Source organism: Micromys minutus (genome assembly GCF_963924665.1).
Source record: "Micromys minutus genome assembly, chromosome: 19".
NCBI classification, from domain to species: Eukaryota; Metazoa; Chordata; class Mammalia; order Rodentia; family Muridae; genus Micromys; species Micromys minutus.
Genome location: NC_137954.1, coordinates 11,823,032 through 11,883,979, shown reverse-complemented (window position 1 = coordinate 11,883,979; position 60,948 = coordinate 11,823,032). Strand labels below are relative to the sequence as shown.

At 42.6% G+C, this 60,948-nt stretch overlaps 2 protein-coding genes across 4 annotated transcripts in view; one reads left to right on the top strand and one right to left on the bottom strand.

The window, feature by feature from the left end:
* Positions 1-825: 825 nt before the first annotated feature.
* ICA1L (islet cell autoantigen 1 like) lies at positions 826-28,713 on the top strand (the record flags this gene model as incomplete). Of its 3 annotated transcripts, none has more annotated exons than XM_080932822.1 (11): positions 826-987; positions 3,486-3,558; positions 9,388-9,511; positions 10,791-10,989; positions 13,997-14,122; positions 14,812-14,910; positions 16,500-16,585; positions 17,017-17,060; positions 23,139-23,393; positions 24,717-24,791; positions 28,598-28,713. In XM_080932822.1, 11 exons carry the CDS (start codon positions 826-828, stop codon positions 28,711-28,713), a joined length of 1,359 nt encoding a protein of 452 aa, XP_080788948.1. The 3 variants fall into 3 exon arrangements, with proteins under 3 accessions (XP_080788948.1, XP_080788947.1, XP_080788949.1); XM_080932821.1 differs by having other exon boundaries at positions 23,136-23,393; XM_080932823.1 differs by lacking the exon at positions 24,717-24,791 and having other exon boundaries at positions 23,136-23,393.
* Positions 28,714-34,041: 5,328 nt separating this feature from the next.
* FAM117B (family with sequence similarity 117 member B) overlaps positions 34,042-60,948 on the bottom strand; it is a 64,227-nt gene continuing 37,320 nt past the window's right edge. Inside the window, exons 3-8 of the mRNA XM_080932799.1 lie at positions 60,863-60,948; positions 57,988-58,101; positions 50,539-50,682; positions 48,919-49,144; positions 44,018-44,138; positions 34,042-37,896 (exon numbers count right to left, since the gene is read on the bottom strand). The exon at positions 60,863-60,948 is cut by the window's right edge and continues 7 nt beyond it. Of these exons, the coding sequence (XP_080788925.1) occupies positions 37,578-37,896; positions 44,018-44,138; positions 48,919-49,144; positions 50,539-50,682; positions 57,988-58,101; positions 60,863-60,948 (1,010 nt within the window). The 3' untranslated portion in view covers positions 34,042-37,577. The remainder of the gene's footprint in view (positions 37,897-44,017; positions 44,139-48,918; positions 49,145-50,538; positions 50,683-57,987; positions 58,102-60,862) is intronic.

Sequence of the window (60,948 nt, the reverse complement as noted above, 5' to 3'; positions counted from 1 at the left end):
GAGGGATTAATAAACTAAGACATGTTTACCTGTAGATATTGATCCAATAGAATTTTTTCCAGCCGTAACTATAGAATCCTAAGAATTTTATCACCTTTGCTTTATAACCAAGATGTAGTTGATGTGTATATAAAAAAGAAAAGATGATGTCCTGGGTTTAGGCAGCAATGTTAGGAAAAAGATGGAGAGAGTGGGGGGGTATGGCCCATGGAGGTACAGTAGGGCATAAGAGAAAGGCAGATGCCTCTGGGGGACCCATGTTGGGAATCTCTTCCCCCTGAGGAACCAGCCACAAGATTGTATAATAGTATAGTACAGAATAGAGTTTATTCAGGTCGTGGGGAGGGGACTTAAGAGGGTAGTAGAGGCAGAGAGAGAAAAGAGAGAAGAGAAGCAGAGGCTGGCCATGAACATGTGTGTGGGGGTGGAGGGAATGGGGAGAAGGGGGGTGGGGGTAGCAAGAGACCAAGAGGCCAAGAAAGCAAGAGAACAAGAGAGAGAGAGAGAGAGAGAGAGAGAGAGAGAGAGAGAGAGAGAGAGAGAGAGAAGGGAGCAAGTAGCCCCTTTTATAGTGTCAGGTCACTGGGGTGTGGTTTACAGAATCCCAACAGTAGTAATATTAATCTTTTATCTCTTTCTTTAGTTGTAACTGTAAAATAAAACTAGATCATATAAAGCAAGCATTATGCTTATATTTAATAACATTTTGGTTTGTCAATAAAATACAGACACACTAGCTATTTATTATGTTTTTAATACAATACTTTCTAATCTATTGAAAAGTTTTTAAAAGAAGCCTAATTTTAGTTCATTTTAGTTAACTCCATGGATTCCTTTGAGCAACTCAGACCAGAAGATAAGCAGTCAGTAGTGAGCAGAATGCAGAAGAAATACTGGAGAACTAAGCAGGTCTTTATCAAAGCAACAGGAAAAAAGGAGGATGAGCACGTGGTTGCATCTGATGCAGAGCTGGATGCTAAACTTGAGGTAATGTGAAGACTCTGTGTGTTGCATGGATCTGGTTATTATTTGGGACTCCAAGCAGGGACTGTAGCAAACTTTTACACCAAGAAGTTTGGGGTGTCTTAGTTAGGGTGACTCTTGCTATGATGAAACACTATAACTAAAAACAAGCTGGGGAGGAAAGGCTTTGCTTGTCTTAGACTTCACACCTGCAGTCCATCACCAAGGAAATCAGGATAGGTGAGCAAACAGGGCGGGATCCTCGGTGGGAGCTGATGCAGAGGCCTCAAAGTGCTGTTTGCTGGCTTGCTCAGCCTGCTTTCTTATACAACTTGGGACTACCAGCCCAGGGATGGCTCTACCCAGAATGTGCTGGGCCTATCCTGTCAGTCACAAGTTAAGAAAAATGCCCTACAGACTTTCCTACAGCCCAATCTTCTGGAGATACCTTCTCAACTGAGGCTTCCTTCCCTCAGAAGGTTCTAGCTTGTGTCAGGTTGGCACAAACCAGCAGTACAAGGTTAAAGGCATCTCGGCTACAGGATGCTTAGCTGTGAGACAGTACATTCACTATAGGTTGTATCATAATAGTTCATAGACCTCTAATATTGTCTATACCTCACTGAAGTAAATTAGTTGGTACTGAATAGCAAATATTGATAGACTTTTTATTATTTACTTGTGGCTTTTTATTTATGTTTTGTGGTACTGGGAACGAACCCAGGGCCTTTTCTCTTCTTCCTCTTCCTCCTTCTTCCTCTTCCTCTTCCTCTTTGTCTTCCTCTTCTTCTTCCTTCTTTCTTTTCTTCCTTTTTAAAAAAAAGATTTACTTATTTATTTTATAGATTTATTTATTTATTTTATGGATTTATTTATTTATCTTATATATAAGAGTACACTGTAGCTGACTTCAGCCACACCAGAAGAGGGCATCGGATCCCATTACAGATGATTGTGAGCCACCATATGGTTGCTGGGAACTGAACTCATGACCTCTGGAAGAGCAGTCAGTGCTCTTAACAACTGAGCCATCTCACCACTGCCCTCCTTTTTTTTTTTTTTTTTTTTTTTAAGACAGAGTCTCACTGCGTAGTTCTGTCTGTTCCGAAATTGGAACTCACTCTGTAGACCGGGCTAGCCTTGAACTGATATATAAAGACATAAACATTGTACACATTAATGGAACAGAGGTCTGGAGAGGTGGCTCAGCAGTTAAACGCCCTGTCTCCTCTCCAGGGGACCAAGGTACCATCCCAGTTCTCACGTGGCAGTCGCACTATTTGTGACTCCAGTCTCGGGATCAGACAGTCTTCTGGCCTCCTGTAGCACCTCTGCACGTGGTGTAGAGATATACTACAGGCAAAACAACAATAAGGATAAGTAAATCTTATCCTTTTAGAAAGATAAGAATTTCATCTTTCTAAATTTTAAAATTTAGAAATGGAGTGCTATGAAACTAACATGTGTGTAATTTTTAATATATATTATATATAATGTTTAGGTTAAACACACTTCAAACTTTTGTCATTTCTTTAGGGTAAAACCTTTCAGAATCCTTGCCACTTTTAACATTTTACAATATATTGTGGTCATCCTGTCTCAAAACAGAACAAAAAAATTATTATAACCTTCCGTGTTCTGCTTTACATGTGGCATGTCTGACCACAATGTAGGTGGCTTTGAACTCATAGCTCCTGGTTCCCTCTCCCTTACTAGTACTACACCAGCCTAGTGCATTATTTTTAATTAATTAATTTGATTTTTCAAGACAGGGTATTCTGTGTAGCCCTGGCTATCCTGGAATTCACCCTGTAGACCAGGCTGGTCTCCACTCAGAGATCCACCTGCCTCTGCCTCCCAAGGGACTAAAGGTGTGAGCCACCACCACCTGGGTCCAGTACAGCTTTTTTGGTGGTGGGAGCAGCAGGTGGTTTTGAGACAGGGTCTTTCTGTGTAGCTGTGGCTGTCCTGGACTGGCTTTGTAGACCAGGCTGGCCTTAAATTCTCAGAGCTCTGCCTTTGCCTCTGCAGTGCTGGGATTAAAGGTGCGTGCCACCACACCCGGCCAGTACTTTGCTTTTTACAGTAAACTTTTGGGCTGTTTTGATTTGAGTAATATTAGTAAAGCTACATTGAGCATCAACTGTCCCCAATAATGTTCTCTTGTCAGGCATTGCTGGCAATGCCTGATGAGGTTTATAATGTCTAACTTTGTAAGTTCAGATAACCTGGGAACTGAGAGAACAGGTTCTGTAGACAGACTCCACACATTCATACTTTTTCTCCAGCATTCACGGGGAAACTTAAATGTGCTTTCTAATCAGGAATACAGCAGCCTGACGTACATCCTAGTCACGGAAAGCAGACATGATATCTAACCATACACCACAGCCATGTAAAATGGATGTAATTATGTAAAATACCTAACAGATAGTTTTATGCTAATGTTCAGCTTTTGAAGTGCTAAAAGTTGTATTTGTTTATTGTTCTTTAAATTGTCCTAATAAAATTTATTTTTCAAGGTTTTTCACTCCATCCAGGACACATGCAATGAACTTGTGAAGATAGTTGAGAAATACCAGCTAAGACTCAACGGTATGGCATACTTGATATCTGACCATTCCCAAACCAGACAAGGATTGGTGTGCATTTTTAAAAATGAATCATTTAATGAGAAAGTAGTGGTTTATGAAACCATCTCACATGATTTTATTGCACACTATGAACATTTATAGCGACCTGTTCCCCACATCCCCAGTGCCTGTCTTTCCCTTCTGCGGTTTACTACATCATGGGACAACATTCACTTTCTACTCTATACTCTACTTTATAAGTAAGTGTGTGTGTGTGTGTGTGTGTGTGTGTGTGCATGTATATGCATATATGTGCATGTATGTGTGTATATGTGTATATTTGTGTGTATGTATGTGTATGTGTGTGTATATATGTGTGTGTATGCATGTATGTGCATATATGTGTATGTATGTGTGTATATGTGTATGTTTGTGTGTATGTGTATGTGTGTGTATGTATATATGTGCATGTGTGTTTGTGTGTGTGCATGTATGTGCATATATGTGTATGTATCTGTGTATATGTGTATATTTGTGTGTATGTATGTGTATGTATGTGTATGTATATGTGTGTGTGTGTGTGTGTGTGTGTATGTGTATGTGTAAGGAAAAGATGACAGGGCACCAATGAAAGGAAAAGTCACTGAAAGGAAAAGTCACAGGGCACCAATGTTGTAAAAAGATGACGTCCCGGGTTTTGACACCAATGTTAGGGGAAGGATGAAGAGAGTGGGGGGCATATGGCCCATGGAGAGGCAGCGAGGCCTGGGGGCAAGGGAGATGCCTCTGAGGGGCCCATGTTGGGAATCCCTTCCCCCTGAGGGACCAGCCACACAACGGTATAGTACAGAATAGAGTTTATTCAGGTCATGGGAGAGTTAAGAGGGTGGTAGAGGTGAGGGGGGAAGTAGAGGAGTAGAGACCTGCCAATGAACACGTGGAGAGAGAGGGGGGAAGGGAAGGGGAAGAGGAGGGGTAGGGTTGGGAGAGCAAAAGAGCCAGGAGGCAAGAGAGGCCAAGAGAGAGAGGAGGAGGCAAGCACCCCCTTTTATAGTGTCAGGCCACTGGGGCGGAGCATAGCTGGCTACTGCCAGGTAATTGAGGGGTGGGGTTTACAGAATCCCAACAGTATGTATAGTGGCTTACTGGATGTGGCTGCCTCTCTGATCTCATATCCTGCAATCCTCTAATTGAACTTCATTAGTTTTTTCGCAACAACAAGCTTTTATGTCATATGCTTTCTAGCATCCCTTAGGTTTAATGAGGCTCCCCCTTGACCCCATATCTGAATCTAAACTCCTCCTCTATGCTCCCATTATCTTTCAATGTTCAACATTCAATGTACTTTACCTGTTGATTTTTTTACACCTAGAATTTGTTTTTCTTTTTAACATTTTATTACTTATTAGTTAACTTTTACTTGGGACTAGGTGGAGTCAGAGTAAAGCTTGCAGGAGCCAGTTCTTTCTTCCCATCTGTTTCTTCTGGGGATTGAACTCAGCTCAGGCTTGGTGGCAAGTGCTGTCACCCACCAAGCCATTGTTCTGGATCTGATAGTGCAAGAATTGTTTTAGTTTACTTGTTCTCAAACCGTAAAAACGGTGTCTAGCATGTATTCAGGAAACATTTGCTCCTTGATAAATTACCTTCTCATCTGTGTAGTGCCTCTGTCCTGTAACCCCAGCAGTCAGGAGGCCTGGGGAGGGTTACTCTGAGTGGGAGGCTATCGTAGACCACGGAGTTACTGCCAGATCAGTCAGTGAAACCCTGACTCAAACAGAACAAAACAAACTGTCTTCTGAAGCTTACCATTTATAATCAAAGCTCACATTGAATAACCCAATATGGCATCATTAGGCAAGGGTCTGTATGTGTGTGTCTGTGTGTGCAAATATGTCATATACACTATGACATAGTTGAACTTTTTGCAACAAAATAAAATGCGGAAAGCATACAACTGAGTCAGTTTGAGCCATAACCCATAACTGCAGTTGGGATTAACTTGGGCTATAGCAATTGACAATGGGAACTTGGTAGAGGGTTATGGTTAGGTGGTTTATTGAGGGTGGAGAGATGAAAGAGATTTGGAGGCCAGGGAATAAGATTAAAGAAAGAAAACCGTGAGTATGCACGGTTTTTAACTAAGAGTTTGTAACTAAGACTAGGGAACAGAGAGTCAAGGACACTTGGCACGGATTACTAAGGGTCAAAAATACCAAGTTGTAAAAGGCTGCCGTGACCACTGGACCACCATAGCTCACTGAACTGGAAATAGCTGGAAAGACTGGCAAGAGTGTGTGTCTTTAATTTTGCCAAGAAATCTTTTGGCATTCTTGTGGCATTTCAGAATAAGGAAGGGGTCCCATATGCAGGGTTTGGTGTGCACTTTCTCTTCGGGGTGATACATAAATACGTGGTGTCTAGAGACTCATACTAATAGGTCTTCTGCTGCTGGGACGTTAGACAAATATAACAGGTTACACAATGCTGTCAGCTTTTGTAATGGAGATCAGTGCTGGGCTGTGTGAGCTCACATTTGCTGTGTTACAGTATCACACAGCGTATATAGTACTGTGAACACTATTACACACCTTTATGGAGTCAGTTGCCCAGGGATGAGGCTGTGGGTGTGAGGTATCTGCTCAGCTGACTGGCAGGTCCCATCACAAAAGCAGCACAGTTTGAACCTCACGTGACCTTTCAACATCAATAAAGGTAAGACTATGTTCACTGTTGACGATGTGCTCCATGTTCCCAGAGAACCCTAAATCTCACACCGAAGTGAAGACTTTTCCTAATATTAAAGTTATGAGCCAAAGAAAAAGCATATTTCTTAACTAAATTAACATGACTCCCGAATGAAAATGAAGACTGCTCCTAGATGTGGTTGAGAAGGTTTTGATTACAGCTATGAGGGAAACACAGGCATCTGGAAGGGTCCTGACTGAACCAAGCTTGGAGGGAGCAGGGAGTGAAAGACGAAGAGAGGGAAGAGGAAGAGGAAGAGAAGAACCAAGAGAGCAGGCAGCCAAAAATGCTGAGAAAGAAAAGCTGGGGGAAGGGAATTAAAGCCCCCCTCCTGGGTTAGAGACATTTAGGGCAGAGAGTGCTGGGAGGGTGTGTGGTGGGAAAGGCCTAGGAGCATCTGCTTTAATAGTTAATAGGCACCTCAGTCTTTGATAGCCTGAGCTGCCTTTGTGGCTTTGTTGTTCTAAGGCTGAACTGTTGTTGAGTTGTTGTGCTCCAGGAAGGCTGGAAAGTTGGTCAAAGAACCTGAAAGGAGACTGTAGTGCAGGATGGACCACTTTGGGGCAATCTGGGAATCTGCTGGAATAGATAGACTGGAAACACAAGGTCAAGTTAGGACAGCGGAGGTATCCCAGTAGAAGGGCGGGCCTGGGCGGGCCCAGGCCAAAGCATTCCCCTGAGAAATCAAGCCATGAGACGAACCTAAAATAGAGAAGGTTTATTGAAAGAAAAAAATGGGGTGGGGGAAGAGGCAGGTTGGGGACATGTGGGAGGGAAAGGTCAGAGAATAGATGTGTCTGAAGACAGCTTCAGTGTTCTCATATATATAAATGATTCTTTAAAAAAATTTTTTTTTTAAAAAGAGAAAGATGATGAGGCACTCTAGTCCTAGCTTGAGTTTTTAAGACCTCAAAGGCCACCTCCAATAACATACTTCCTCCAACTGGACCACACCTATTCCAACAAGGCCACACCCCCAGCAAGGTCACTCCCTATGAATCTGTGGGGCCATAATCTTTCTTTTTTTTCTTTATTTCTTCTTTCTTTTTTTCTTCCTTTCTTCTTTCTTTTCTTTATAAGTTTAATTTTTCTTTTCTTATGAGTATACTGTTGCTGTCTTCAGACACACCAGAAGAGGGCATCAGATCTCATCACTACAGATGGTTGTGAGCCCCCAAGTGGTTGCTGGGAATTGAACTCAGAACCTCTGTAAAAGCAGTCAGTGCTCTAACCACTAAGCCATCTCTCCAGCCCTGTGGCAGCCATTTTCATTCAGGCCCCCACAGATTCTATTTCAGGCCCCCAGTCTGCATACTCCTTTGTAGCTGGCCCTGCAGTGACAAACCTTTCACTTCATCTTCTTTGTTTACTGTGACTCTGCATTATTTTCAAACTAAAGACACACCCCAACTTTTCTATCCTATTTCATTGTCAAATCACCACTGTTGGACGGACCTTCTGTCTTATCTCTGGTCTGTGGCTTACCATGTTGGCCTCACCAGCAAGGGGAAGTCTGTCCTGCCATCCCTTGATTCCCACCGCCACATCCTGAGCGGCGGGGGGGGGGGGGGGGGTGAGGGGGTAGGGGTAAGGTGGGAAGGGGTGGGGATAAACCCTTTTGGTGTTCCACCTCTTTGTGGCTAAGGTGAAAGTAGGTGTGGCATTGGTTTCAGGGTCGCTTTGGCTCTGAAGGCCTTTTGCTCCTATCTACTTGAGAGTGGTTAGACAGTACCAGGCAGAGGACTAGATTCCTGTTTCTAAAACCATCTGTAGTGTTTTGCTTTGTGGTTTGTTCTTAGTTTGACTTTTTTGTGATGTATAATACGAATGAGCTCCAGGCTAAGGCATGATGATGCCTTTAATTCCAGAAGGCAGAGGCAGGCGGAGCTTTTCAAGCTCCAGGACATCCAGGGCTCTGTAGAGAGACCCTGGGGGGGGGGGGTGATGCATATCAAGGTATGACGGTGCGTGTGTGCGAGAGACCCTGGGGGGGTGTGCATTCTAATAGGTTATCTAATACGCACTAAGGCACTGTCTCAGAAACAGAAAATAAGCAAAAAACCAAACCAAAACAAAACCCTAAGCCGACTTCTGTGTACATGGGGCCTCACATTTGCTGAGCACAACATATTCCAAGCTCCATTTCCTCTGAGCCAAGCCCTTGGTTTTGTTTTGTTTTTAACTCTATGACAGATACGAAAGTAGTCAAATTAGTCAAAGTCTGTCTCTTCATGGTCCATGTTGGTCTTGGTGCAACACACAGTCTGTGCTTTGGCTCATTGTGGGTTTATCTGTTGTCACTAACAGTCAGTTTTACAGAAGAAAGTTCTGCTGGCTCAGCATCTACAGCACCCAGAGCTACGCAGTGTGCTCCAGATTGTCAGTCAGCCTCTCCAGCAGGCGAGAAGCTCACACTCGAGAATTTTCCTCCCCCGTGATTCTTTTTTTTTTAATATTGATTTATTTATTATATATAATTCAGACACACCAGAAGAGGGCATCAGATCCCATTACAGATGGTTGTGAGCCACCATGTGATTGCCTGGATTTGAACTCAGGACCTCTGGAAGAGCAGTCGGTGTTCTTAACCACTGAGCCACCTCTTCGGCCTGTGATTCTTTTTTTTAAATGTTATTTGTTTTACATATATGAGTACATTGTCGCTGTCTTCAGACACACCAGAAAAAGATATCTGAACCCATTACAGATGGTTGTGAGCCACCATGTGATTGCCTGGATTTGAACTCAGGACCTCTGGAAGAACAGTCAGTGCTCTTAACCACTGAGCCATCTCTCCAGCACACCCTCCTTGTGATTCTTTATTTAAAATTTTAAATTACATTTGAGTGTGTGTGTGTGTGTGTGTGTGTGTGTGTGTGTCTGTCTGTCTGTCTATACCCAAGTGTCATAGATCATGTGTGGAGGTCAGAGCACAACCTATAGGGCTCAGTTCTCTCCTTCCCCATATGGTTCCAAAAACTGAACTCGGGCTGTCAGGCTTGATGGCGCATACCTTCACCAGTAGAGTCATGTCTCCTGCCTGTTATGATTTAAGCAAATGGTGAAATGAAAGAATTAACTAAACTTTTATTTTTTCCCCTAGTCATATCAGAGGAAGAAAACGAACTGGGGCTCTTTTTAAAGTTTCAAGCAGAGCGGGATGCAACTCAAGCTGGCGCGATGATGGACGCCGCGGGCAAGGCCCTCTGCTCCTCAGCGAAGCAAAGGTGGCCACCTCCTTTCCACCTTCCTTCCCACCGGGCTGTGGTCACGTGACCCCTCTGCCAGCCAGGCGCCGCCTGTGCTAATAAGGCAATGAAAGGCGCTTCAGGAGAAATTTGCTTCGAAATATATTTTTTCTAATTGATCTTTAGTTACTGATTTTAAATTATTCGTTTGCATTCAAAAGACTTAGTTAAAAACAGGTGCTCTTGAATACCTAATTTCTAAAAATTTCAGATTTCTATTTCTCAAATGATTTACTATAATAGTTACAGAATGACTAATATCTCAAATATGTGTATTTTTTCCCCCTGTGTCCGTGTTTTCTTCTGTGATGCTGACCAGACAAGCCCCAGGCCTCACGTGTCTTAGCGGGTGCTCTGCCTTTGAGCTGCACTCCCTCCAGCCACTTGATTTTTTGGACACTATAGTATCTCTAATTACATGGAAACTTTTAAAAGATTTTTTTATTTTTTAGAAAGGTTTCTCGGCTGGAGAGACGGCTCAGAGGTCAAGAGCACTGACTGCTCTTCCAGAGGTCCTGAGTTCAATTCCCAGCAACCACATGGTGGCTTACAGCCATCTGTAATGAGATCTGATGCCCACTTCTGGTGAGTCTGAAGACAGCTACAGTGTACTAGTATACAATAAATAAATTCTTTTAAAAAAGGGTTTCTATGTAAAGATTTATTTATTTATTTATTATAAGTACACTGTTGCTGTCTTCAGACACAGCAGAAGAGATCAGATCTCATTACAGATGGTTGTGAGCTACCATGTGGGTGCTGGGAATCAAACTCAGGACCTGGGGAAAGCAGTCAATGCTCTTAACCGCTGAGCCATTCTCCAGCCTCTGAGTTGTACTTCTGAAATACCTGTTTTCCTGTCTGCATCTCAGCTGCCAAGAACTGCACTCCATTAGTTTCCCAGCATTCTCTAATCTTTTGAATCCAAGTTTTCCCTACACTTGCTACCTGAACAATCTCTCTAAATTGCATTGTGTTTTAGAGCCCAGGTCCTGTGTTGCTCTAGAATTCTTTTCTAGGGGGTAGGTGTGCCTGGGGTATTATTTATATTTGCATCAGCAAACTTGTGTCCCCTAAAGTTAAAAGGGACAACCTGTAGAAGCCTGTTCCCCAGTAACCCAGAGTCTGCTGTCTAAATCTCAAAGCAGGTCAAGAATTTCGTATTTGTGACTCAGCTCCATGATGAATACATGTTGTAATGTGTGTGGAAGTTTGCTTATGACGTACAGTCCCCTGACCGGTACCTCTGTACTATTAGATTGGCCTTGTATACTCCCCTGTCTCGTCTTAAGCAAGAAGTGGCAACGTTCAGTCAGAGAGCCATTTCCGACACCTTGGTGACCATCAATCGCATGGAGCGTGCGCGCACGGAGTACAGAGGAGCCCTGCTGTGGATGAAAGACGCGTCGCAGGAACTCGACCCAGACACCTTCACACAAGTGGAAAAGTTTAGAAAAGTAAGTAATGCATCCCTTTTCTTTCTTTAGGTTGGCTGATGACTTTTATGAATGTGAATGCTTTGCCTACTTGTATGTCTGCCCTCCAGAAGAAGGCAATGGGTCAAATTACAGATGGTTGCGAGCTGCCATGTCCTCGCTGGGAATGGAAATCTGGAAGAGCTGAGCAGCCTGCTCTTTACTGCTCTGTCAGCTAAGAGAGGATCTCGCTGTGTAGCCCAGGCTGGAGAGGATCTCGCTGTGTAGCCCAGGCTGGAGAGGATCTCGCTGTGTAGCCCAGGCTGGAGAGGATCTCGCTGTGTAGCCCAGGCTGGGCAGGATCTCCCTGTGTAGCCCAGGCTGGGCAGGATCTCGCTGTGTAGCCCAGGCTGGAGAGGAGCATGTTCCTACCTGGCTTCCTGAGAGAGCTGGGGTTACAGCTGTACATGCAGGAGAGGACAGCACTGTCTGGCATCAATTGGAGAAGAGGCCTTTGGTCCAGTGAAGGCGAATTTTCCCAGAGTAGAGGAATGCCAAGTGGCTGAGGTGGAGAGGGTGGTTGGGAGAGGGAGCACCTTCATGGAGGGGGGGAGGGGATGGGGATGAGAAGAGGAGGAACGGGGATAACATTTGAAATGTAAATACAGAGAATATCCAATAAAAACAACAAAAAATTAGGCTTATTTATTGATTTACTTGTTTTATGTATATGAGTACACTGTAGCTGTCTTCAGACACACCAGAAGAGGGCATCAGATCCCATTACAGATGGTTGTGAGCCACCACGTGGTTGCTGGGACTTGAACTCAGGACCTCTGTAAGTGCAGCCAGTGCTCTTTTAACGGATCTCTCCAATCCGGAAAATTAGGTTTTAATCTCACTTCCTGGTTTCTGAAGGGCACCTGGCTCCCAGTCTTATCTTTTTTTAAATCTATTTTATGAAAGCTCTAATCATGTTTTAAGTACTGCTTACCTAGAATTTTAAAATTATGTACGGACAGAAAATAGTTTATTACTTGTAGGAAAATATATAACTGCTGAAGTAAAAATGTGTGAAAATGATTCTTAGTTCTAATAAAAAGTAGAGACTATTAAGTTTTTTATCCTGCTACAGTAACATACTTGTAAGTGTATTTTGTTAAGTGAGTTCATTATAAATTATATCCCCTGTGGATGAACGCAGCTCACCACAGCCATCTGCATGGTGGAGCGTCTCTCTCAGTTGAAGTTGCTTCTTCCCATATGGTCTGTCGAGGTCACTGACCACCTCAGCAACCCCGAGACTAGGTGAATACTTGACCTGAGGTCTGTCCTAACCCTGTTATAATCTTGATAATAACATTTAGTCCTTGAGAGTGGTTGGACTCTGTGAGTTCAAGGCCAGCCTGGTCTACAGAGTGAGTTCCAGAGCAGCCAGGGCTCCACAGAGAAACCCAATCTGGAAGGAAAAAAAACCTCAAAAACAACAACAACAAAAACCAACCAGATTCCTATCTGGTCCCTCAGACAGAGCCTTCCTCTTACTCTTCTTCATGTGCCCCCAGGGCTCTGCTCTGTCTCTTCTCCAGCAACCTTCCCCTGGTCATGGCTTGCTCACCCCAGGGGTCCTTGGTCTACTCTGTTCATCGTACTGCTGTCCAGTTCAAACTCCCCGCTTGCCAAGGCCTTGCTGAGCACCAGACAGTCACCCAGTTCCCTTCACTCATTTGTGTGTTTCCAAAGAGTCCCTCCTGTAAGGATGAAGCTCTACCCCTCTCTACCTGACAGTGATAACATGAACATTTGTTTTGTTTGCCATAGTATCTCAGTTCCTAGATTAATGTTTCATAAACTAGACAACTTGTAAATACTAGTTAAGTCAATGCATAAATAAACATCTTCAAAAGTCAGTATTTGTATTATCCAGTGATATTTATTAAAAATAATTTAAATATATAAATACCTCAATGATTTAGAAATATTAATGTCTTCCAACATTTTACTATGGTTTCTATTTATTCTTCTAGAATGTTTATTACTTGTTACATTAAAAATTTTTTATTATGTTTTATTTTTATTATAAAATGTAATTTTTACTTATTGTTCATGAGATGTATACATGCCACTAGAATGTGCTCATCTTTAAATATTATTTGTTTGTTTGTTTTATTGGTTGTTTGGTTGCTTTTAGAGACAGGGTTTCTCTGTGTAGCCCTGGCTGTCCTAGAACTTACTCTGTAGACCAGGATAGCCTCCAAGAGATCTCCCAGCTTCTGCCTCCTAAAAGCTGGGATTAGAGGTGTGCACCACTACTCATTTATTCTGTGTGTGTAAACACATACCATACAATACGTGTGGCTGACAGAAGACAGCTTCTGGGCGTTGGTTCCCTCCTTTCAGCATGTGGGTCCCAAGGATCAAACTCAAGTCACCAGGCTTGGTGGCCTTTGCCTCCCAAGCATTCTCCTCAGCCCTTTCATTTCTCTGCTTCTCTTAGCTCAATGCAGTTCAAAATCCTAAACATTTCAGATGTCTGTTTTACCTGGGATACTTTGTTTCTTCTCAACTATGATTTTCGTTTTTTATCTTAGATTTTTCTCACCTATGGGACAGCTATTGGAATGGCAGTGAGCTTGCTCAGAGGGCGGGCACTTGCCACCAACCCTGATGATGTAATGATGAAAATTTCATCTTCAGAATTCATATGGTGAAAGGAGAGACCCTTCTCTCACAGGTTGTTCTCTGAACACACATACACACACACTCGCACACACACACATGCACACACATGTGAGTATACACACATGCATACTCACACACACGCGCACACACACCCTCCCCCACCACCTGTAACATAAGTAAGTAAATGTTTTAATAGGAGATCGATATGAGACTCTCCTACAGTTTCAGAAATGGCTGGAGTCTCATCACTAACCACGGGATAATGAAACAGGGAATGGTTACAATTCTGTGTGGCTGAGAAACATTTATTTCAGACCGGTTAGATTTCCATCTTTGTTGTTAATACTCAACATTTTTGTGATTGCAGGTACAGATCCAAGTGAGAAACAGCAAAGATTCTTTTGACAAGTTAAAGATGGATGTCTGTCAGAAAGTGGACTTGCTGGGCGCCAGTCGCTGCAATATGTTGTCTCATTCACTCACTAACTACCAGGTACCCACTCCATCCATGGTCGGCATGTCCTTGCAGTAAATATGAGAGTCCTTTTTGAACGTTGTCTAATGGTGTGAGAAAACGTCTATCCATGCTTAAGACCTAATTAGGAACACGGACCCACAAAGCCACCACACCCAGCTTCCAACCTCAGAATGTCCCTAAGTCTTTCACTGTGCTCGGACTCAAAAGAGAAGTAGTGTAAAATTACAAGACAGTTTCTAAGTGTCTCTTCGGCTGTTGCTTTACAGGTCTGTCAGAACTTCAACAGGTCAACTACAGCAGTCACAGGAAGCTGAGCAGTAATGCAGAGTTGTATAGCAAGACATACTCTCACACCCATGCAAGCATGTGCACACATATGCTAACATAAAAATTATATGTGCCCCTTCTGCAGAGATTGGTCTTTTTATGCCTTTGATGTCTATGACTTTAGATTTCGAGGAACGTGCACCCATTGGTTTTCTTTTTCTTATTATAAGCCATATTCATTCTCTAGGTACGTTCCAGTGCTGTGTTCAGACAGGCATGTGCACACACGGGCTCAGTGCTTACTTTAATAATGAACTGTTCTTCCTGGTGCCCTGTGCGCAGTCAGATCAGCTCCTGAGCAGCACAGCAGTGAGGAATCAGCCCTAAGTCAGGCCTTGGGCAGGCAGAACCTAGTGTTGTCTCTTCTGTTTCCACAGAGAACGTTGCTTGGGTTCTGGGAGAAAACAGCTCAGATGATGTCCCAAATCCAAGAGGCCTGTGCTGGCTTTCATCCGTATGACTTCATGGCTCTCAAGGTATACCTCCCAGGTCTTCCTGCTTAGTTGAATCACTTACGTTGGGTGATAATGTTGAAACTGTCTTTTGCTGGACTTAGCTTCAAACTCATGAAACACTGGGAAACGTATTCCCCACTCCTGAGGATTTGTCCTGCCTAAGTTCCAGTAACTGCCAGGAACCCTAAAAGACACAGGCCTCTTGTGGGCTGAGGTACTAGTGTGTATAAGGTGGGTTGGGTGACTTACAACCCCCATAATTCCAGCTCTAGGGCTGACAGCACACTCTTCTGGGCTCTGTGGGCAGTGCATACACAGTTAAAAATAAATCCTTTTAAAAAGAGACTTCTAGAAAGTGAAGTTTAGTAATAAAAAATGCAAAGTGCACAGATGTGGCTCATGATGCCCAGGTCACACACACAGCATGGGCCTGACACGGGCCCCACAGCTGCAGAGACGAGCATGGAGTATCCTGTTCCGTAGCATGTGTGAGGGAGGAGCTCAGCTTGATCACAGCTTCTCCTTGTTTGTACAAGTCACATCTTTGCATGTGGCTTACTCAATGTGGTCACACTGTGACTGTCAGCTTTAAGTGCCTTTTAACTTACTGTTCTTCCCTCAGCTGGATGAAGTGTCGGGGATGGATTTTTAAAGTCATCTTTAAGCAACACTGAAGGGGTGTGTGTGGCACACACCCATTGCACAGGAGCCGGCAGAGGCCAGAGGTGTTTGATCTCTCTGGAGCTCGAGTTCCAGGTGGTCTCAGGCTGCCTCAGATGGGTACTGGGAATTCAACTGCTGAGTTATCTCTTCAGTCTCCTTTAAGTCTTTTCCTTTTACAGAGAGGGTCTCACTGTGCCCTTCATGGCCTGGAACACTCTGAAGACCAGGCTGGTCCTGAGCTCACATAGTGCTCAGAAAGGGATTAAAGGCTTAAGCCTGCATACCTTCCCATCTTTTAAGTCATTTTTGAGATAACATCTTTCATCCCCAAGACTGCCCTTGATTAGAGTTGGTTTTGTTTTGTTTTTTTCCTATAAGAAGTGCTTCAGGGGCTGGAGAGATGGCTCAGGGGTTAAGAGCACTGACTGCTCTTCCAGAGGTCCTGAGTTCAATTCCCAGCAACCACAGCTAACAACCATCTGTAACAGGATCTGATGCCCTCTTCTGGTGTGTCTGAAGACAACTACAGTGTACTCATATAAATAAAAATAAATAAATAATATTTAAAAAATGCTTCAGTAACTGCTGTGTTATGTATTGGGCAAACTCTGTGCCTAAATTCTAATCAGAATCTGGACCGAACATCTTTATCTCTGTGATGAGGATGGCCGTATATGTGGGAATGCAGAGTGTTTTCTTTGGACCTATCATGAGTTGCTGGGCTTTCTCTAAGGCCTGGCACAGCGTATGTGTGGTTCTGCGGTGGCCAGCGTGAAGAACTGTGCACCTGGGGCTCAGTGCAAATGACACCATCCCAGTTCCCACAGCTCTCCCTCTCTACTCAGAACTATTTCTCCCTTATAGTTTCTACTTTTTCATTCTCTTTTTGATTGTAAAAAGGAAAAAAAATTTAAAAATCTACTTAACATTAAATTTTGTATTCTTAGCAACTACAAGACAGGCCAGGCAATCTCACCGCGGACTACAAAGAGGAACCAGCAGAGGGCAGTTGTCTCACTGCAAACCTCAATAAGTAAGTAGGCAAAAGCTACCTTTGTGCTTGACAAGTCCGGATGCTAACCTATGGCACACCAACAAGAAAATAAAAATAAGGATTTTTATAGTCTGTACAGAGCTATTAGAAATAATACTCTGTTACAGATTTGATCTACCGGATAAGTATTTTATATACCTCTTGAATTAAAAGTTTAATTATAGGTTCTGGAGAGACGGCTCAGCAGTTAAGAGCACTGACTGCCCTTCCAGAGGTCCTGAGTTCAAATCCCAGCAGCCACATGGTGGCTCACAACCATCTGTAATGGGATCTGATGTCCTCTTCTGGTGTGTCTGAAGACAGCTACAGTGTATTTATATATAATAAATGAATAAATGATATGAAACTGAGAGCTATGAACCTTGAATGTGTTTTAACCAAACCTTTGTACTTTCTGGTTTATACTTTAGGGTAGCTTTGTCTGAAGAGGAAGAGAGATTTGAGAGAGAACCAGGTAAGATGGCAGATGCACTAAATTGAAATGGCCACATTTCTATGATTTGTCAAAATGATTTGTGTCAGTCTTTCAGACGGTTTAGATTGATTTAAATTGCATTTAAAATGTATCCCTGACTGGCTAGGGATTTGCTGTGTAGACCGGGCTAGCCTCAGAAATCATTGATCACCTGTCTCTTCCTCCCAAGTGCTGGGATTAAAGGTGTGGGCCAGCTCGGTCTCCCTGCTAATGGTGCTTTAATACCAACTTTATAGTTTCTTCTCATCTTACAGTTTTCCTCTGTGCTTGGGTGATTTTTCTTCAGTGTGCATTCAGTCCTTTTTATTTTTGGTGTGCCAACGACAGACATTTGCTTTGTGGGTTTCCTTAAGACTCACAAATAATATGCTTTTTTGTAATTATAACAATTTAGCAAAATAAAATGTAACTTACTAGTTTTGAAATATCTCTAGGAGCTAGAGAGATGGCTCAGCATTTTGAGTGGTTTATTGCTCTTGCAGAGGTCCTGGGTTTGGTTCCCAGCACCTAACACAGCAGCTTGATATGACTTCCAGCTCCAGGGACCAGACATACATATGGTGCACACTCACACACAAGTATATATACATATATGAATTTTTGCATGCATTATATATACATATATATCTATATGTGTATATATGTTTATATATAATTCACACATACAATTTCACACTTTATTTTCATTTTTTGTGATCTATGCTTAGTTATGATTACGAAATAGCATCTTATAAACAAGGCATTCTTATACATATATGTATATATATGCAGATATAATGTAGGCACAACATTCATACACACAGATTAAAATAAAATGTTAGTACCCTCTACATTTGCAGGCTCTCTTGCAGTCTAAGCTGGCCTCAAGCTAGCTCTACAAGCAAAGATGCCCCTGAACCTAAGACCCTTTTCCCACTGCGTACAGAGAGCTGATTACAGCATGTACTGCCATGCCTGTCTCATGTGGTACTGGGAATGAACCCATGGTCTTCCTCATGCTCAGAAAGACATTTCTAACTCAGCTACACCCAGGTTTATTGTTTTTTTTTTTTTTTTTTTTTTTTTTTTTTTTGGGTGTTTCATTTTATATCTTTTTTTTTTTTTTTTTTTTTTTTTTTTGAGATAGCATTTCTCTGTAGACCAGGTTGGCCTACAACTCACAGGAATCACCAACCAGCTTCCGCCCCGAGTGCTGGAATCAAAGGTGTGCACCTTTGTAGTCTTCGGGGTTTTGCTGACTTTGTTTTATTGTTGTTTGTGACAGGGTCTCACTATTACATAGGTCTGGCTCTCCTAGAACTCACTCTGTAGACCAGCTGAGTTGACCTCCCAGAGACCCATCTGCTCCTGCCTCTCCCACTACCACACCTGGCTTTAGCTTTCACTTTACTTTTTAAGAATTCACATTTACTTGTGTGGGAGTCTCTGTTTTGGGTGCACGCATGCAGCAGTCCACATGTGGAGAGCAGAGGATAACAGGCTCCCTCCGCCATGTGTCTTTGGGATCAGATTCAGGTTGCTGCGCTGGTGACATGTGCCATGACCTGCTGAGCCACCTTGCTGGGCTCACTGTATACCTTTCGGCACTGCCTTTCTCCCAACACAGTTACTGTTATGCAGTTACTGTTGCTTTGGCTTATGTTGTTATTTCGGCCATTACTAAAGACACAAATAGTTAATTATCATGTTTACATTGGAGAATTCCAATATTACTCATGAGTCTTACCCCATCTGGGTTATGTGTGTACTGTTTTTTCTCACTAGCATCTCCAACCCCCTCTCTGAGACAGGGTTTCTCTTTGTAGCTCTGGATGTCCTGAAACTCACTCCATAGACTAGGCTGTCCTCACACTCAGAGATCCACCTGTTACTGCCTCCCAAGTGCTGGGGTTAAAGACACATACCGCCTCCCAGTCTTAGCATCTCTTTTCATTTGAAGAACTTTTAGCATTTCTTGTAGGAGAGGCCTGGTGGAAAGAAATTCTACCATGAATACCTCATGCCACAGTCTCTTGCCCTGTAAATGTCTTGTGGTATAGTCTGCCCCAAGCAAAATTGGAAGGCTTCATGTACATTTGTTTAGCGATGGAGAACTTACTGTGTCTTTTTTTTTTTTTTAAAGAGAGTGGCTGATGTCCTTTGACTTTCCTGCATCCCAATAGCCTCCTCCTCTAGGCTGGGAAGTCCTCAGTTACTTGAACTTCTTAAGACCCCCTTGTACTGCACTGACTAGATGACACTCTTTAATACTGTATCACATCTCCTGGTTCTTACAGTTCTCACATTTTCTCCAGCTGCCTGTCTCTGAGATGTTTTTCCTCCTTATCTATAGACTATTCACATTGAAAGCCTTTGTGGCTTGCAATCTCTGAGCCTGTGGACATTTCCACTGGTTCAGCACTAGATGGCTCCCTACATCCAAGTTTGCCTCAGTTTTCCTGCAAGATTGATTGCCTTCTAACCCCATGATGGACATGTGACTTACTTCTGAATTTTCTGCACTCAAAAGGCTGAGACAGGAGGGTTGCTACCAGTTTGAGGTTGTCCTGAGCTCAGTATGAGACCTTGTCTCATTTAATGTTTTTGGAAAAAGGATGTGTTCCCTACCCCGTGTCTGTTCCGTCTGTAGTTGATGCTGTCAGTAAGGACTCGTTGATTCTTGCAAGCCTACCTGGGGCCTCGATGGGTCCAGACACCCCATCCACTCTCCCTGGCCTGCAGTCACACACCACAGGGTTGTCACGTGGAGGCACCAGCCCCAGGCTCTTGATGGGCATCTACTTTCCTTGTTTCCCAAGCATACAGTTGCCTTCTGTGTCGTGATGGTTGGCACTGGGAGAGAAATGGTGTTGGTAATGCTGTGATGATTAACACTGCAATACTGGGCCTACTGTTGGCCTACAGCCTAAGACCAGCCAGTGGGGAAGGGCAGGGTAGGACCAGAGTGACTGTCATCTGCTAGCAGTGAACCCATGGTACAAGACTAGCTCGTTAATGCCAGTATAACGTACGTCTACTCACTATGAGCCCTGGCCTAGGGACAGGACCATTAGGACTACCCAAGCCAGCAACCAAATTCCAAACAGTTTTGCTTCTTATTTACCCAAAGTTGGGGACCTCGGTAAAACATTTGGCCTGGACGTCACTAAGCTAGGTCCCACCTTTGTGGTCTCACGGCCACAAAGACCTGTGTAATGCTGAGGCTGTTCAGCAAGCATGGGGTAGTGTTCATAGAGGTGCGGCCCTCTGGAGTGGGGTCTTCACCTTGCACATCAGGAAGCTCCATCTAAGGGTAGGGTCCTCAGGTCTGCCCATTGCTGGGTCTCACCAAGCAGGCCCTATACTGAGCTCTAACATCAAGTTCTGTGATTACTTCCCTGCTGTAACTCACAGTATTTATGTCTGGGTGGGAGGGGTTGGTGACAGTTACTGGGCCATCTGGCTAAGGGCTAGAGCACCCTTTGGTTGTATGACAGGTCGGGGCTGTGGGATCCTGTCTGATCTCACCTAGAGACCTAGTATTTCAAGCTAGGGCTTGGACTTAATGTATCCCTCCTGCAGGGCAGGTGTCTGCTCCCCACCGTGTTGCTGGTAGTTGGGGGACGCCTGAAGCGAGACTGCCTTTCACCTTCTTCAGTGCAGTGTTCTTGTTCCAGCACCAGGCACTGCAGCCTCCCCTGGCCTCCTTGGCACTTGGGAAGGCAGAATATGAGAAAAGTTGCAAACCAGCATCGGTAGGAAGGACTCATCCCCGCTCGGGTCTCCAGACGCTCTTGGTCATCACCTTGCTCTCAGTCCCCTCCTATTTCTCTTATCCTGGATCTCTTTGGCTCTCCGGATATTAAGTAACCTAGAGTCCTAGTATTAAATGTGACATTAAGTCATTTTCTCAAGGCTTCCAACTTTTTGCCTTCTTGCCAGAACAACAATCTTGCCCCCAACGTTTGCTGAACACTGGATATTGTAAATGTGTCTTAGTGACTTTGTGCTGACTCCACTTATTTGCGTGACTTCTAGATGGGAATGACTTTAATGGGGGTATTCTTCATCTTCCGCTGTCCCCATCTCAGGGGAGGATGCCTTACAGGGTTCAGACACTCTGTGTCGGTAGCTCTGTCAGACCTTTGACATCTTTCTCTGACACACCCGGCTGGTCAGCTCTACGCATTCCCAGCTGATGGCTCTACTGAGGTCAGTAATGGCAGTACAAATCGTTCCTCAGACCAAACCACTCAGACTCTATGGAGGAATACTCCAAAGTCAGGGAGTTGTTCTGATCCCAGCCAGCAAAGAAGGACCCGGCATGGTTAAGCGTAAACACCCAGCAAAATTGCTTTTTCCTGGGGTTCATACCACAGCCTTCACCTCTGGGCAAACTTTTAGGCTTCGGTTCTCTGCACTCGTTTGAGGATGGCAGTTCTCTGGGAAGGCTCCACATTCTCTCTGCTGAGGTCTGCTGGTCCCTTCTTAAGGAAATGACTGGGGTGGGGGTGGGGGTGGCATCAGTGGTACCCTTGCCTTAGAAGCTGAGCCTTGGTTTGAAACGTCTGCTTTATATGCAGGGCCAAGGGCTGGGTCAGTGATGAGGGGACAGAAGCTCTGCTGTCACCTTCAGCAGTCTGAGGAGACAGACTCAAATGTTTTAGGGGCCTCAACTCAGGAAAACCCCAGATTTACGGCTTCCGAAGAGAATTCTAGAACTAGCCAGTATGAAGCAGAATTGGAGTCTTATTTAAAATATTAAGACAAGCGCTGAGAGATGGCTCAGTGGTTAAGAGTACTGGTTGTTCTTCCAGAGAACTCAGGCTTGATTCCCATCACCCACATGGTGGCTCACCACCCTCTGTATTTCCAGTTCCAGGGATCTGATTCCATCCTCAGACCTCCAGGGACACTAATCATGCCCATAGGACATGGACATTCATGTAGGCAAAATACCTATACACAAAAAGTAATTAAACAAGACAGGGCTTGGGGTGGCTCAGTCACTGTAATTGCACATGGGTGAGTACTGCAACACCCATGTAAAAGGCTGGGTTTCAGAATGTAGGAACGGCTGACTCAGCTGCTGGGGAACCTGCCATCTGGTCTGATGGTCTGAGTTTATTCCCTAGGAACTACATGGTGTAAGTAGGGAACCTACTCCCCGAAGTTGTCTTAAGATCTTCATGAGCAACACACACACACACCAAATACATAAATAAACACATTCAGATTTAAAAAAAATAGCTAGCAAGCTGGCAAAGTGATGCACACCTTTAATCCCAGCATTTGGAAAACAGAGGCAGGTGGACCTCTGTGAGTTCGAGGCCAGCCTAGTCTACAGAGCAAGTTCTAGGACAGCCAGGGCTACACAGAGAAATCATGTCTTGAAAAACAAAACAAAAACAAACACAAAACAACAAATAAGAAGAAAGGGGCTAGAGAGACGGCTCAGCAGTTAAGAGCACTGACTGCTCTTCCAGAGGTTCTGAGTTCATTTCTCAGCATCCATCGTCCAGACAGAGCCTGCTCAGTGGTCTCAAACTCACAGAGATCCACCTGTCTCTGTCTCCTGAGTGCTGAGATTAAAGGTGTGGCCACTGCTGCTTGGCTTTTGCTTTCTTTTAAATTTATTTTTTACACTGTAATCAAAGCAAGTTGACTCATGAACTTGCTGCCTCTTTATGTGAGTTATCAGTTTCTATGATGTCCAGCACACTTGGGAAGACGTTGCCAGTGTTAGCACATCTCCTCAATGCTCGAATGGCTGTCTTCCTGTCCTCTTCTGCTTGTCTGCTCCTTACTGACTGGCTGTGTCTTTCTCCCAGGTCTCTGAGTCTTTGTCTTGCATAGGCAGTAGTTTACTAGCATTTCATATTCATAACTATTTGTTTAGATGTTCTATGGCCATTTTGACCTAAATCCCATTTTACTAGAATAATTATAGACTTGTAATCAATACAGTTGTTTTAAAATTATGTTAATGCCATAAAGGAAAAAAATAGTTTTCCTATGACCTACTCTCATTTCCTTCAAAGGAAATAAACCCTTGCTGTTTCTGTTTTCAACCAGCAGTTGCAAGAGCTCTGCCCAGAGACTCACTAGAAGATGATTTTGAGAAGGAATTCTCATTTCTGAACAGCCTCCTAAGCCCCACTTCTTCAAGCGCGAGTGAATTTACACAGGAAAGCCAGCCGGCCTGTGGGAGCTCCAGCTCTGGCCTCACATCCCAAGAGCCTTCAGTAGGGCCCCCGCCTCTCACCTCCTCCTCCCAGTTCCTTCCTTCACAGCTCTTTGACCTGGGCCTTCATGCTAACGGAGCTTTCAACAGTAAGTGTGGAGACATTTGGATGTGTGCTTTGTATTTGCTATTGATACTAGAATAGAGAGAAACATTTAATGTCAATACTACTAAGATCTGTAGTCACGACAATCAGCTGGAAGAATATCAAATCGATCCGTATTAGAGTTGTCAGCATGTCTGAAACAAGGGGTGTCTCCTCGATACCTCATCAAGCCCATGTGCTCCCCACTGACTGTCCCAGGTCTGGCTTACATTTGATCCCCTGACCCACTCCTGGGTCAAGCAATGCCACCACTGCCCCAAGCAAAATATATGTGTGTTTTTCTGCAGGTTCAGAATTAGCAGAGAGAGAGAAAAGAAGGCAGGAGTGGAAGACACTGGAGCAAACGGGGTGAGGGTGGGGGATCATTTTGCTCCTGCGTCAATGCTGGTTATGAACTGGAGCCCGTCTCTTTCCCACCCCACTCCACTTAGAACTTCATTTGGTTCCCTGTGTGCTGCAAGAGAATCCAATAGGTCTTCAACCTCAGCTCCTCCACACATCTCTAGTTATTTTTCTAACAGCTTCCAATGTCAGCATTCTGCTTACTTTTTTGGGGTGGGGTGGGGTTAAGTCTGGGGTTTCTCTGTGTAACCTTGGCTGTTTGGAATTACTCTGTAGACCAGGCTGGCCTCGAACTCACAGAGATCCTCCTGCCTCTGTTTCTCAGGTGCTGGGATTAAAGGTGTACGCCACCACTCCAGCCACCCTGCTTCTTCAGCAGTTTTCAGGAGCTCAGACATGAGTCTTGAGTTTGGACTCCTAATCTAACCTTTGAGCTTTCTCTATTGCACACGGATGTGGTGTCCGTGTCCTCTGGGACTTAAGTGATGTGTTTCCTGTTTTCCTGTCTACGGTGTAGCTTTACACTGCATCTCTGTATCTCATTCCAGATACTGTTTTCTGAAAAACTGATGGCTTTCAGCTTTAGTCAGTGTGTTGTGTGTTATAGTAAAACCCTTTTGTTCTTGTACTAAAGGCATGTGTGAAGTCATTAAATCACTATTAGGGATTTGTTGACTATCTTAAAAGTAAGAATAGACAGTATTAGCCCATCATGCCTAGCACCGTAAACCAGTAAACCTTTATAACAAATAGGAAAGGAAGGAAAAACAGTGATCTGACAAACCAGGAATATGAGTATTGAAATTTGCAGACCCTTCTCAATACCCTTAAATGTAAATGGCCTTCACTCTCCAATTAAAAGGTGCAGACTAGGGGGAAAGCTTGTCAAGTGCTTATTCTCATGAAAACAAGAGAATCCAGCTTTTTACCCTTTCTTATTTCTGTCTTTCCTCCTCTCCTCAAGGCTGGGCTTCCCAAGAGGGATCAGAACACTCAGATACCTTGCCAGTACCTTCACAGCACCCAAAGAAATTAAAATGTAAGTCATTTCCCCCCACTTCATCAATAATCAGTGAAATTCAGGAGAGCTTAGGAAAGGACCACTTTGTCTCATAGTGTGAAGACCAGGCCTCATTTGAGGTGGATGGTGTTCCACCACTGAGCTCAGAAGATGCTCAAGTTGCAGGACTGCTGTTGGCAAGAATGCCAGAGACCTAGGAAGTAAGACACTGGCCAGCTGACATCAGAAACCCCATGATTTATCTTTGGATTTTGGTGACAGGCACTTCATTCTGCATAACGACTTCAGAGGCCATTCATCCTGTTCAGTGCCAGCTTTTGCCTAGTAAGGATTAGATAGTCCTCCTGAAGGGAGGGGAGCACGCTTGTTCACACTGTTCCCTCCTCCCGAAGGGAGGGGAGCACGCTTGTTCACACTGTTCCCTTCTCCCGAAGGGAGGGGAGCACGCTTGTTCACACTGTTCTGTCCTCCCGAAGGGGGGGGGAGCACGCTTGTTCACACTGTTCTACACAGACTTGTTTCTTCCCCATTAGTTATCTAACTACTATCCATTTAAATTCATATTTTTCTGTGGTTTATAGTCATCGATATACTTAATCATTTTGTGCTCAAATTTCTTGTTTGTGCTCGAAAGTCTTTTGGGCAGACTTCCAAATTTCTTATAATATAATTCAATAAATTTTATAATATAATTCAATAAATTCAGCATTATAGAAAAACTAAAAAATAAAGTATCCCCTTGTGTTCTTTGAGTAGATTTTGCAAAATATCATCACATTAGGTAAGCTTAATTCCTGCAAACCATACCTTGTTCTGTATTCTGTGTTCTGAACTGAGACACTTTGAATGGAAACAGACCTATCTCACTGAGTAGCCCTGCTGGCCTGAACTCTTGCTTTTCCAGCCTCAACTTCCTGAGAGCTAGGATTATAGATGAGGTCATATCTTGATCATTAGTAATTCTTACATAATTTCTATCTATATTACTTATTATTATAATTGTTACTATAATTTTTCTCCTTTTCCTTCTTCTTTCCTGTCTTCATCCTTCCTTCTGTGGGTCTGGGGGTGCAACCTAGGGCCTCCACATGCTGGATACCTTGCTAACTACACTGTCAGCTGGGTTTTCCTCCTTCCTGCACATTTGTTAGCAGCATTTCACTGTATTTTAGATCATGGCTTTAGAGTTTGGTCCATGGTTTCTGCACATGGCCCATGGCACATCATGGCAGGGACATGTTTATCTCTCAGAAGCCAGGAACCAAGAAGGAAGCAAAGGCTGGGGTTCCAGTGACCTCCTTCCAAGGGACCTCAGCTATAGGTTGTGTGTGCAGTGCTGGCCTGAACATGCTAGGTGAGTGCCCAGCTACTGGGCTACACCCTTGTCCTCAGCTCTGAAAGGTTCTACCACCTCCCAGTGTGCAATGGCTGAAGACCATACATAGCTCCTGGACTTCTGGCAGATAGTCATGGGTCACAGAACACAGAACACAAAGGTACTGCTGGGCCTGGTGGTACTGGCCTTTAGTACAGGACTTGGGAGAGAGGCAGGTGGAACTTTGTGAATTCAAGACCAGCGAGGTTCTTAGGTAAGTCTCAGTCTCAAACAAAACTAACAAGAAACAAGCAGAGGTCCTGAGAAAGACTGATGCGTACCTGTAGTCTGAGGCTGATTTACTTTGTCAGGCAAGAAATAGGAAAAAGGCAGCTGTCAGCTCTAGCCATAAAGTAATCCTGGAAAGTTTAATAACTTAGAAATTAAATCATTAAGTATGCTACTTTGTTAGTCATTAAATACAAATCGAAACTAATTCGGGACCAGAATGTAGCTCACCTAGTATGCACAGCACCATTAAAACACCACGGAACAGGCAGAAAGGCCAGATGCAATGGCACGTTCTTTTAATCCCCGGATGCGGGATGCACAGACCTGAACAGATGAGCCACGCTTGTGCGTCATAGCTACCTGGAGGCCGACCTACGCTCCGCAGCAAGACTATGCTACAGAACAGAACCAGCAACAACTCCGCCTCAACCATATATTAAGGACGTAAGAATACGACACCATGGCTAAAACGAGAAGGAAGCCCCATGTTCACAAGACTATGGAGGAGAGCATGCTGCTCATAGATAAACTATTAGAAAACTGTTTGCAGTTTCTGCTTTAACTGTACATGTCTGTACTGAGTAAGCAATTCCATTCCCAACTAGATAGCTGACAAATTCATCTAGATATTGGCCAAAATAGATGCAAAAGACTCACCGTAACGCTGCTGCTAACAGCTGGGGCGTGGGCATGAGGAAGGACCAGAATGATGTCACTTTACCATATGTGCCCGCCAGGGAGGTGTCAGGCCTTGCTGCTGCAAACTCCGGTCTTGGCATGATTACCAACAACCTCTTCACTCCCACATGATCTACTTAAGTGGTAAACTGCATGATTGTTAGTTACACAGATAGGAAACAAACACCCTGAAGGCGGGCGACTTGCCCAGCATTGCTCATTGGAGGTAGGACACCCAGGACACAAAGCTGTCCTTACATGGTATAGCTGGTGTGACCTCAGTTCTCATAACTAGAGCTGGACCCAAACACTGTGAAGGCCCTGGCTGTACGTTGATGCATGGAGCCTCAGCTAGTGCTGTGGTCTGTCGCCGGTACAAACCACAGACAAGCAGTGTTCCTTGACGCTGCTCTGAGTTGGACTGCACTTACTTCTCTGCACGCTGTGATGCAAATCAGACTCAGTTCTTGAATTTTCCTTGGGCCTTGGCCCTGGATTCTAAACTTCTTGGTCTTCAGGGATGTGCCGGCTAGTCTTACATCAACCTGATGGATGTCACCAGGAGAAGGAAACCTCAATTGAGAAAATGCCTCCCTAAGATTAGTCTATAGCCTTATAGGGCATTTTCTTGTGATCAACAGGGGATGGCCCAGCCTATTGTGAGAGGAGCCATCTCTGGGTTGGTGGTTCTAAGTCCTATAAGAAAACAAGATGAGCATGCCACTAAGCAGTACCCCTCCATGGCTTCTGCATCAGCTCCTGCCTTGAGGCTCCTACCGTTTGGGTTCTTGTCCTGACATCTTTCAGTGATCAACTGCAATGTGGAAGTGTAAGCCAAACAAATTCCTCCCCAAGGTGCTTTAGATCCTGGTGTCGCATTACAGCAACAGCAACCCTAAGGTAACAACAGTTCCTACTAGGCTCAGGAAATGACCAATTGTTACCACGTGTAATGCTAGTCCTCACCCTCAGTACAAACATGTATCCCTGGCTATGTTACAGCACAATGTGCAGGCTACCGACCTACAGGAATTCATTCTGGGAGGGACTAAAGCATTAATCAGGTAGGTTGAGGGACTGGAGAGGTGGCTCAGAGCACAGAGCTTTCAGCAGCCACATGGCAGCTCACAACTGTCTATAATTGCAGTTGCAGGGGATCTGACACCTTCTTCTGGCTTCCATAGGTACCAGGCACACATACAATGCACAGACATGCATAAACCAGATTAATTTCTTTTTTAGAAATAAGAAACTGCTTTGTGAACAGATTGATAGTGCATTTAAAGAAAAAAAAAGAACTTGGGTCTGACAACGGTCTTATCAGAATGTGTGCTTATCACTCATTTTTATCCTGACCACAGCCCTCCTCCCTGTCCCACTCTCACAAACCCCTCCTCCAAATATATCCCCCGTCTCCTTAGAGAATTAATCACGGTCAGCCAAGTGTATTTTTATTAAAAAAGCATCTGCTTCAAAAATCTTAATAGTACCAAAAATTATTTCCTAAAACTGAAACTCTTTGATGTCTTTTTCTTAATAGCCCCCAACAATGGCAACCAAGACATGTCAGCCTGGTTCAATCTGTTTGCAGACTTGGGTCCCCTCTCAAACCCAGACGCCATTGGACACTCAGATGACGAACTTCTGAATGCCTGACTGACTTCACCTTGACTGATGTCCCAGGTTCAGGGGTCTTGAGCACCAACTGTGCAACATTTGCCTTTCTGAAGAGAAGTTCCCACTGTGAGCACACACAGAAGCATGTGTTCTGACAGCATCTGCCAGCCAACTCTAGACAAGGATTGGAACACCCGAGCAGAATCCTGAACTCATGCTAAATTTGCAAGCTGTTGATAAGTGGATAATCTTACAAACTCCTGAGTCTGCAATACTGAGAAACCAAACTTCTGTCCAAACCACAGAAGCACGGTGTTTCTTTGGAAGGTGTTTTATACTTGTTACTTTGCTGTAAGGGGATAAGGGATAGGATAGAAAGTGGCTATAGTTTGGTTTTTTCCTTGATAGTGTTGTGTTTCCTGTTGTGAACAACAGCACTGGAACGAAAAAGCTTTCTCCCCATTACAACACAGAAGGAGAGTAGAGAACCGTCTGCTTTACTGAAATTAGAGAAACGTGTTTGCTTTCTGCATCTGGAAACTAAATGCAACGTTACCTTTCATTCATATGCAATCATGGACACAGTGCCGTTATTAAATTTTCATGGGGAAGATAGCAGGCTGCAAAGAACAAGACAAGCACTGTCTGCCTGGGCAGCAATCTTGCTGAAACCTCAGAAACTGCTGTGAGCAAGCAAGGCTCACAGGCGGCACGCACCGTCTTTATAGCTGTCTTACCACACTCTTTAACCCAGAAGGCTTTCTGACAGACATGGAAGATTCCACAGGAAGTTAAGGAGCACCCCACACCTTCCTTCAGTCCAGCGAAAGCTAGTCGTCTAAGGTTTGGAGGGAAGGCTGTCCAGCAGCAAGTGGGCAAGCTGGTGAAACATAGCTCCTGGACCGCCACTCGCTCAGCTCCCCGTCCTTTCTTGTCCACCCTTTAATTTAGGGGTAGTTTCCCAAGTGTTCTGTCATCCAATTCATTGTGGCCAATGTCCCACAGGGGACATTTTAACTAAGTTGTTTCCTGTGGTTTTTATGGGCTTCTAGTCATTAGCAGGTTGATTCAGACTGAAATTACATGTAACATCCAAGTCATGGTATACAGTGAGCTATTTTTAAGAAGTAAACCAGGGTGGGTAGGATGACACCCACTCCACACTCATTAGCCTGGCTCTCCAGAAAGCCACTGTCAGGGCACTGGTGCACGGGCTGCAGACTCACCTGAGGTCAAACACAAGTTCAGACTTGTTCCTGAATATCTTTAACGAGCCATTATCTCCTCAAAAGCACTTTCCTCCTGTTCAGTGAAAAATTACAGAACACAATACTGTCATTGCTCTGCCAAGAGTAATCACCATGACTACTGTTACGAATCAGTCTAAGGCTAGTGTCTAGAGCAACCACTGCCACCAACTTCAAGAAATGCTAATGTCTATGGCCAGTGCTTTTCTTTGTGAGGCATCCATCCTTCCATTGTCAGTTCACACTGGGGAACAGTCATGAACATTTACCAGAAATGGGAAGCACAGATCATCCCAGCAACAACTTCGTCAAAAATGGGTATTTTTTATGTCAAGTGGAAAACCACCTATATCCTATTTTATTCCAGATATGACTTCACAGAAAGTTAAACACGCTCCAGCACAGCCTCGTTTGACTTTTCCTCAAGAGACCCAAGAATGGCAGGTCACGCTATCAGATTAGTGTAATTTGATTTTGAGATTTTAATTGTACAATATTGTTCTAATATTAGAAACAAATTGTATTTCCAAAAAATTAGATTTCATTATTTGTGCACTAAAAGGAAATATAGTTCCACTCTGAATATTCATTTCACATCACCCTACTGTTCTGGATATCTATCTCATGTTTCCTATCTAATAGATCTAGAAAGTAGCGTTTACAGCATTAGCACGCTGGTTTAAACGTGCTCCCTCTCTCGTGAGCATCTTTTAATAAAGATTACAGATGGCATAAAGCAATGTGTCTTCTAAAGTGTTCAATCCAAATACAGCTGTTTTCCTATTTAAATTTTTGAGATTTATTTCTGGACCACAGTGAAACAGTCCAAGAGAAGTTGATGAAGACACCCCAAAGTCTTGCTGGGCTCAATGGGTAAAGTACTTGCTGTATAAACCTAAGACTTGCCTGTCACGGCAGTAATTAGATATAAGAGATGGACAAATATTGGGGGCGCACTGGCTACCCAGTCCAAACAGTGAGCTGTAGGCTCCGTGAGAGACACCATCTCAAATATGGGGGACTGGTGAGCTGGCCGCTTTTACAGAAACACCTAAGCTCTCTTTACATTTGGCTCTCAGCATCCACGACAGGCAACTCACAACTGCCTAATTCTAGCTACAGGAAAATCTGTCACTTTGCAAGCCCTGCCTTGTCTTTGGTATTTAGTCAGCACCATCTTTTTCACTCACTGGTGTAAAATAGCAAGCTACTGGCCAGAGTAATACAAAATCAAAAATCAAAAGGTATGCCTAAGAGTAGCAGTTAAGATTTTTAAGTGTTTATTTTTGTATTTTGTATTGTACATTTAAAATTTCCCACTATGGCTGGAGAGATGGCTCAGTGGTTAAGAGCACTGACTGCTCTTCCAGAGGTCCTGAGTTCAATTCCCAGCAACTACATGGTGGCTCACAACCATCTGTAATGAGATCTGATGCCCTCTTCTGGTGTATCTGAAGACAGCTGTATTTATAAATCTTTTAGAAAAAAAAAAAAAAAAAAAGATGTTTTAAAAAAAGTAAAGGGAGAAACTATTCATGCCTTTACCCTGGTAGGCTTACCAGTGCATGTGTGTGTGTGTACTCATGAGTGCGTACGTGCACGCACACACACACATACTCCCATTTAACCATGAGCTGGGGATGCAGTTCCCTGTCAAGGGTCTAGCATGCCCAAGGCATTAACAAGCACCACTGTAAGTCTCTCAACAAGGAAAAAAAATGTGATTGAATTTTAGAGTCTCTAAGAGGCAATATTCCTCATTTCTGTGGATACAGCAAAATTAAAAGTAGTGAACTTACTTAGGTCATGAACCGTGGTGCCCTTTCTTTGGCCTCTGAACTAGGCTACCAGGAATGGCAGTAAGGGAGCCAAATCCACAAGGAGGAGAAACACATGATTTTATCAGCCCTGTTGGTGCAGGGCAGGAATGCAAAACTGCATGGTCCAGAATCTGTTCTGGAGATGGGACATAGTAGAAAAACACTGATATTTCTCAGATATGACTTGAGTTGGTTACTTATTCCAATTTTGTTATCTCTAAGACAGTTTCTTGGGAGACCATAAAGAGTGTGATGTTACAAATTCTGCCTGGCAACTGGTCTGCAGTTTGTAAATACTTTCTCAGTTACAAGCTTTGACTAGATTATACTTGAGAAGCCAAAATGAATTTCAGACCATTTCTGAGACTGATTCCTCCCGCTTGGCTTTCTTATTAAAATAACTTATCTCACAAAAACAAACAAGCAAACAAAAACCAAAGCAAGATGTTACCCCACTTAGGTGACAGGAGTTGTAGTTTAGTTGTACAAGTAAAAATCAAGGTTTATAAAGGTGACTTTTGGTTCCAAGTCAACGGCCACTAAGCAGCAATGATAGAACTTACCACACAAAATGTGCCAACCCAGGATTGTTCCCTCCAGACCCTTTCCAGCAAGGCCACTTCAAGCAGGCTGAGACAAACACTAATTTTTAATGTCACAGCAATCATGACAAATCTTTCACAATAGACATTTCAAAAGGACTAACTCAAACCAACAATGGTCTGAATGAGAACAGTCCCCACAGGCTCATGTATTTAAAAGCTTAGTCACCATGGAGTGGAACTGTTTGGGAAGGATGAGGTGTATCACTGGGGGAGGGCCTTAAGGTTCAAGAGGCCACACAAAGTCCAGTGTTTCTCAGCCTGCTGCCTGCAGGTCAGGATGTAAAGCTCTCAGCTACGGCTCCAGTGCCATGCCTGCCTACTTCCTGTTGTGATGATCAGGGACTAAACCCCAGTTAAATGCTTTTAGTATCGACAACCCCCCAAATATACACATACATTGTATGTAATGCAGTAGTTCTTGCTTCATTTTTATCATAATCCTCAGTGAGAAAGAATTTTACATTTACCATGCTGTGTATCTCTAACAGTTTTGAGGTGGTAGACAGCTCCCGTATCATGCACAAAGCCCGAGCTTGATTATCCACACTGGAGGAAACAAAAACCAGAAAAAAATAGTATCCTCAGGTGAAAACTTGTTTTCCATCCTGCCAGGTAGCCTTCTTTAATTCAAGACTAGACCATGTTTTAAAAACACTGAAGCAAAGCGTTATAAAGGCTATTCATGTTGCATTAGGAAGTTTAAGATATCTTAACTTGGGTGTAATGGCACACACTTGTAATCTCAAATACTCAAGAAGCTGAAGCAGGAGGATCATGAGTTTGAAGCTAGCTTGGGCAACTCAGTAAAGGACCATCTCAAAAAAGCAGCAGGTGTGTTGGGTAAGTGTTGCAGTTAATGGTAGTGTGTGTGGTACGTGCATGGTCCTGGGTTCGTTTGTACTTAATTTTCCTCCTGCCTCTGCCTCCATGGTGCTGGGACTAACCTGTGCCCTAATATGGCTGGTAGAATGGGACATTTTAGTAAGAGGCCAGTAATAGGTTTATGAGGTTTTAGTATGGAAGCCACACCACATGGTGCTGGGAACTGAGTCCATTGATCTTAAAAGCTGAGCTCTCTCCAGCTTACTTGTCATCTTACAGCATAGCCTAGGCTGAACTTGAATCTGTAACCCTCTTAGTCTTCCACATTCGGATACGGTGGAGCCTCCCATGCTTGGGTCAGAAATAGACTTTAATAATCTTAACAAATATGATCATCAAGTTCCTCTTACTTGAGCTATTCCTCCTGGATGGCCACATGACAATCTGACATAGCCAGCTCCATTCCACATACCCGAGATCAAACAGTCTTGCAATAAGTTAAAAAAAAAAAAAACACCTCTCTATGTGCTCATTTCCCCAGTAAACAATCTCTGACAAACATGGAATTCATGAGCTAGCTGCATGTGAGTGAAGAATCCCTGTCAGTGTACATTTGTGTGTCCATGTCTGCTGTGTACCTGTAAGGACAGGCAACACTCAGCTCTAAGGCAGTCAGGAGTGGCTAATAACAGCCTTGTGGAATTTGTCTACCCACTTGTGGAAGAGAAGAGACTATATATAAGCTAGACAGGGCTAGAAATACCTAAAAATAAATGAAATTTGTATTTGCGGTAATATTAATAAGAACACACAGAAAAAGACTCAAGAACACCAGACTTTATTTGAACATAGGAAGTTCTGTTCCCTGTGACAAAGCAGTAAGTGCTCAGGTGCAAGGACACAGTCACAACAACACTTATCATCGCTGGAAATGCTGTTTTGGGGGGAAGAATTTTGTTATAACTTTAAAAAATTGCATTAAAAAAGATTTACATCAACAGAGACAAAGATGCAGAGTTTAAAAAACATAAATTATATATCTCCAACAGGACTGTATAAACAAAATACTGTGCAGAGCCACTCTGCAGGGGGCCACTAATGAAGGCAGAGTAACCAGAAACCTTAAAGTGCAGAGTTGAGTATCTTGGCTTTATTTTGCAAATTCAGCACTTCCATTGGTCCAGTTTTGACACACCCCAAACCCAATATTAAGGAATGAATTTCAACTTTACAAATTTAGTAATGACAATTTTACTTTAGTTTCCTTGCAAGAAAACCTTAAGATCTCAGTTCAAATCCCAGCAGAGAAAGCTCTACATTGTGCCATTTTTTAGACCTTCTAGGAAAAGCTGATTATTTAATCAAGACATTAAAAAACAAAAATAAAAAGCAGCCTTCCCCTGTTGCCAGATACGCCCCGGTTAGCAACAGCATCTACAAAGAGGCAGATTTGGTTATGGTCCTAGGTCTAAGAAACACTGTAAACAAAAATGAAGAATCTGATATAGAAAAAAATTGACATTCACACCATATTTAACCAAGGAAAGCAAAACTACCAGTTTTTAAACACAACTGCCCATAAACCAGTGATAAGTAACAGACTTCCTGTGTCAGAAGCTATGAACCCGAGGTTTATCACCGCAGGGAGGAAACTGCTGGAGGGTGAAGCAGAACTAAGCTGGGCCAGGAACCAGGGAACAGCGCTTTAGCCAAAAAATGCATGCCACCCACTTTTACTGCAATGGAACAGAATTGTTTTAATTAAGAGATTTAAACTAGGAACTGGGGAAGTAAGCCAGCAGAGCACTTGCTCAGCATGCACGAGGCCCTGGGTCGGGTCCCCAGCGCTGGGGAAAACCTGCATTTGCACTGAAGCTACTCTACCTCTGTACACTTTCTACAGAACACCCTAACCATGGAGTCATGCCCACTCTACTAAGAGTAGACCCATTTTTAAACCAAGCACCTGGAAATTAAGAGTTAAATAAAATAGCTAGGTGGGTCTACGATTAATATATGTTAAGACTGCAATAAAGCTCATGTGCTTAAAAATTAGCCCTTTGGCCCTGGCAGTTACGAGTTGGGTGTTTTTTTTTTTTTTTTTTTGGACATAGACCTTTTTTTGTTTTTCTTCAGATAAGATCTGAAGGAGTGTTTGGTCACTATATAAATTCATATACCTGCAAATTCACAATCTTCTTCCAGCCAAACCTCAGACTAAAGTTCTACTTCTAGGAGCAGATGCTGACCTGAAACCTGTCCCCCTCTGTGTTACTTCAAGGATGTTTGGAACGCAGAGAGATGGCAACCTGCCAAACAAGTACAACAGAAAAGGAAACAATCTATTACAGAGTAAACAATGGAGAGAGGAGGTGATGTAAGATAAAAGAAAACATCAATCCGACAGCATTCAGGTGGGGAAACCCACAGGTTAAAAAGAAGACAAGCACGGTGTGGTGGCACACACCGTTAATCCCAGCACTTGGGAGGGGCATCTGAGTGCCAGGCCAGCCTGGTCTACATAGCACGTTTCAGGCCAGCCAGGGCTACATAATAAGAGCCATTTAAAAACAAAGCAAGAACCCTTGCCATAAACGCCGCCTTCTCCCTTCTGTCACCTTTCTTCTGTACCTTCTGATCCTGGGAAAATGGTAAAGTTGAAAGGCCCGACAAGGAGAAAACTCAAGGTACAAAAAAAAAAAAAAAAAAAAACCCAAACTGAGAAAACAAGATCCAACCACCAAACAAAAAGCCTACACTCTGAACAACTGAGGCTTTTACTAAGAAGCTATGACTTACTAGTTCCTAGGAAGTTATGCTTTGGGTGACAAAGTACCAAAAAGTTTCAGTCTTTCGACCAAAAACTGATGGATTTACTCAGATGTTTGAATTTATCCAGTCAACCTAAATATCCTTATTTAAAATTAAGCAGAGCCTACTTTAAGTTGCCTAGGCATTCTAAGGTGACAAACACCTTGCCAAGAAGATGTGCTGCCACCTCTTGGTTTCTTTGGATGGAATGACAGGACCAGTGGGTGGAATTTGCCTTCAAAATTGTGTCCCTCTCATGCAGGGCTTGCATCCACCTGTTGTGGGCAGCGGCATTAGTTAGCATGTATTAGAACAATGCTTTACCAACACTGATGGAATTCATTTCTAAAGAGCAGCTCCTTAATTTTATTATCACACACCTAGAAATGAAATACTGTCATGTGATCCTGGCAACAGTGACCGGATGAGCCCAAATCCAAACTGTATAGACTTTCCAAAGGTTCCTGTCGTCTAAACTTCAAACCTCTTATCTTTCCCCCAGTGTATGGAATGTTGGAGAAGAAACTAGCAAAGTCTGTAAGTAGCAAATTGCAGCACCAACACATGAAGAAAAAGTCAGTCCTCAAGACTTCTGTGGCTCCCAATTGCTACTCACTGGATCACACTCCTGGCAAAACTACTAACCCTGACCAAATCCACAAGACAACACCACCACAGCAGAGGAGGGAATCCATGCACAGCCTTTTCAGGGTCTCTTGGGGCATATGATACAGTGATGATCAAAGTCAGACTGGGCAACCACGGGACACACAGCTCACAGAAGGCCAGAGAGCTCCATACTCCTAGCTAACAATCCACACTTCAGAGTTTCTTCTGGCTCGCTGACTGTTAAAGCAACCTGTCTTCAGACTGACTGGCCACATGGTGAAGTGTGGACAGGGTAGTGCAGAAAACAGCAGGTTACAGATACTTCACTCAAATCACAAACTTTGACATAAAAAACATAAACCACATAATGTACGAATATTGCTTTTTATCTTTTTATATATACTTGGTTCAATGCATTTACCTATCAATTCTTACTTGGGAGAAGAACACAGTCATGAGATTGACATTGCTGGGGAAATATCAGCAATCCCTTTGGTCCCAAAGCTGCAAACAGCTGAGAAAAGGAATTAGAAAAAGGAAACAAGAAACAGAGGCCACCAGAGGATCACTGGAACGTCCTGTTTGCTACTTTCAGAAAATGTGACATCGGTATTATAAAATAGTCGCTTTCATATAAAAGATGATTTTCTCGCAGCACAATCACATCTCCCTTCAGAAATCATGTTTGCAGGGATCCGGGTTTGTGGGTTTGTTTTGTTTTTAAACAAGTCTAATTTGAAAACAAAGAAAATGTGATTATGTTCCTCCAAAAGTAAAGACGAGACCTTACAGGTTTGAGCTAGTGCTTCAAGGCCAAGCAGGTGAAGCACGTCTGTTGGTGGCCTTCTTGCAGGGCAGAGCACTCAGGGGACCACGAGTTCTTCAGGAGCCAAAGCACTCACAGCCAACTGGGAGGACACGTATTATACCACCACAGTCACGTCATCTGCTGGGTCTTAATTCCCAGCACCCAGAGCTCGAGCTGAGCCCTATCCTTCAGCTTCCTCAATGGGTTCTGGTGGTGCATGGAGGGAGGCGGACGGCAGGACTGTACTGGTTCCTCGAGATACCCGGTCTTGCTCCGTGTTTGTAGACAGGGAGGCCATAGAGATAGGCTGAAGCAAAGTAGTGGTCATGCCAGTGGTGACGGTCAGGCTGTGACCAGAGCCCTTGAGGGTAAGATCTGGTGTAGGGAGAAGTGGTTTGAGGATACTCACGAGACAGAAAGCGGAGCCACTTTTAGGAATGAAATTCACCTTGTTTTTGTCAGGACAGTAAAAAGCTGGAATTTCATGAAGTTGTTTTGGCCTGCATACAAAACAGACAACCCACTACTGTAAGACACTCAATACTGGAAATAAACTTATCATTAAAAAAAAAAGGTTAATGAAATATACATAAGGACTACAACTTAAGCTACGTCAGAAATATTAACCCCAAAGGACCAGAATACTATCAGACATTTGACTCAGTCGTTAGGCTCCCTTCAAGAGCCCTGTTACTAAGCAGGAACCAGGCTGATATCACGCATTTAATAGGATCTAAGATAGCCAATAGGAATATAGGCTTCCTAAAGGAAAAGAAAATCCACATGCATAGCGACAAATATGTTTCCAACATGATTTTTCCAAGATTATGAACAATGAACTATATGAAGTATCTGGTTTTGTTTTTGCTAAATTCCACCCCTACAGGACTACACCTTGACAAGCAAAGGTTTCCTTTTCATGTGTTCTTTGCTTGTTTGTTTTGCTTTTTCTTTTTTCTTTATTTTTTTGCTATGTTTTGTACTGTTCAAGAAAGGTTCTTACTATGCAGCCTTGGCTGTCCTGGAACTTGTTAGGTAGACAAGGCTGACTTTGAACTCACAGAGATTCATCTGTCTCTACAGTGTTGGGCTTCAATTAAAACATGCACTTCTACACCCAGTTTTTTCAAGCATAATTAAAATTTTCTACGTCAATCTTAACGATTTTCAGAGGAAAATGTAGGTAAATAACGAAAAGCTTGTAGGGTTGATTTAGTCTTTTGTGATGATGAGGATGGAACCTGAATGGACTTTTGCCAACTCCAATGTAGCAGGGTCAGGCAGGCCTTGTCTTTCTAGCCCATTTCCCTCTGCCTCACTAAGAACTGTTAAAATTACATTCTTTTTAAAGATTTATTTATTACATATAGGTACACTGTAGCTGTCATGAGATGGTTGTGAGCCACCATGTGGTTGCTGGGATTTATACTCAGCACCTCGGGAAGAGCAGTCAGTGCTCTTAGCCAGTGAACCATCTCTCCAGCCCAAGATTACATTCTTAAAGCTAGCCACTAAGGTTTATTCCCTTATTTGGCCACTTCTTCCGTCTGAAGCTGACAACCAAGGTGCAGCAATCAAAAACCTCCTTTGGCTCACCTAATTAACATGCCTAACTAAAATAAAACACCTCATTCTAACACGGGGTTTCCCCTTGTACTTTCATAAACCACCATCTCCTTTCCATCCAGAGACAGTCCTTTTCCTCCAGGACAACCACCCCTTCTCCCTCTTGTTCCTTTCCCTTTCCTTCTTCACCCTCTATCTTCTGTCTCTTACTCCCTGTCCTGTTCTTTCTGAGGCAAATAAATTGCTGAGAACTTGGTCTTGGGGTCCTGATACTTTTCATTTCAGAACCCACCCAGCAATTTTACCACTGAGTTATAGCCTAGTCTTCAAAGCTTTTCTGAAGCAAACTTCTTCCCTGTTGCCAAGTCCTTCCAAAATTATTCCCCCCCCCAATTTTTTTTTTTTTTTTGTTCTTAATGGTATTCTATGAAAATTTTAAAATTGCAAATCGTCAGAAGTCCAGAGAATATGACATATTTTTTAGGCAATTTTTAAATTTAAAGATCATTTGACTAGAGACCTGTCTGCTCCTGACAGCACCCATTCTTAGATTCTAAAAAGAAACTGAGCATCAGTAGAGCTGCTCCAGTTGTGGCAAGACAGCCACTAGGCAAGAACTGCCTACATTCACTCACAGACAATACTGTCCAGAAAGGGACACTTTTGCAGAATAGTTGACTGATTATCTTTGCCAAGCCAGAATTATCAGTCCTTCAAACTTCTGCATTACGAAGGCCTGTCAGGTCTGATCTTGGGCCAGAAGGCTGAAGACTGATGCTCCAACGTTTTGCGGGATGAGGGACTGTCCAAGTGATCAGCGGTCTCTCTACATTGGCTAGTTTTGGAAGCTGTGTTTTGTGCTTCTCATTATCAGGTAACAGTCATTCTAAGATTTCTGATGTGGTTGAAGACTGGTAGCCTCATAGCCAAACCAGCTGTTTGGCATTAAGAAAGTTAATATAGATCTAAAAAAGTTTTAGATGAGATACAATCTAAAACTAAGATATAAGTCAAGTGGAGGATTACAGTCTTTTAGGATAGATGACAGAGTGCTTTATGTAATGGACAGAATCGACGGACAGGGTGTTGTCTGCCTCACACTCCCTAAGTTGTGGAATGGTAACAGTTGTGCTCACTTTACAGTTGAGGGAAAAGAGCCTTCTAACTGGACAAAAGGGGAAATATAGACAGTCCTGAAGCTGTACATATTTTAATGTTAATTCCACTTCCCCAAGAAGGGCTGCCTAGTCATGAAGGTGACTTAATCTGAACCTTCCCATTTTAATTAGTAAAATAAAGGCAAGAGCTGGTGATTGGGCAGGGTAAGAGAGGTGGAGGGAGAGGTCAGAGGACATGGGAGGACTGGGAGAAGTTCCAAGATGGAGGTCTAGAAGGGTGAATTGGATCTAGGTGGGCTTTACTGGCATTAAGTAGTTATGTACATTTAAGGATTTTATATGTCTAATACCTCAATATAGAAGGGCAGTTTGTATCTTTGTTCATGTGATGTAATCTTGTTTTGTAGAGGGTTTATAGATTGAGAGTTTGATATATAAACCTGCATGAAAAGCTATTGGGCCTTAGCCTTGTGTTTGTGTTGGGATTTGGGGTAAAGAAACACCCGAGGAAGGAGGCAGAAGGGCAGGCGGAGTAAACAGACAGGGAAGGGAGTCGTGCGGACGGAGTGAGACCTTGGGGTCAGCTTGGACTGAGCGACAGAGTCCGTACTAGAAGCAGCGCCTGTGGAGAGAGACTGAGGGGCCGATAAAGAGGCAAGCCTTTCCTTTTTTAATATTTACTACAACATAGGTAATTGCTGAGTTGAGCTCAACCCCTAGAATCCAAACAACAGCAGAGAGCCAACCCCTGCAGCTGTCCTCTGGTTTCCACACGCACATCCTCACCCACGCACCTGCACACGTGTGCACACGGAGTACAGAGTCCACCAGTCAGTCACTAGTTTTTAAAGTTCCATTCACATCTCTCCCAGGGACAACTGAGTTCAGAAAAGATATCAGTGTGCCAAGCTGCAGGAGACTGTAAGAACAAAGTTCAAACTCTCTACCTGCAGACATGACTACAGAGTACTTGGAGGAGGCTCTACAGACAAAACCATTTCAATATAACTAGTCTCCTTTGTAATCTGACATGACTTATGGATTTAAAATCTTAGATTAAAGAGAATTCATATCTTTACTTGACTAAAAAACTACCTAGCACAGGTGACCTGCAGGGAGTCTGTAAAGGTGCATAGGCAACAAGAGGGAGAGGTAACCTGTGCTAGAGGCCCCACGTCTGAAAGAAGGAAGGTTCCTTCAAACCTGAGCCAGCCTAAAAGGAGTAAGTAACAGACTTGGTGCCAGGGGTCCAACCATGTGTGTGCTCCTAACATCCTGGGCACACAGACTCCACCGACTGACACTGAACACCTCCAAAGACACTCTGCAGTACAGGCAAAGAAGAGAAGAAAACACAGTATTTATTTAAATCAATGTAAACAACGGGTCAAGTATTAGCAGTATCTCTCACAAATGTCTCTGGGTGTTTTATGAAGAGAGCCATACTCAATTTTTATGTAGACTATTACTTGTAATAAAGTCAATGTTACCTTTCTATAATAAAATAAAGTTTAAATTTAAACTAGAGATTGTGATAGTTTGAATATGCTTGGCCCAGGGTGAGGCACTATTTGGAGGTATGGCTTTGTTAGAGTAGGTATGTCGCAGTGGGCATGGACTTTAAGACCCTACTCCTAGCCTTGAAATAAGTCTTCCACTAGCAGCCTTCAGATGAAGACATAGAACTCTCAGCTCCTCCTGCACCATGCCTGTCTGGATGCCGCCATATTTTTGCCTTGATGATAATGGGCTGAACCTCTGAACCTGTAAACCAGCCTTAATTAAACTTGTCCTTTTAAGAGTTGCCTTGGTAATGGTGTCTGTTCACAGCAGTAAAACCAAGTAAGAGATGTTAAAGTTTTATGCCTCCATCTAAAGATTTTTTTTCCTTTTTTTACCTCGAATTTCTGATCCTTCTGCTTCCACTCTGAGTGCCGGGCATACCGCTGTGGGCTACTGTGCCTGTCTGGCAGGGTGCTGAGACTTATACCCAGGGCTTTGCTCACACTTGGCAAGCATCCTACTAACTAAGCTATATCCCTAGCACAAAGGACTAGGTTTGTCATTAATTTATTTGCCTGATGTCACCTTATTTAAAATTATTTGACAGGGCTAGGGATGTTTGTGCTAGTTTAAAAGAAATAAATGGCTCAAGATATATGGTTCCTGAGGATGAGGCTTTTATTTTTCCAAAATACGAAAAGTCCTAAAAGGAGGTGGGGGAACTTGGAAGGGGCAGTGCCGGTGTACATTTAAAATTGACAGAAATATAAAAACCATCATGGAAGTGGTAGTCAAAGCTACACTGAGATTCTATTTGAATCTAGTCAGAATCTTCATTCCCAAGAAAACAATGCTGACCATCTGTATGCACTTAAGTACATTGTAATTGCCAATAAATAAGGGTCAACTCAAAGATGGCACATTTAGCCCAATTGATTTTTACTTAATAGAATAGCCCCACTTTAAAAGAACAGCTCTGTGATGGTCTGAGTAAGAATGGCTCTTCCAGGCTCACAGATTTGAATGTGTAGTCACCTGGGACTGGAACTGACAGGATTACAAGGGTTAGGAGGTGTGCCCTGTTGGAACAGATACTGGGAGTGGGGGCTCTGACATTTTGGGGGAGAAAAGCAAAGAGGAGCTAGGAGCACAGTTCAGTGGTAAAAGGCTTGCCAGACATACTCAAGGCCCGGGCTTGATCCCCAATGCAATGAATACATCGGGGGGGGGGGGGGGGGGAGAGAAGGGTGGTTCTTAAACTTGCTATCTAAGGTTGAGGCCTAAATACTATCATCATATTCTGACGTTCATCACTGCTTTGCACACCCTCATATATACTTATAATCCTGAAGCCATCACTTACAATACAAGGAGACACTGTTAATGAAAACCCTACATTCTTTCTAAGCAAGTTTGAGCTTTAAATTAGACACTAGAAACGGGAAATGAGGGGTCAAATAACAAGAGCTCCTAGTTTAGAATTCTGCTTCTTGGGGGCTGGGTGGCTAAGCCGTTAAGAATAATGGCTGTTATCACAGAAGGCACGGGCTCACCTACTAGCACCCACATGTTGGCTCACAACGTCCTGTATCTCCAGCTCCACAGGGTCTACTTTCCCTTCTGGTGCAGACACCACCCTCATACATTAAGAAAAATAATAAAAAATACGTAAAATTCTGCTTCCAGGAATTCGGAGAACAGCCCATGGGCAGACTGTCTATGTAGCACGTGTGAAGGAAGCCCTGGGGTCAATTCCCTTGGTACCGTACACACAAAATCTGCCGATTCTTAAATTATCTTCTCACAGTAGTTGGTTGAGCCTGAAATGTACTGAAAATTTTGAAGTATGAAATCACTGGAAACCAAAAAGAGAACGCAAAATCCGAGGTCTATTAGGTATTTGAAAAAAAAAACACTCTGGGTGAAATCTGCACTTCATCTTAAGTAAACAGATGCTGCACCTACTATGTGAACCTGGTTTAATAGAGATACAACAACAGTTACAGAATCTGCTCTAGGGAGGCCAGTCAGATGGCTCAGCCAAGCCAGGCAACCTGAGCTCAACCCTCAGGACCCACACGGTCAGAGAGCACTCCCACTCCTACAAATTATCCTTTGATCTCCCCAAATACGTGCACACGCATACGCACGCACGCACGCATGCACACACACACACACACACACACACACTTTTTAAGGAAGATGCTGTTGGGACACCTGAAGAAATGAGAGTAACTGGTGTTAGTGGACATTAAGTGTCACTCTGCGGTAAGATAATAATACATGGTTTGTTGGAATTCCAGGGATATATTCAGCAAACATTGAAAAAACTAACAATTATGAAATCCAATGGGAGATACATAGTAATTCCTGCACTGCTCTTTCAACTTATTTGAACATTCTAACTTAAAGTGCCTTTATGTAGGGTACTTACGAGCATTCCTCAAAGACTTTGACCCTTTCACAGCCCTCTGGAGGTTCCCTTTTGAACATGTAACTGTTGTTAGGTTTTGGTGAGGTTGCATATTTTGGCAAAGGAGAGTTGTTTCCATTCTCTGTAACAAATGACATTGGATTACTAAAAAGTACTATAAAATGCACCAGAACACCATAATCAATATTCTTGAACTTTTGTGAGGAAGTACTCAAAGGCAGGCAGAGTGTTTTCTTCATTAACACAACCCTAACAGCTACCACACTGCTGGCTTAAAAAGATATTAAACATGTATGTAAATGTGAAAATAAAATATAAATTTTGTTTCTTTTTCACTTAGAAAATCTACTTAGGCCTATATCCCTTAGTCCTCAGACTGCACACACAGCTATCTGGCCGCCTTCTATCTATGCACTCTGCACATACACTCAGTGTGTATTTTCCCCAGCACACGTATCTGAAACAATGCTTCTCTGGTTGCCTGCTATTCTCTCCTGGCCTGCCCTGCAACTTTGCCAGTGTCATCTTGATGTCTCTCTGCTTGGCCTCTGCTTTAGGTTAAAGCTGCTACACACACCAAACACTTCTGCTCACAAGCTTCCATGACCAACAAGAAATAAATTCTACTACTTTTCTAAGACTCACCTCACACATTTCTGAAATCGTTCCAAATGCCCTTTGTCAGAGAAACCATGTCACTGCTCGGACAGTCACGTCCAGGGTTGATGTCCTCAGTTCATCCACAGTCATTTAAATTTCTTTATCTGTTAGGTAACTGTGCTAAAAATTTCAATCTGTCTCTAAACTAGAAATTTCTTACTGGAAGTAGTGCTATATATAACTCTGTGTTTTAATAAAAGAAACTCACAGAAGCCATTCCTTTCTAAGAATTAAAAAGTACCAGGAAACAAACTTACAGAATTCATACAAAGAGGTAGACCTGAAGAGATGAGAAACCAAGAAGCAATGTTTGACAGTTTTTTCAATCCAACCTAGAATCTAACCATTTTTTAAAAAGTCCAATTACCAACAGTCTATAAATGTAGTTTAAAACCCAATCTATTTTTTGTTTTGTTTCTTGAGACAGGACCTCATATAGCCCAGGCTGGCCAAAGACGATCTTGAGTGACCCTTCTCCACCAAAGCTAGGATTAGAGATGTATTCCATCATAGCCTGCTTTAAAGCTCTTGAGCTTCTTCAGACACACGGTGTCCTGTAATTGAATGTGGGGTGACAAAAATCTGGCGAGAATAAAATCAAACACCTAAGGAAGCCCCAGTGTCCTGGGCACACAACACATATTCTGCTCCACATCAGCACACATGAACACAGGCTGCCTGAAATCATTAAGCTTGGACTCAGGACTGTAAATTATGAACTTCAGTGTTTTTACTGTGCACACAGCTTTCTAATCTTGTAAGAACATAATGGGGATAGGGAGATGGCTCAGCAGTTAAGAGCACTCACAGACTGACTGCTCTTCTAAAGGATCTTGGTTCAAGTCCCAGCACCCACGTAGCAGCTCACAACTATCTGCAACTGCAGTTTTTTTAAAAATTAATTTATTTCTTATTTTATATGAACTGTAGTTATTCTCAGTCACAGCAGAAGAGGGCATCAGATCCCCTTACAGATGGTTGTGAGCCACCATGTGGTTGCTGGGAATTGAACTCAGGACCTCTGGAAGAGTAAGTAGTTAGTGCTCTTAACCACTGAGCCATCTCTCCAGCTCCCTGTAACTGCAGTTTTATGGCATAGAACACCTTCACACAGACATACTTATAGTTAAAACACCAAAGCACATGAGATAATATTCTTTTAAAAAACATGACTTAAATGTGAAAAAGAAAAATACCTTAAGCATTTTCTTACAATTCTTTGTGTGGTATTTAAATGTTTGACTTTTTAAAACTGATGTCTGTATTTTTTAATTAAGTTTCAGTTTAAAAAGTACTACTCAGCTATTAAAAACAGTGACTTCATGAGATTCCGAGGCAAAAGGATGGAACTAGAAGCTATCATCTTGCGTTAGGTAACCTAGTCACAAAAGAACACTCATGGTATGTACTCACTGATAAGCGGATACTGGCCCAGAAAGCTGTGAACACCCAAGAAACAACTCACAGACCTTATAAAGCTCAAACAGAAAGAAGGAAGGCCAGAAGATGGATGCCTCAGTCCTTCTCAGAAGGGAGAACAAAACACTCATGGGAGGAAATAAAGGGACAAATAGAAGAACAGGGATTGAAGAAAAGATTATCCAGAGACTGCTTCACCTGGGGATCCATCCCATATGCAGTCACCAAACCCACATACTATTGCTGATGCCACAAAGTGCTTACTGGCAGGAGCTGATATGGATGCCTCCTCAGAGACTCTGTCAGAGTCATACTGATACAGATAAAGATGCTTGCGGCTAACCATTGGACTAAACACGGGGACCCCAATGAAGAAGCTAGAGAAAGGACTGAAGGAGCTGAAAAGGTTTGCAACCCCACGGGAAGAACAACATTATCAACCAACCAAACCCTCCAGAGTTCCCATGGAATAAGACACCAACCGATGAGCACACATGGAGAGACCCATGGCTCCAGTTGCATGTGTAGCAGAGGACAGCATTGTCTGACATCAATGTGAGGAGAGGCCTTTGGTCCAGTGAAGGCTCTGAGTAGGGGAATGCCAAGGCGCTGAGGTAGAAAGGGTGGTTGAGAGGGAGCACCTTCATGAAAGCAAGGTGAGGGGGAGGGGAGTGGGAGTGGGAGGAAAGGGGACAACATTTGAAATGTAAATAGAGAATATCCAATAAAAAATACAAGCCTTTGGTTTGAGATTAGGGCAGAACCTCAGCGATGTCTGAAATGGCCCACTGTCTTCCACTCTTGTGCATTATGTGCTATGCAGAGCAGCATTCTCAGCACTGACAGCTATACACTGAGAATGCCATTCACAAACTCTGGAGCTGTTCTACACGACCCTTAATAGAAAAAAACTGAGCAAGACTAAATCCCTAAATACATATGTGGGGTGTGTATGCACACACTGACAGAAGTGTGGCTTTTACATGGGTACTTTGGACCTAAACTCAGTCCTCCTGCTTGAACACTAGGTGCTTTGTCCACTGAGTCATCTTCTTGGCCCCAAGATTTATTATGTTAAACTGGGCGTGTGCGGTGCATGTGCTCATGCATGAGCACACATACAGACGGAGGCCAGAGGGTGTCAGGCTCTCCCACTGCTGAGCTTCACCTTACTTTACAAGTGTTTTGATACAGGATCTAGCTCTGCAACCCTGGCTGGCCTTGAATTCACAGACCAGCCCACATCTCGAGTGCTGGGATTAAAGGCCAGTGCTACCATCTTTTAAAATAACTTTACTATTAGTGTGTAGGTGCGTGTGCCACAACATGCACGTGGAAATCAGATAACAACTATAGGGACGTGGTTCTCTTCAGTGTGACTCAGAGTCTGGATTTCATTTGTCAGGCTTGTGGGGCAAGTGTTTTTACTTGCTCAACTATCCTGCCTTATTTGAGACAGGATCTTTCACTGGACCTGAAGCTCGCCCTGTTGGCTTGACTGGCAGGCCAGCTAGTTCCTCCAGTGCCGGGGCTATAGAGACTATTATGCCTGCTCTTTTACATAGTTGGAGGACACAACACAGCAATTTGTGATTTACTGTCAGTTAATAATTGATTTCTACATCTTTTATAAACCTATGTACTCAGAATCTCAAAACTGTCTCAGGAAAGGGTCCTAAGCCCTAGTTCAAAGTTCTGCTGTTACCAGATTTAAATGCTAAAGTAACTAGGGGAGGCAGCCAGTCAGAATGACACTCAAGAGGTTCTCAATACACTTCTACTGAACTGAGTTGGACAATTTACAAACGATGTTACATCATTGTTTTCAAGTACATATAAAAACTATGATTAGGCTAACAGAATGTACTGCTTTGATACAGGCTGATAAAAATAATCATATTTCTTTTCAAAGGTAAGACTTTGTATTTAATATCTGATAATATCTGAAATACTGACTTTAGACTAGTTCTTATTCTAAGTATCTCCAATATTAAAACTTTTTAAAATTTTATTACATGTATGCATGTGCCCACTTGTTTGTATGTGCACTGACATGTATGCAGAACCTGTAGAAACCAGAAGAGTCCCTAAAACTAGAATTTTAGATGGATACGAAGCACCTGATGAGGGTTGGTGCTAGGAACTGGATTGAGGTTCTCTGCAAGATTAACAAGTGCCCGTAACCGCCTATCTTCGGTCTCAGTCCCCCAATCATGACTTTGCTTTGAACACTCATTTTGATTCTAGATAAATCAAGCAAATCTAACAAAGATTTGTTAGAAGTATCCTAAACAGCATAAGGTGAAGGCTTCGCATTTAATTAAAAATTATTAAGGTAATAAAACCCCAACTGGGAAAAATGATCAAGAACAAAGTGCTTTTTAGGAAAATAGTCCAGTGCTTCTCAAGCTGTGGGTAGAGACCCTTTTGGTAAACCTGTATCTTCAAAAATATTTACATTATGATTAGCACTTAGTTATAAAGTAGCAATAAAAATAACTTCATGGCTGGGCATCCCCACAAGATGAAGAACTGTTTTTATAGGGTTACAGCATTAGGAAGGTTGAGAACCACTGTGCTATTCGATAATAAGGAAGCTGTACTCGCCAAGGATGCTGGAAAATAAAGATACAAACAAAAGCTTATACACTTAACTAAAGCACCATCAGAACCCTCCGCAAAGCTGCACTGTGCTCCGGTTGTTCTGACCTGGTGCTCTCCCCCATTCGTCCAGCATGTGTGATCCCACAGGAAAAAACAGAACCAAAGATGAAGCAGGAGGTATGCCATTAGCATCCAAACGAAGCTCCAACCTACTGTACCTTTATCTCTGGGATCAGCAAGCAGGTCATCAGCTGAACAGGGACTGTCCTCACTGCCTTCATTAGAGGTGGTGAGGAAGGATGTCGGGGACACAGACTGAGAGCGGCTGCTGTTGCTGCTCCCCTTGTCTGCACCCCCAGGGGTCTGTGTGTCGATGCTGCGAGTGCTGCTGCTTCTCTGTGCGAGGGGTGGAGGCGCACGATGACCATCTGGAATATCTTGTGGCTGTTACAATGTTTAAAAAATAAATGTTTATATCACGGACTCTGAAATTTACTAGCAATGTATCCAATGTCAACATTCCTCTGTGGCCAGAAACTCACAAATCAAATTTTAAGCTTGGCATGGTGCCACAGATCTGTACTCCTAGCACTTTGGAGACCCAAACAGGATTCTGACTTCTAGAGCAGCTGGGCTACGTAGCAAAAACCCCATTTTAAAAACAGACAAGCATCTACCCTTCTACTGTCGCTGGGCCTTCCAGTTGCTCATTAGTGACACAAATATCTAACCTGACGCCTCAGTGACCATCATCTTCTGGGGAGAATTTGTCTTCTCATGGCATGGCAAAGAGGTCAATGTTTGCTGAATAAATGTGCAGCATTGAATGATATCATGTACTATTATTTTTAAAAATATAAAAAGATTATCGTGGGTCACAGGTCCACAGGAAAGGCAACCATAAAGGTGCTAACTGGTGATACCAGGTGGCCCTTGGTTCCTGTGCCTTCTTGCCCATTCCTCTTCTAAGCTGTTTTATGGTTTTTTTTTTTTTAAGAACCCTTCTTTCGAGTGAAAGATTAAATACAACAGATCTAATTAGAGGGCAAAATCAAGGAGACACTTGATTGTCTGTGAAAGCTTGTGTGGCTCACATAGCAGACCAGTCAGCTCCCTCTACAACTTTGATTGACTTGGTTTTAATTAGTTAGGGAAAGCAGACTCCATTCTATAGTCTAGAGGACAGGGATGGGAGAGATGTATATTTTCAGAGCTAAACCAAGTTTTGTCTTTGTCTGAAAAAGAATTTCAGTTATATAAGACAACCTCAAACTGGAAACCTGAGGTGACCGTGATACAAGCCGGCCACCACAGCCAGCAGCTTTGACCTCCAGGGAGAAAATTCCACACACCTGTCTAGGGTTTCTCCAAAGTAATTCCCTCATCACTTGAGAGCAAAGGCTGAGATAAATGTACTCTGATACAAAGCTCACTTGTCACAAAGATGTTCGTCAACTCAAACCAAGTAGTCACAACAATCGTGAAGCAGGCAGGTTCCCCCTTAGAAACAATTTGCTGTTCTAACTGTTCTATCCTCCACAGAACTCCAACTTGTTACAGGGAGTTATAGCAAAACACAGAGGATATATATGCCCACCTGATATTTGCTACAGAAGAAAACCAGTCTCTGCTAGAGCACCTGGACTGAGGTCAGGCGGTTCACTTTGTGAAATGAAATTAAAATTCTTGAATCACTTTCATGGTCAAAAGCTTTTTTATATATTTATAAAAGCTAATTTTTCATTCTCTCAGTAAGAAACATAAATACAGCCCACAGAATGTGGACTTTTCAGACTCTGGAGCTCATAGCAGGACTGCTGAGGGTGGAGGCTACTTACAATCAGCTGCTCTTCCTTCTCCCCGGTCTCTTTAATTATGATCTCAATCTCCTGGTTCAGCCCTTCCACGCTGTTCCGGAACCGGGAACCGGATGACTTGGTGATGGGGCCAGCAGGAATGAGCGTGCTCTTTGGAGCAGGAGCCTTAAGTGAAGGTGAAGAGGGCGAAGAGAAGTTTCCAAGATTTCAAAACCAAGTCCAAACGACACGCATAGAGCTCAACAGCTTGAGAGCAACCGAATCTGCATCTTAGGTTATATGAAATGTATTTAAAATTCAAAGCCCAGACAATCAAGACTGAATCAGAAATGTACCGACGATTGTCACAGACTAAGAGTATCAACCTCAGGTATGCTTTCGAAGGGCCAGTGAGGTGGCTGAGCGTGCAAAGGTGCCTGTCACCAAGCCCGACAATGGAGTTCAACAGACAAGATTCACATGGTAAAACCCACTGATAACTGCAGATAACTTTCCTGTAGCATTCACTGTATGTATACCAATATATATATGTTCACCTCAAAATAAAAGTATAAAATGTGTTTTTCTTTTTGCAAATCCAACTCTGATTTCCTCTTACCAAAAGTGTTTTCACTGTCACAACATTACTTTTTTTTTTGCCTTTTTTTTTACATTACTTTTTAAAATTAACAGATTAAATAATTATAGAACTGTCTTCCTAACAGGATGCTCAAAATAAAATAAAAAACAAGGTTTATGAGGGCATCTGCTAATAGCAACAGTGTGGGACCTATGACTGACTCATTCCCCTGGGAGAGGTGGCAGAGACAAAAACTCATGTGTCTCCAGCCCAAGAGTTTTTGGTGTGCCTTATTACCCTATCCGTCCTAACAGATGTGAAATTCCAAAGTAACACCAAGCAAAAGTTGTTTGGTTTAAAAAAGGTTTTATTTTAAAATTTATGTGTATGGTTCATCTGTGTATGTCCACGCGTGAGTGCAGACACCCAGAGTTCAGAGAGGGTGTTCTGTCCTTTGGAGCTGGAGTTAGAGGTGGTTATGAGCAGGCTGACACAGATGTTAAGGAAGTGAACTCAGGTTCTCTGGAAGGGCATCAGGTACGCTTACCCACTGGAGCCTCCCTCCAGCCCCAGTCAGAGCTCTCAGTTATGGTGCTTCAGGAACAAGGCAGGGGAAAAACAAAGGTACATGTTCTAACTGTAAACCAGACAGGAGAGGAAACAACTGAAATGACAGAGAGAAAAGAAGCCAGCAGCTCCCTGTCCTGCAGTGAAGCACAGGCATTCTGAGATGCAGTCAGCTGTCCTGTGACTACGTCATCTCATGTGTAATGAGGTGACAGCACCGCAGCAGAGAAGGCTGAGAGCAATCTCAACACTCAGGACTCAGACTGCAAACAACACTTCTAAACCTACTGTGCCTTCCTGTCCTCCTCCTGCTAATTCCTTCAAATTGTCACTCAACAAAAGCAAGGCCTTAAGCTGTGTTTTCAGTCTTTCAGGTATGGGTTTGTTTTACAACTGCTAAATTACAGAGACAGGGAAAGGAGACTGTAAGGGGAAGGTAACATGCACAGTATTTGCAAAATGCTGACCTTTGATTATAGAAACATAAAGACCCATGATAAGTAAGCTTGTTTGGTAAAGCCTAAAGTCTCAGTTTCCAGCTGCCATGGTTAAAAAAGGCACACACAGGACCCTGGCAGTGGAGTGGCCGACTCCTCACATCTGCTTTACTGAGATTTCCTACCAGCAAGGCAGGAAAAGAAGTTAAAAGGATTTTCTTAATATCTCCTTAGCAGCAACTATTTATCAAAAATTTAATCTGTCTCAAACAAAGGAAAAGAAGAAAGAAGAAAGGAGATCTAGAGCAAGTCGTTCCTGTAAGACCTGTGCATCTCTCCTCTGAGTAAGGGGTTCTAACCAGGAGTTTAACTTAACTAGCTGTCACCACATTTTAGGAAAAAATGAACTCACCCAGCTACCCGGGAAGGGCTTGTTAAACCTAGCGGAACTATTGAAGATAACATGAGGCACTAGATTAGTCCTTTAATTCACTCCTTATAAAATTACATTCTACAAAATATCTTAAGAGAATGAAAATAATCTTTTATTTCAAAGGCCTTTTACTTTAAGGAATTTTTCTTTTCTTTTTTTGGTTCTGGCACCCACTCCCATTCCACCCCCTTTAGGGAATTAAATAAGAATTTGTTTTCCTGGACCAAAAGAGATTTCTACAATAATATGAATTCTAAATATAAATCAGTATACACAAATATAAGTGGGTTATCAGATCAGCTGAGAATTCTTCAGACATCTAAGAAAGGTTAAAATTTTTCTCTCATCAGATCTGTACTTTAGAAAAAATAAATAAATAAATGTTCACTGTTTCCTCAATCTCTCTCCTCAAAGCAAACACTTGAGAAGATTCTGGCCCACTTAAGGCTTCTCCTCAGGCAGCACAGCACGTCATTCTCTACACACCCACATGACATTTGCACTGTGGTAGTTCGTATGAAACCCTCTCAGGCACATATGTTTAAATGCTTGGTTCTCCACTGGTAGAAATGTTTGGGAAGAATTAGAAGGTTTTGGCCTTGTTGGAAGAAGGGTTACTATTTCAGACTGAGTGTCTGTCTGTCCGTCTGTCTGCCACCTGTAGGTCAGGATGTAAAGCTCTCAGTGAGTGCTCCAGTGTCATTCCTGTTTGTTTCCCAGCATGATGTTCACCAACTAACTCTTAAGCAAGCCCCAGTTAAATGTTTCCCAAGAGTTGCCTTGGTCATGGTGTCTCTTCACAGCAACAGAACAGAACTGAAACACTGTATAAAAACTTAAGAATGAGCCAATGAAGAATATCAGAAAGCATGGCCAATAGTAACTTTGAACCTGTTTCTGGTTAGGGTGCAGCAGACTTTAGCACATACCTTTCATCCTTCTAGTTGGAATATGGATACACCCTTAGTACACATTTTTAACCCAACAATGAGGGTTAAGTTAGTTTGTAGAAGGAAGTACCCATGTTTGAAAGTGATGATTAACTGAGTGGTAGAAAAAATAAGGAATCAGAGAAAGCTTTGGCAGAATAGGATATGCCCAACTCTCATGAGAAAAGAAAGGGAGACATAGACAATCCAGAAAAAAGAACAGTCGAGGGATACAGTAGAGGTCATGGAGAATAGGACACTAGAGCTGAGAGAGAGAATAGAGCGCACAGAGAGGGAAAAGAAGGCTGCTTTACCAGAAAAATTGTACAGAGAGAACAAGCTAGACAGTTGAAGGCAGAATGAGCCAGAGAATGAGGAATCAGAAGATTAGAACAGACTGTCAGAATCTGAGGTCAAGCAGAGCAATTCAGGAGAAACTGAGAGAAAAGAGACTGAATCAGTCAGCTTGGCGGGGAGTTTTGAGTCAGAACAGCTGAGTTAAATCAGCCAGCCGGAGCTTGAAGAGAATCAGGAAGGGGTGAGCTTATTCAGAAGTCTCTGAGGCTGAAAACATTCTAGGCCTAGATTAGATTGTACAGAAACTTAGGCCTAGGTTAGCACACTGAGGCAGTAAGCCTCTAAGATGACTATTATTATAGAAGAATAAAAGCTACTTTTACAACATCTACATCAACCTAATACAAACTTGTGCTTTATAGCATGAGAACGGGATAAGACATGTGAGTCTGGAAGTATGGTAAGTGAGGCTGTCTACCAGAAGTTAGAAGAGGAGAGCTAAGAAAGAGTGAAATTTCTAATGGGTAAAAAAACCCACTGGAATGGAGTGACACTAGGTATTTCAAACATAATCTAGGACAGAACCCATGCTCAGGAGTACTTGCCCAACACACAGGCCTCTGCATTTTTAATGTAGATTTTGTGTGTGTGTCATTTGTTTCTGTTTTTTAGGTTTGTTTGTTTGTTTTTTTTTTTTTAAGAGAAAAAGAACATGAAATTGAATGGGTTGGGAGAAGCTGGGGGAGGGGAAAGAATATGACCAAAACATATTGTGTGAAGATGTTTAAGAAGAGCTGGTTGAAGTGTGTGTTTTAGATTGGTTCATCTTGATGTGATTGGGAGAATTGGCTAATCTTGGAAGAGGCAGGATCCTCAGCAAGGATCTAGGATGTCAAAGCATCAAATACAGAAAGGGAAAAAAAAATCTATGTCATATCCAGAGGTTATCTTTCAAGTAGACATTACCCCATTCTTACAATCTCTCCAACTCCTCTTCTAAAATGTTCTTTGAGCTTAGAAGCTCAAAGCTATCTTCTTCAAGACTAAGTGCTGTTACTCTTGGTGCACTGGCCGTTCTGGTCTGCATTAGCTGCCGCACACTGAGTCAGAGGCTTCTCTGATGAAGAAGAGGCACAGCACAAATCTAAAGTGTTGACCTGATATTAGGCTCTGTTTCCACTTAACTTCTGTACATACTTTCAAACAGATACATTTTAAAAATTGTATTTCAGAGGCTAAAATGGCCCCAGCCTTTATTTATCTCTCCATCATTACTGTATCTGGGCAGCCATCAGCTAGCAAAATGTAAAAACTCAAGAGTCTCAAGTCAGAATGTCTAGGTTAGAACCCAAGCCTTTAAGACAATTGACCTCTCGGGCTGGAGAGATGGCTCAGCGGTTAAGAAAACTGCTCTTCCAGAGGTTCTGAGTTCAATTCCCAGCAACCACATGGTGGTTCACGACCATCTGTAATGGGTTCCAATGTCCTCTCCTGGTGTGTCTTAAGACAGTGACAGTGTACTCATACATAAAATGAATAAATAAATCTTTAAAAAAAGAAAAAAAAAAAGGCAATTGACCTCTGAAGGTCTTAAATTCCTATTAAATGGGAGTTAATAGTATTAGATTACAGTATGAAAATTAATTGCCAATAATGACACATGTCCTAAGGGGAATGCTTGTTATTTCACTTAGTAAGCAGCTCAACAGTTCAAACACTGCCACCTCCCCTAAGTGTCGGTTACTTATACTATACTTACACAGTTGAAAAGACTTCAACTCTTAGTTCTTTCTCTGCAGTTTTAAGTTTCTACAGTATTCTAGGTCACCTCTGACTCCTTACTCATAGTTCTAATTCTTTAAATGATTCCTGGCTTGTATTATCTGTCCTCTACTCAATTCATCATATATTCCAAGCCTACAGTGACCACCATAAAATGCATCTGAGATCATGAGTCTCATTTCCAACGTTAAAAAAAAAATCTTTTTATACAACGAAGATCAAGTCACAGTATGTTACTAACTAGTCTGTGAAGATTTCAAGGTCTGCCTGTTACTTATCCCCTAATCTTTTACTACCACCCTACTGGGGCCATGACTTCATCTGTTAGGTGGGCTAACTCTATTATTTCAGGGATCAACCAGTTAACATTTTCTGAGAGGTCTTTCTGGATGGCTCATCCTCTATTCAATGAGAAATATCCCTTCACTGCGAACCCTTCCTATCAACATATTCACTGTACATTATTACAACTAACTAGCTACTTACATCCCTCAAAAATAATATTTGATGGTGACATGAGATTATTTCTTTATTGCTACTTTTCCTATAACACCATCAGATGGTAAGTATTCAATAAACTATGGGATGTTTAGCCTTGATAATATACTTCTTTTTCCACTAAAGACAGAACCCACCTAAGCAACATTATATCCATAACTGGATATGCTCTGAGAGTCTCAGATAAACATCAACATGACTGACACAATTCTCAAGATGCATATTGTCTGATTTGGGGTTAGCTAATTAATACACAAGACAAGCAAGCAGGTATTTTATTTGTCAAATATAAAGATTCAAGATAGGTAAATTTTCTTTTCTGGGGGGGTGGGGATGGGGGTAGGAGTGAGTCTCCAAGTCAGAGATCTTCTTGCTGGTAGTAAGGCTAGCACAGTCAAACTCCTTATTCTTCTTGTTTTCTTTTCTTTTTTAAATTGTGTGTGTGTGTGTGTGTGTGTGTGTGTGTGTGTGTGTGTGTGTGTGTGTGTGTAGATCAGAGAATGACTTATGAGAATTGTTTCTCTTCTACCATGTAGGTTTTAGAATTAAACTCAGGTTGTCAGTCTTGGGAGCATGCTACACTCCAAGCTAACTCACAAGACTAAGCTTAGTAATTTTTATTAAAAAAATTCAATTTTAGCTAGGCAGTGGTGGTGCACACCTTTAGTCCCAGCACTTGGCAGTCAGAAGGGAGTTCAAGGCCAGCCTGATCTACAGAGTGAGTTCCAGGAATACTCAAAAGAAACATTTTCTCAAAAACCAAACAAAAGAAAATTTGAAATTTTAAGAAACAATATTGTAAATAATTTTTCAATTTAAAATTTGATGACTATAAACCGTGTGTGACACACTTCTCTAGTCCCAGCACTCAGGAGACAGAGGCAGGTGGATTCTATGTTGAAAAACAAACAAATTGTTGATTGTATTTATTTATCTCTTCATTGCCTCCAGAGTGCTAGAATTAAAGGGGTACATCATTATGGCTGGTTCATTTAGGTTTGAGAAAGCTCTTGCTACAAATAGCTCTCCTGTCTCAGCCTCCCAAATACTGAGATTACAGCCTTCTGTCAGTACACATAGCTAAAAATTGTCACATTAATAAACAGGTATTAAAAAATCACCTCAAAACCTTATCAACTCCTACTATATACCATGTAATTTGATAAAATTCAGTCGTAACTCTGAGGTGACCTGGAGTGTAAACATGATGGGGAATAAACAGAGTACCCTCAGTGTTAAAGACACAGCAGTTATGGATGAGATGGTGGGTGAGCTGTAAGTTTCAATTTCTTAAACACTAACTTGTATAGTTTTAAGACATTAAACATCCAATCATTTTTTATTTTTTAAGATTTATTTTACATTTAATTATCTGTATGTGTCACAGAACCAGCCTTCTAGTTTCCTTCCACAATCCAGAGTCACCGCCTTATTGCTCCAATAGAAAACTGAATCTGGGAATTGAAAGACTCCTTCACGGGATATATAAACCTGCTCTCTGCTCGCCAAGGAACTCTAGCCTGTTCAAATTCAGACGGAGAACGCTCTATGGGTGAGCCACTTACTGCCCTCGGTAGGGATCAAAGCAGTTCGTTTTCCCTCCCAAAAGACACGGAGACAGAACTATTGCTCTCAATTTTCAGATAATATAACCGAAACTAAGAAAGGAAAAGGGTTTGTTCTGTGGCCAATGCTACAGGAACATCCTGCTTCAGCAAAGTGGAGTAAATCAGAATGTGTAATGGAGGTGAGCATGGGGAGCGGACTTCAGTCCCAGCACTTGGAAGCCAGAAGAAAGTAGATATCTGTGAGTTCATCTTGCTCTTACATAGTGACTTCCAAGACAGCCAGGGCTGCGTGGAGAGACCCTATTGGGGGGGGGGGTGTTCCCATTGTTTCACAGGTGGTTTTGGATATTCTGTCCTAAATGATTACAAACAACATAGAAGAGAAATGGTCTCTCCTTACCTGGCTCTGGTTAATAGCTGCATGGTTGCCATGGAACGGAGACTGCCGTTCTTTATCCCGGTGGTGACGGCTGCTGTGCTTGCTTCTCTGCAGTTGCTGCCGTAATTTTGCAATCTTAAAGGAAGAACAGGAGAAACAGTGTATTCCACACTAAACAAAAGCATATTCTTGATTAGTAAGAATAAATTCATCCTCGGTACTTTGAAATTTTAAACCATATTACAAGATCTAATTGATCAGTATTCTTAAACATATATTCATATCTATATGTATAGATTTAAAGAAAACAGAAGAACATTTAACACTTGTTAGTCTTGAGGTTTCTCAACTATTAAACAGTTTTCAGCATTTAAACTATGCTCTTAGAAATTAACTTATTCTCTTGTTGCCTTTACTAATACAAAAATTAAAATGATATTTACAAATCAAGCTAAGTGCATTCATTTGAATGAGAAATATCTTCCACAGGCTTTCGTATTTGAGCACTTGGTCCTAAGTTGGTGGTGCTGTTTTGGGGACATTATGGAGCCACTTAAGAGTTTAAGCCTTCCTGGAGGAGGTGCATCACTGGGGACAGGTTTTGGGCTTCTATAGACTTACTCCACGCTGCTCTCTGTTCAGATGCAATGTTCCTGTCTCCATATTCATCCTCTCCCTCCCCTCCTTTCTCTCACCTTAAGCAAATAAAACCTTTTCTCATCAAGTTGCTTTTGGCAGTGTCTTATCACAGCAACAGAGAGGAAACTACAAGAACGCAAGCAGTGAAATACACTTGAAACAAAATTCATTGAATACAATTTGCTGTTTTCTGCGCCAGGATCTCATTAGCCAAGTGCACCCGCTCCTTCTGTATTGCTGTATAAATATCAGGCGTAGAGGCAATACAGAAGGAGGACGTTTGCTTGAGCTTGCAGCTCTAGAGCAATAGCGGCCATGATGCTGTTGGCAAACAGGTGTTCCCATGGGCCTGCTGTCAGGGGTCTAGCAGCAGTGGATGTCACATCTGCCCCAACCACCTCAGATCTGTCTGTCTTCCTCTCTCTCCATCATGTCCCCACTCTGAGACAGTCTTTAGTTCTCCCCCCCCCCAATAAACCTCTTCCATTAGATGTTTTCGGGGGCAAAGCTTGGCACAGGTCTGCCAAGGGTACCTCCTACCCCTCTTGCCACAATTTTATCCTATCAGATGGTGGAGCAAAGCATAATGGCTGGAACAAGAAGCTGAGAACTCACATCTTTTATTACAAGCATGAAGCAGAGAGAAAACTGGAGATGGAGAGCCCATTCCCAGTGACATACTTTCTCCAGCAAAGTCACACCTTTTAAATCTATCCCCCAGCAGTGTCACCAACTGGGGACAAAGTAGTCAAATGCATGAGATTATGGGGGACAAGCATCTCACGCACACCACCACATCAAGGCTAGCCCTCAACTCTTGACCACCCTGCTTCCCATTCCCAAGTGCTGGATCAAAGGCATATGCCAACATGTCTAGCTACAAGTCCAATTTTAATGCCTATCTCATTATTATCTTTTGAATGATTTTTATCTTTTACTTCTATTATGGGTAAATTGCAGTGGCATTAATTATATACACAGAAAACAAAAACAACATAAAGCTACCTATAATCAAGTTACTAAATTTCAAAATGACAATCATATGCAGAAAAATGTCAGCTTCTTAATCATACTAATATTATAAGTCTATAATTTTATATTTTAATTTTATATTTCTAGTTATATACAAACTCTCCTATTACTAAAGCAAGCCTTGCATCATCAGGTTAATAACATGCACATTTTCTGTTCAAATCTTATTTTATTTTGGGGGGTAGTCAGCAGGCCTAAAACTTAGCAATTGAAACTTCTTGCCCCAATACCCTGATTATAGATATGCTATGTCTGGCTTCAATCCCCGCCCCCTTTTTTTCCAAATCAACATAATAACCTTTTCTGTCGCTATTTCTCAAGTAAAAGGGAGGCACAGTAAACTGTTAGTGGTAAAGTGCTTGCTACACAGGCACAGAACAGTTGAGCTCAGATCTCCAGGACCCATGCTCATCTACAACCCCTGTGCCGGGAGTGATGAACCAGCTGGACTCCATCTTATGAACACAAACTATTTTGTTTTAAGGACAGAAGAAGTTTATTTCTGCTTGCTGCAAAATTCAAGTTGATATGCTTTCCACCCTAGAGAATTAACTCATACCTTGAATGTACCCTGGTAAGATGTTCTGCCAAATAATTAAAAAATGTTCAGCTAAGTTCCTACATAAGCAAGATTCTCTGGAGATCCCTCACCTCCGGGAAAGCCCTCCATCTAGCCTATACAAGTCCCATTTCTTACTGTGTTCGATGCTTTATTTTCAAAAATATGTAAAGCCTCATTTTAAAGAGATAGCCCCACCAGACAGAAAATAACTCTTGCTTAATTTGACCAAATAAGTTGGGTCGTGGTCTTTACTGTCATTCAGTAGGATTAACAGGAGGTGAAAGGAAACAGATGGAGCCCTGAGGCTCACTGGCCAGTCAGCACAACCAAAACAGTGGTAGTTCAGTCAGAGACTTCTCAAGGTAGCCGACATCACCCTCTGCTGATGCACAAATTCATGCATGCACACACACACATACCCTCACACAAACATGCATGCACACATACCCTCACACAAACATGTACATACACATACCCTCACACAAACATGCACATACACATACCCTCACACAAACATGCACACACACATACCCTCACACAAACATGCACGAACACATACATACTCTCCCTGTACTAGGAAAATGACATTTGCAGCCCACAACTTTAAGGAACTAGCCAAACTTGGAAAAGCCAAACTTCTGCTACCAGAGAACATTTGCTGACCTCCTTAAGTTGTTCTGTACTGCCCCAGGATGACGAGCGTTTATGAGACCCTTTCTTCTTTTCAGCATATTCTTCAGCCCATGCAC